A 72089-nucleotide genomic window follows, 5' to 3' on the forward strand; every position below is an offset into this window, starting at 1 on the left:
AGATCTCACTTTGCAATCAATCTTGAAGGGATTGACAACCCCTTTATATCGTTGGGTGCAAGCTCGTTTGTGTTTGCGCAGGTACTCTGGACACTTGGCTTGATTCTCCTACTGGACTGATACCTTGGTTCTCAAACTGAGAGAAATACTTACTGCTAATGTGCTGCATCACCCTTTCCTCTTCAAGGGAAAAAGCAACGCAAGTTCAAGAGGTAGCAGCGTTGTCCATGGAACCGTCGATATGCTCGGTGAGATAGTACTCGCGGAAGACGAGGTTGAAGTAGGTCTTCCACGTGTAGTACGATGTGCTGGAGCTGTCGAGACAGATGGGGACCCGGGCCTCAATGTTGAGGTCATGGATGGCTGCGGCGGAGGGCTCGGGACCAGCGAATGGGTTGGACGAGTGGGTGGTGGAGGAGTCGGGGGAGTAAGGCGACGACATGGCGGCAGCGTGTGGGGAGCGGCTAGGGTTAGGGTTGGAAGAGGAGATGGGAATCAGCAGCGAGGCGCGGCTGCAGCGGGGAACCGGCACGGCTGCTGGTGTAGCGCGGCGCTGGCGAGATGCGTGCGGGCGGGCACGCGGTGAGGCGGGCGAGACGCGGGCTAGCAGCAGATGCAGCGTGCGCGGGAGAGCGGAAGCGGCACTGCGGCGGCGACGTGTGGAAGGAGGGAGAGGAGCGCGGCGGCGACAGGTGCGGAGGTGGGGCGCGGCGGCGGCGGCGACGACGCGGGGAGGCGAGGTGGCGGCGGCGGCGACTACCCTAGGGTTAGACCGAAAAAGATGATACCATGTGAAGAGATAATTTACAATACGATGTATTGATTAGGGGTGCTGGTGCACGTATATATAATACAAGGGAAGACCTCTACATCAACTATATAAGACTAGGAGGTGGGCCACAACTTTAATACACGTGCAGCACAAATACATACTCAATAATTAGATATTAGGGTTAGAGTGTGTGTGCGTTTATGGAATAAGTGTATGTATGTATTTATAAGAGTCAACATCCAATGACCAAATCCTGTGTATATTGTATTGAAATACTGATACCGTGTTAAAAGAGGTAGTAGCCATTGGTTTGTTGAAAAAAAAATATACTTTCTCTGTTACTAAATACTTATGGTTAGAGAGTACTTCATCTATTCCTAAATAATTGTAGTTGAAAAAACTAGATTAATTTTTGTTAACTACAATTATTTAAAAACACAGGAAGTATCATGCATCCATGGACCATTCGGTTCATTTCAAAACGCTTGGAATGCAGGAATATTTATGGTATATACGTTGTCACCAGAACTTTCAGCTCATGTGCGATCCGACAGGATTGACATGTCAATCTGGTTCACGGATAGGATCAGAGGGGCTCTGTCTAATGCAGTTTGGTGGTGCGCCCAAAATAATCAGATTATTATGCGTCCCATCTAACCCATCTTAAGATAAGGTGGAATAATACCATACCGATTTGCTAGTGGTGTACTTTTCTAACCTATCTTGGCATCCGTTGTCCCATCTGAATCTGGAAAGAACAATGTATCATTGTTTAAGAAATAAATTAGCTCCACAGCCATAAGTTGCCCATCACAAAAAAGGTCACCTGAATACGAGAATTATTTTTGAAAAGATTCACAAATTCCAAAATAAAATTGCAAACCATGTGGACAAATAAATTAAAATGTGATGAATCTTTAAGAAAGGTCTAAATAATAATTAGTGAGTTTCCTTGAAATTTCATTTTTTTCACAATATCATTGCTCTTTATAAAAAATCAGAGTGTCACTTTGGTAATTCTCACATGTTTAATAATTGTTGTAGGATATTTGTGGATTATTATCTCACAAAAATCGTATGTTCTAGATTTTTATTTCTTCTTAATTGTGTATCCACATTTGTTCTATTTCCCTCAATTTTTATATTCGTGAACGCTTTCTACGAGTAGTCTGATTAAACCAGGCGTCAGACTACCTCACATCCGTTGGTTCCAGCTTAATCTCATGGTAGAGATATTTCCATTTTGCATTGGTGCCAACCACCCGCATATCACGCATCCACTAATCAATCATCAATTATCTCCCGAGAACCCCGTTTCTCTCTCTCTCCTCACGCATCTCCATTGAGCTCGCCGTCAACCGCACTGCCGATGTAGTCTCCGATTGCGCCGCCCAGTTCACATCTACTACACATCATGCTGTGTTGATTGCTCGCCACCAGCCAGACAATCCACCCTCTCTGCTCAGATTTGTTCCCCTGCTCTTCCTACCTCCATCTCACACACCATCAATGCCCAGATCTGCTCCTCTGCTCCTCCCTCCTCCCATCTGCCACACTATTGATAGACATCAGGGTAACCTTGTTGGTGCATCAACCCAGCATTACACGGTTGTGCCCGCCAGCTCTTCCCGCACTCGATGCTTCAACAGGTTAGCCAGAGGCTCAACCGGCTGCTAGAGAACAAACAGAGGCCTCTGGTTCTTTCCCCCTATTTGAAGCATGTCCTCATAGTAGAAGGTATTGCACTGCATCAGTTTCAGTTGTCCCCCATTCCATCATTGTTTATTCTTGGTTCCTAGTATTCTCGATTTGATGATCTTTAATTTTAGCATGGAAATTAGGTATCTAATATATTGGGTGCTGATATTCATTGGTACATATGCTCATTGTGCTCTGAGTATTGCCTATTGTTGGTGTGAAATTGATCTATCCATGTGCTGCGTCATTAAATCATCAAGCAATTTAGTTGTTTTAGGTTTTTAAATCACCCACCTTGCATATATATATTATGGCGGCATTCATTGTTATTTTCTAGTTTTGAATTTCTTCAAATGAAGTTGAGAATTGTTTTGAGATAGCAACCATTGAATGCTTCCTATATCTGGAGCTTATAAACTATAATACAAATGTATAGATAGTTTTTCTGTAGATGTTTCAACCCTTATTGTTGTATTTCCAGTATAGTTGGCAGAAACATGCATGTGCATGTTGGTGGGTACAATACCTTATTTAGTTTTCATTTCAATTATACATGCTTCCAATTAAGTTGGCTCCTATGGAAATCACACTGTAATGGATCCTACTCACTCATTCTACACCCAGAGAACTCTTTTCATGATTCATATTCAAGTTTGTTCTAGTTTCAAATTTTCATGCTTCCAAATAACACTTATTTTGTTCCCTGAGCTCTCTTTGCATGCTTCTTTATTCATGGTCTACTAAACTGCAATACACATGTTTCTTCAGGCTATAAATTTTTGTTTCCATTTTCAATGTTTTATGCTTTCACCAAAGATGAATCATATCTATATAGCATATTTTCATGGTTCATACAAATTTTGCTTCTGAATAACACTTCAACTGCTTCAACCAATATTATCTTGTTCTTCAGCATAGGCCAGCGTTGCTTCATTTAATAAAAGTTTTGTACTATGTTTTTCTTGCAGCGATTTTTTTGTTTCAACAATGCATATGCATGCTTTCATTGTTTCTCACTGATGTTTCCATGGAGAACATACAAGATGCTTCTAATTTTTTCTTATACATGTTTCCATGGTAGTGAATTCCTGCTTTAAGCATTGGCAATGTGTTCTTATTAGTTATGGAGCTTCTGAACTGCAATACATATGCTTATTCATCCTATAGAGTTTTCTTCCATAGGTGACACAAAATATGCATCCCCTTGTTAGCCACGATCTTAGTTTACTTCATTTCAATGTCATATGCTTCGATTACAGAACATGCATCCCAATCTGATATATGTATTTTTTTGCTTCCAATATGAAATTTGTGCTTGTTTTATCGTACATGCATTTTTGCTTCAACCACTGCCTATGTGCTTAACTACTAATGATGCTTCTTTGAGTGAATTGCTTCTATTGTATACACATTTGTCTGTATCTCATTCAAGTCACGCCTCATTGTATCTAGCATAATGCTCATGTCCAATGATGCCAACTTCACTAAGGCCAATATGTTGCTACCTTGTTGACGACAAGGAGCTCACAATGCATGTGAGATTATCCATGATCGATGTATTCAACACGAGATGCAAACTATATGAATGGAAGCAAGTCTAGTCTATGAAACATACGATGTGAACTTAGAAGCAATGTACTACTAGGCATTAGTGCCTTGAAAGAAGCAAATTTGTAGGACGGAAACAAACTTATGTTTGGTTAGAAGCATATTAGTTCTGTTATGGAAATACTTTTGTACTCGATGGAAGCAATATTTTCTTGATATATGAGACTTAATCTCACATGTGGTATTCGGTGATGTAAGTTATGTTACATGGAAGCAAAGCTCTTGGACCTTATTTTTTGTTTGGTCCAACCAAATTTTGATTCCAATAGAAGCAATTTTTTGTCGGTGGATGAAATTTTTTGTTCCATCGGAAGCAAAAATAAAATAATACACATACGGGACATGTTTTTATTTAGATCCAAGCAAACATGTGCAATAGAAGCAATATTACTGTCGTTCAAAAGTGAATATTAGTGCCAATAGAAGCTAGCTAGCGATGGAACCAACAGCAATAAGAAAGTTGTTCACGACCGACAGAGTTCTGAATGGCCGATTAATCCCAACGGCAGCATCTCCTTGTGCTTCTCAATCACGCTCGGACATGAACAATTACAATCAAAAGAACCAGAAAGCCAATCTGTACTAGGGATCCCACGGTGTTCAATCTCACGTCTGAGATGCGCCATTTTTTCCTCCCCAGGATAGAAGAATCCAAGCGAGGAGGCAGCCTAGGAGAGACGAGGAAGAGATGCAATTAGAACCAAAAAAAACAGAAAGCCAATCTGTACTAGGGATCCCACGATGTTTAATCTCACGTCTGAGATGCGCCATTTTTTCCTGTCCAGGATAGAAGAATTCAAGCAAGGAAACGGTCTAGGAGAGACGAGGAAGAGATGCTAGAAGAAAAGAGGCCCGATAAAGGAAGGCATGAGATTAGGGCGTGTGTTTAGGAAACTATTACGTACATGGAAGCACATAATTAGTGTTCATTACATCCTCTCATGCAGGTCCTAGGAGGCAAATCGGATGCCCCTGCTTCCTCCAATCCTACGGCCCACAGATGGGCTGATGGATGCATTCCATATATAGTCTGATGCCTAGTGCTTCTTTTATATTTCATCTTGACCATGGTTGCCACATGTGTGAAACCAACACCACGTCATCATTGATACCACCGACAGATGTTAAAAAACAAATCAGTTTAATTTGCACTAGTAGAAAAAGGGCCTATAGCCTCGGTTCGGTTGGACCATTAGTTCTGGTTCAAGAACCGGGACTAATGCCAGCCCCGTTCGGCCCCGAACCGGGGCTAATGGTCCTCCACGTGGCGGGGCTTGGAGCGGGGGGAGGGGTATTAGTCCCGGTTCTTATTACGAACCGGGGCTATTGCTTCGCTGCTTTTTTTAAGCACTTTTTAGGGTTTAGGGTTTTGCACTAAATTGGATGGAGCTATTTTGCTGCACCCTATTTTCCCATTTATTTGTTTTGGGCACTTTTTAATTCTTCTTTTGCACTAAATTGGATGGTACATACACATCAATAAAGGAACAATTATATTGCACATCACTGTCATGAATATATTACATCATCTCATGTGTCGTGCTTTGTCGAACATATTACAAACTGTAGACACGAGTTACACATGCACATATGCATCTCTTTTACACTTTAACATTTCATTTGAATTGCATCGACGGGCAATAATATTCTCCCTTCACATCTAGGACCTGTGCATCTAAGAATCCGGCAATTTCCTCTTGAATTGGTCGTACACGTTTCTATGGTTGAAGACCGTCCAGCAACCGTTCGATCTAATTTAAAGAAGGGGTTAATATATATCAATGAAACCGGACACAATTGACAGTAATAAAATAAAGTTGTGAGTATTGTTTATTGTACTTCAATTTTTTTATGTCCCGGTTTTTATCCTTCTCATGAGTCGTCTGGCGAATGAACTCGCAAGCATAGTATCCACATAAATTATTCCCCCGTTCCTGCCTCAAGCACTTTACGAGAACAAAGTTTAATCAAAAACATAATCAAGAATGATAATGGTATTGAAACTAGAATAAAGAGATGCGCGGATCTAGCTAGTAGTTACTTACATCCATTTGGATAAATGTAAGCTCTGACTTTCAAACACCCCGAGCCTTGACGGTGAACCGTTTCCAAGCCCTGCCAAGAAAAGGAAATGAATAAAGGAGTTCTATATTAATTCCTTGCTATCAGGAAATGAAGAAAAGTTGCCGATATAGTGCCATAATGATTGAAATTGCCTCTGGAGGCATTCCTGCATGTTCGCCCATTCAGCGAGAGGTGTGCGTTTAGGGTCCATGACTTTTACTTGTCCCTCGTCGGGTACAATGATTAATAGAATATAGTGGAACATGCGCATGCATAACGAGTCAATTATACACTTATAATAACATCGAGTAAGCGAAAATAGAATGTGTGTAGTAACTCACTTGAAGTTGTAAGGAAATAGTATTTCCCTTTTGGTACCGGAAAACCTTAACCCTTGTACCAAGTTATTCTCTGTCTCGCGGGGATTCGTTGCGAGACTTTGGTGATGAATGAAATATGGGTCAATGAACTCAATCTCATAGATTTGTCCTCTTTTGCATTCGAGAATCTTCATTCTACAAAATTACAATAGTGATGAGTAAGATTATACATGCAAGAACGAGCTGAGTAAGACTTAATGGCAATAATACTTACAAACAATAGGCACTGATGATAGATTTGTCGAGGGCGTCTTGTTTGTATAACTGAAATAATTCGTCGAATTCAATCATTATCACGCATTCTCCATGCCCGTAATGCTCGTCGTTATATGCATAGTAGATCCAGTTTAGCTGTTCAGCAGATGCTCGCATGTATCAGTCATGCAATCTTTACATTTTTGTTGGTAGCTCGTTGACTAACTCAGGTTTGACGAGAGGAGCCCCGTATAGGTACACGTGTGTCATGTCAGCGAATTCCTGCATACGGTTTAAGTACTCATCAATAGACATGCCATGAGCCTTGTCCGCTTCTCCGTATTGTGCAACAAATTCTGGATCGATACCAAGTGTTTCATCATTCCTCTGCTCGACCGCAGCTCCGCTCGAGCACACCTTTGTATCGGAATACACTTTGAGCGGGGGGCACGATTGTTTTTTCCGTTGTCCGAGCTGGACAATTGATTTCCCGCTGGACGTACTACTCTTCAACCGCTGCTTTTTTGCCTGAGACGACTTGAGAATAGAGCGTTCATAGTCTGCTGGCAACGGTGGCGGGGGATCTGCAAGGGTTTTCAGCATTTTCACGCACGTGGCATGATCTTCTGGGGTGACCGGAAACTCTTGCTCTTTCGGCTTCTTCTTGTTAGCCGTGTCAATCTTCCACTGTTGATTCTGGGCGCCTGCCCTCTTAATATTGTCCTCTCTAGTATAGTCCCAAGGTCTCTTCTCCATATCCTTATGAGGTACTTTTGGGAGGGGCGACAACTTACGTTTCGGTGATCGGAACCCCTTTCTGCCGCCTCTATTAGCGGTGGTACGTTTCAGCTTTTTGCTCTAATCCTCAGTGGACGGGGACGGCTGACGAGGCCGTGGATACAGCTGATGCGGCAGTGGAGACGGCTGCGCTGGATACTGGTGAGGCGGCGAAGACGACGGTTGCGCTGGAGACTGGTGAGGCGGCGAAGACGACGATTGCGCTAGAGACTGGTGAGGTGGAGGCGGAGAAGGATTGCTCCTCTAAGGAGTCGGTGGCCTTGGCGGCCAATTTGGAAGCAACATGTCCTCCTTTGGCCATACAACGGTTTGTTTCTTGACTTCTCCAAGTTGAGTCAAATCCCTATCTTCACCTGTAGGGTGGTCGAGCTTCAGCTCCTCATAATCTTTCATCACTTCATCCAGCGCGACGACAGCGTACTCTTCTGGAACCGGAGAGCAATGCCAAGTTGGATTATGTCCAATTGGTACGGCCATGCCGACCGCCACGGTTAACCTTAAGTTAGCAACTTCCACCTTTAGCTCACAAGGTGTGCTCTCTGTGATATCATCCACTAGGTAGCAACGAGGAGGATCCGTCGTCACTGCATCATCACCATCATCCTGGAGCTGTGTGGAAGCGACACTGCATTTTCGATTCGATGCAGCTTCTATCATGAGCCGCTGAGAATGGCCGCTACCTTGATGTTTGTCGATTTGATCCTGATGTAGCCGCTTTACTGCTTCTTCTAGATTATGCAGCCGTCTGCATCAGCCGCTTTCTCAGCTGCCTCCTTTTCCTTTCTCCTCTGATGGCTTCTATCGGGAAATATCTTCCTTTCCTCGGAAAACGCAATCATCCACGGCGAGGAGCCTCGTAAGCCTCGTGCTCTCCCTTTGTGTTCATCATTCCCAAGGGCGCGTGTGAGCTCGTCGTTCTCTCTATCGGGAACAAACCGTCCCTCTTTAACATGTTGTACTACACGTCTAATGTCCTTGATGGGTAGGGGATTATCTTTGTGTATTTGGTTATATATTGCCTTCCCTTCTTTGTCCAACAAGCTCCCATGCCCATAAAACCAGTTTCTTCCCTGTTCGAGCCATCTTAAGGGTTGTGGAGTGATATTTTTTCCAGAAATGATGCCTCAAGTGCTTCCCACTTAGCCATGTTACCGCCGTAGCCACCAGGCCCCATAATATGGTGCTACTTCTTCTTACCTGCATTTGTCTTATTTATTGCAGACTTTTTCAAGGCGACCTCCGATTTCTTGTACGCCACAAATTAGGCCAGTAGTCTTTTATCTTCTCATAGCCGTGATCGAAATCTGGAGTCTTATCTTTCAAGATAAATTCCTGGTGCAATCTTTTTTTCCATCCCCTGAATAGATCGGTCATCTTCTTAAGAGCCCACTCCTTGACTTTTTTCTCTAGGGCCTCTTTTCGCCTCTTCATTTCCTCCTCATTTGGCTCTTCCTCATCTGGATCCACCTCTGGCGCTGGCAGAGTGAAATGAAGCATGAGCTTTCTCCAAAGGTTTTCTTTGGCTGCTGTGTCGACATATGAGACTCCTTCCTCCCTTGGCTTAATCCATTCTCGAGTGGTGATAGAGATGTGGTCCCTAACAACAACTCTGCATGCCTTCACAAACTTCTACTTTACATCTGTGGGAGCAATTGGTTTCCCGGCATTTGAGACTGTTTCGATCCTGTACCTCTCACCATCATCCATCTTCTTGGTTGGGCCTCGTTTCGTCCATACTGAAGTTTTGCTCGATCCGGAGGGCTAAAAGAAAGAGCGTTAATATATGTATATAGTAGAGGATTAATTTATTAATATATATATATATATGCACCTCGATGGAGCGGTCGGCTTCCCCCTAGTCGGCTTCTTCCTCATCGGAGCCGCTGATTCCTCCCTCGCCCGAGGCGTGGGCGTCTACCTCCTGTGTTGAGAGACTCATCTCCCTCGTCGAACCCGTTCAGAAACTGATTGGTGACATCGATATCGCCAACTAAAATATCATCCCTGCAGATGACACAATGCATCACGTCTTCCTCATATTCGTCTCTGCCTTGTATTGGATCCATAGTATCTACAAATTAATTGAACATAAAAACTAAATTAACTAATAACTAAAACTCCCGCTCATATATATCGAATAATACACTTAATTAATGCATCATCGAATAATCCACTTAATATTATCGAATATCTAATCTGGAATACATAAATAATACATCTCTCGAATACAGTAATACATCGAATAATATATAACTGATCAACCAACAAAGAGTCGTCGCTGTACTGAGGCACGGGCGGTGGACACCCAAAGAGCAGGGGCCATCACCAGATCATAGCTCGGATGAGATCCCTGAAGAACCTACCAGGTACTAGAGAACTTGGCATCCAACGCCTCCATGTAGCGACGGGCGTGCTCGTCCTCCTCCTTAACACGGCGACGTACCTCCTCCTCGGGGGCCGGCACCCTAGGCACTGAAAGTGGCCCCCGCGATCGCCACCAAAGAAGCTCCGGGTCAACGAAGGGAGCCCGTTTCCTCACCAAGCTGAGCGCCCCGGAAGGTAACTCCTCCCAGTGCCAGCCCGACGGTGCCCAATCCCGCACATGCTGGCACCTATCAAGCAGGTGGTCGCCACCGAGTCGACAACGAGGATGCGGGTCGGGCATCGTATGTCCTACTATTTAAATTCCTACTATTTAATAAACTTTTCTAAACTTGTACTCCATCCGTTCCAAAATATAAGACATTTTAAAGATTTCATCAGAAAACTACTTACGGAGCAAAATGAGTGAATCTATACTCTAAAATTTGTCTAACGGATTCTCTTAAACTTTAAGGGATTTAACAAAATGGCGACATTCTGGATACGTAGAAAATGATCCATATTTTTCCTGATCTCATCAACCCTTCTATATGTCACATTGTCTACTGTTAAAGGATTCAAGAAAACCATGACTTCATCATTACCTGGTAGTAATAGGCGCATGACGTTATGAAGCTTTATAAAGTTGTTTTGTAACGGAATCCCGAATAGGATAAATAGCTTTTTGGTACGCAGTTCAAAAAGAGACATCCGTATATCGCTATTTGGAAGGACTTTGGTGAACTTCGTACCAAAAAATGAATTATCCTATCAGGAAATCCGTTCCGAAACAACTTTCTAGAGCTTCATAGCATCATGCGTCTATTACTACGAGGTAATGATGAAGCCATGAATTTCTTCAATACTTTGACAAACAACGTGGCATATAGAAGCTAGCTAGCTAGGTTACATACGTGAGATCAGAAAAAAAATTGGATCAACTTGTGCACATACATAATGTGACATTCTTGATAAATCCAGTTTTTATTAAAGGACTAAGAGAATCTGTTGTCTACATATATATACTAATTAATTGCAAATACATAACAAACTTTTGCACTAATAACCTACTTAACCTAAACTAACATTAACCTAACCAAAATCAGAACCTAACCAACCTCTAACCAAAATCTTCTTTTTTGCACTAATAACCTACTTAACCTAAACTAACAATAACCTATTTTGCACTAAACTAACTAAATTAACCTAATGAACTAAACTAACTAAATTAATCTAATGACCTAAACTAATTAAGAGAGCCCTAAACTAACATATTTGACCTAAACTAACACTAATTAACGGAAGAGCCCTAAACTAACCTATTTAACACTAACTAACACCTATTTAGCACTAAACTAATTAACTAAATTAACCTAATATATATGCAATAAAATGAAAAAGGTAAAAAAAGAACTTACTGTGGGGGAGGAAGGCGCTTGCGGTGGGGAAGGGGGTAGCGCCGCGGTGGAGAAGGGTGTGGCGCCGCGGTGGTGGCGCCGGCGATGGGGAAGGGTCGTACGGAGTTGTGGGGGAGGGGGTCGCGGGGATGCGCGCGTCGGAGGGCGTCGGGGGCACGTCGGCGAGGGTGTCATGGCGTTGGGTTGGGGCGGCGCGGTGCCGATCGGAGATGGGGGCAGCCTGCAGGTGGCGACGGCGACGACAACGACGACGAGCAACCTCGAGGCGTCACGGGCAGAGGAAGAAGGAAGGCGATGGATTTGTCAAAATCTTAACTCCCACTTATATACACTCCCCTTTAGTCCCGGGTTGGGGCTAGAACTTGGACTAAAGACCCCCCCCCCCCTTTAGTCTCGGGTCTAGCCACAAACCGGGACTAAAGGCCCTTTTTCGACAGGCCGAGAGGCGGGAAGCAAGGGCCTTTAGTCCCGGGTTGGGGCTAGACCCGAGACCCTTTAGTCTCGGGTCTATCCCCAACCCGGGACTAAAGGCCTCGGGTTGCCACCCGCGGAGGACAGGGCAATGTTTAGTCCCACCTCGTCGAGCGAGGGGCGCTCGAAGTGCTTTATAAGCACTGTTGCGCGAGCTCTTTCCAGCTCCTTTCTAAAATAGGCTTACGGGCCTAAACGCACTCTCTGCCTAAAATTTAAAATAAATGCGAATTTAAAGATAAAATTCAACCTAAATTCAAAGTGTTAAGTGCACTTTGAATTTAGGTTGAATTTTCTCTATAAATTCACATCTATTTTCAATTTTTCCATTATTTTTGTTTTGTTTTTTGGTTTATTTATTTTGTATTTTTGTACTTACACCTAAATATTTAGTTTTCAAATTTAAATAGTTTAAATTTAATTTCTTTCAAATTTGTGAATAACTTTACTTTCATTCTTTGCTATTTTTTTTGCTCTTTTATTTTAGTTTTCTATTAAAGATTTTAACAAAAAAAACTTTATGAAAATTCTTTTGAGTTGATTTTTTTTGTTTCTTTTTAGTTAATTTTTAGTTGATACTTTTTAACAAATAAACACTTTGATAATTTTAGTTGATTATTTTTAATTCATTCTTTTTGGTTAATATTTTAGTTGATTCTTGTTAGTTGACTCTTTTTTATGTTTTCTATTAAAGATTTTAACAAAAAACTTTCAGCAATTTCTGACTTCATTTGGTATTTTTCGTGCATTTATTTATTTTTTTGAGCTAATTGACCCTGAAATTGAAAAGCACTACAAATGAACTCTGAAAATGTTGAAAGTTGGCATAGTATCATCATTTCACCCACATAGCATGTGCTAAAAAGTTCAGAGGGTTACGACAAAAACTGAATGCACTTCGTGTACAAAACAGATAAGCTCTTTCGAAGTATTAGGTTTTCGAACGAGAACTCATGTGTCACAAAGGGATTTCATTTTTTTGAATTTTTTGAACTCCATACTTTTTGTGTGTTCAAAATGCACCATTCAAAGGCATATCATAGATTTTCAACAATTTCTGACTTCATTTAGTATTTTTCGTGCATTTACTTATTATTTTTAGCTAATTGACCCTGAAATTGAAAAGCACTACAAAGGAACTATGAAAATATTGAAAGTTGGCATGGTATCATCATTTCACCCACATAGCATGTGCTAAAAAGTTTGGTTACGATAAAAACTGGATGCACTTCATGTACAAAACGAACAATCTCTTTCGAAGTATCAAGGTTTCGTACGAGAACTCATCTGTTACAAAGGGATTTCTTTCTTTTAGACTTATTTGAACTCCATACTTTTTGTGTGTTTAAAATGCACCATTCAAAGGCAAATCATAAAATTTCAACAGTTTTTGACTTTATTTGGTATTTTTCGTGCATTTACTTATTTTTTGAGCTAATTGATCCTGAAATTGAAAAGCACTACAAATGAACTCTTAAAATGTTAAAAGTTGACATGGTATCATCATCTCACCCACATAGAATGTGCCAAAAATTAAGAGGGTTACAACAAAAATTGGATGCACTTCGTGTACAAAACGGACAATCTTTTTTGAAGTACCACGGTTTCGAACGAGAACTCATGTGTTACATTTTTGCCTTCATATATCAGTACACCAACATAAAAATATATAATTAAGTATAGACCAAGATATATTACAACACGCTGACGATACCTAAATTTGTAGGCCATACAGTAAACAAACGGAGTTGACAGACCCTAAAAATAGTGAGTTAACAGGAATAAAATATATAGTCACAGAATTTGAGCGGTAAAAATTACAGACTAAATATATGCCTCGCTTAGTAGAGCAAAAATAATTCTAGCACAGAAGAAAAGAAAAGAAACATAAAAATATTGTGCAATGAAAAAGCATGATGCACACTTTACACCTCGTTATCTTAGAGCTTTATAATTAACTAGTACACGGAGGCCTGAAACGGTTCATAATTACAGACTAAAAACATAAAAGTATTAGACCGAACATAATATATTTGGAGCAAGTGGATGATAATAAGACTTGATGAAGCATTTGACTTGTTATAAGGAAGGTAGCAATGCATCAAAATTACGAACTATCCTCTAACTAAAGAGTACGCCATTGATAGGAATAGGCAATAAATTACAAAGTTACCTGAACTACATGTGGTCAGATTAATTTATAAAAAAATGTACATATTAATTTTTCAGTACACACAGGCCTGAAACGGTTCATAATTCAAGTTAACTGTTTAATTATGAGCATATAGCCAAACCTGGATATAGGTCCGTAATCCAAAAAGGGGAAAAGTTGTGGGCATTTTAATTAAATGACAACAAAACAATATGAGAAATGTAGGCAAAACATAAAAGAGAAAAGTTAAAGACACTCGAGATAATAACCTGAGCAAACTTGTAGAAGATGTAATCAAATATGCTACACTTATCATGAGATAGCATAGCTCCGGCACTGAGTCAGTTTGCCTTCCAACACAAAACATCGTTGTGCATGTACCTATTTATATATTTTCCTATTAGGATACTGCAATGGTATCATAACATACATGGATATGTGTTTATTTCAACAACTCAGATAAGAGGTAATACATGCAACAACTACAAATACTATAGTTTATCTCAAGTTAAAAGATTTGCCCCAAAATTATGAACGTGCATGTACATGTATCTTTGCACGAGACCAAATCACATTGGAAGCATACAACATCATTGTTCCTATAAAGTAAAAGACATAGGGACCCATCTTCAACTATGGATGGCTACTGTTCAATGCTCGGCAGCATATAGAAATTTAGTGCTATCGTTAATGTCGCTTCAAACTATGATTAGGTATTCCGACAGTGGGCATTATATGTCAACATGACCTGTGCAATCCTTGCTTTATCTTACTTTTTAAAAATCTGTGTCTATTTCGCCATATATTTTGGCCTAATATTATTGATAAGCTATGCGGATCAGTTGGAGCATCTGCATAAGAGATGGCAAAGTGAGTAAAAAGTGGGGAAACAATGCTAAAGTGGAGCCGCAATTAGTAGATACTAACTGGAAACAACCTTCAGGGTTGTCGAGCAATGTGATTTTCCTAGAGCAATCAAAAGGCTATAACTATCAACACACTAGGACTAAAGTAAACCAATGATTTTTTTTTTGTACGTGTGCCATAATTATGTTGCACCATTGTATGTAATGCATGTAAATTAATAAGAAATAATTAAAACTCATGTGTGAATTGTTTTACACATAGACATGAACACAGAGTTAAACTGCTCAAATAAAATCTTTATAACCTAAAGTGTACCCATAATGAACCAAAATTTGAATCGGTATTTTGGCAGGTCATGATCTAAATCTCTGTTAAATGAAAAAATCATGACTCTAAATCTAATGGAGATATTATAAAAAGAGGAATAGTTTCCAGGCTTTAATTTATACACTGGATCATATATGCACGGCACATAATTTCAGCTTTTGGGGAAATAACGAAATAACCAAAAGGACAGAAAATACGGGAGAAGTTAAAGAACAAACATAGCGAACAATACCTTTCATGCCCGCCCTACGGATTTGCTGCTAGCCAAGAATTTTCGTAGCACTTCATGGTCACATCCTTGGATTGATTTGGCTCGCTATTGGCTAAGATGCACGGGTGTACCAAACTGTCTCCATTCAGAGTATGGAGATTGATAGATGCATGTGAGTGTGTATGTATGGTGTAAAACCTGTTGTTAATCTTGATTTGAGAGAGAGCCTGGTGGTTGGTATGGTGCATGGGCATAGGTAGAACAAATATGATGAAAATTTATAGGACGGTATAGCATACACTAATTTTTGTAATACCATAAGTTAGCATACTGTAGATATCTATTGTATCATGCTGTAGATATCTATCATACACACAGTTAGCAATTTATATATGACAACGGAGGTAACACAAAGGGAAGTAAGGTGAGAAAGCAGAGCCCATACTTTGAATTTGCACGACCACTTTGCAGTACACAGCGAGCAAGTCTGAGGCCAAGCAGATTGCAGCCAGGTGTTTAGTCGTCCTGCATGTTGGCACCAGCCGATCTGACTGAGGAAATTGATTAGCCTTGGATGTAGTGCCGAGTGCGGTAGTATGTGCATGTGTTTCCAGTTTCCAACCGCTCCAAATCTAGCCAGCCATGTACTGAATTGGTACAGTAGCCTACTTCCAAAGCCTGATCGCATACTTTTGTGTCAGCAGAATTAAGACGTGCGTGCAGTCCTAAACGGAGGACGGAGGTCCTCCAACCCATGTCCGCATCATGCAGTCTTGCTCGCTCACGAAGGGAGAGTCCGGTGTGCAGATCTGTGTTGGATGCCTTTACGTATAATCCAGGCTCCACGTCCACCTCAAAGCAGTCTAGTATGGAACTTCAAAGTTGAGTATGCATAGCACGGAGAAGAGCGGTTCAAGTTCAGTTATCAGTATCACAAAAGACAGCAAGTTCAGTTATCACAAAGATAATTGTATAGAAGACAGCAAGTTCAGTTACCCTACTATATATGCGACTGGTTTTTGTTAGGACAGGTACTATAAATACACAAAAGTGCCAACGAATTGCAAGACATCTCAGATGTTTCATCATAGGTAATGTAAGTACATGACACAAATTCTCATATAGCCATTCCCATGGCAGATCACACCATGCTTGAATCAGATACACAACCACGAGTATGCAATGGATATGAAGACAAGAAAGATGTTAATTACCTGGTCCAGGTATAGGTGCAGAGCCACCGGGGACGTCCTTGTCGTTGCCATTGCTGCTGACCACAACCTTACCATGCGCTTCCATGCTTCCTCTGCAGTTGCGGGTTCAGCTAGGCCTACATCAACGAGCAGATGAGCAGCGCCGTGCCGGTGGCCGGTGCGCTTTGTATTTGGGCCTCCTCACGGCGACGCAGATTCGATGCATACGACGGGGGAAGAGTGGGTGGCGGATTGGGTGGGTGAGGTACGCGGAGACGCAGGGAAGAAGGCGCAAGGGGGAGGGGATGCATGAGAGCGGAGCTTGCTTGGCTTTGACGGAGGAGGAGCTCGAGCCTCCGACGTCGGCGCCGCCGGCGGAAAAGGGGATTTTTTCCTCGGTTTGGTGATTTAGGGTTGGAAGTGAGGGCACGGGAGAGGAATATACCCATTCGTGGGCCTATGGGGCTTTTGGGGCCTTTGGCGCGTTTTTCCCGCGCAAGATGACACTCGTGGGAATTGATTTTCGCAGCCGAAAGTGTTGAAACTTTTTGGCCGAAACGCCATATTTCAGTGCATGGTGTAATTAGTGAAATTTCGGAAATTTCACTGAATTTTAAAACCGTGGGAAGGATAGGTGGGTGAGAGACGTTGGATACGTATCACGTGAACGGCTCAGATGGCCTGTAGTGGTGTGATTCGGGGGAGAGGGATTCTGCGTCCTGATTGGTTAGAGAAAGGTGCTATCTAAAATAATTTCTAAGTGCTACAAATAGAAGGGGTTTGTGAAACATGTACCAAAAATATTTTCCCAAACGACATCACTAAATGTTTCACTCAAGAATACCACATTTAATGGACAATAACCAACTTATTCAATTTTGATCTTTAAAGCTATTTTTGCCATTTCAACGGCTTTTTGCCGAATCAGAAGGAAATCGGATGGAACCGGAAGAAAATCGGTCAAACAATTTTGCACAAGGGTGCATCTCGAAATGGCAAACAATGTTGCTAAAGGGAGTTTTCATTTTCTTTGGGCGTAAAATTCATTTTCCATTTGTAGCCTTGTCGACACCTATACAAGACATGTAGGCGAAATTGTTGAGTTTTCTGCCCAGTCACCTCTATTTAAGCATATGACCTTCTTAATTTTGTCATGGAGGACCAATAATGCGGGCATAAATAGAGCTACACATGCGAGTAACCATTTTAGGCAATGGGGTTATGACCTTCTTGATAGAGATCGTCAAAATTTTCTACGGTTTGGACCCTCTTAGACACCTCATGACCTTTTTGTAGATTTTAGTCATAGATCTATGACCAATAAAACCGTTGTCATTGTTTTTTGTCATAAACAAGCTTATTTCTTGTAGTGACCATTCAAAGGCACATCATCAATTTTCAACAATTTCTGATTTCATTAGGTATTTTCGTGCATTTACTTATTTCTTTGAGCTAATTGACCCTGAAATTGAAAATCACTACAAATGAACTCAAAAAATGTTGAAAGTTGGCACGGTATCATAATTTCACCAACATAGCATGTGCTAAAAAGTTGAGAGGGTTATAACAAAAACTGGATGCACTTCGTGTACAAAACAGACAATCTATTTCGAAGTATCACGGTTTCGAACGAAAACTCATCTGTTACAAAGGGATTTCATTTTTTTGAACTTACTTGAACTCCATACTTTTTGTGTGTTCAAAATGCACCATTCAAAGGCACATCAGAAATTTTCAACAATTTCTCACTTCATTTGGTATTTTTCGTGCATTTACTTTTTTTTATCTAATTGACCCTCAAATTGAAAAGCACTACAAATGAACTCTGAAAATTTTGAAAGTTGTCATGGTATCATCATTTCACCCACATAGCATGTGCAAAAAAGTTAACAGAGTTACGACAAAAACTGGATGGAGTTCTTGTACAAAACGGACAATCTCTTTCGAAGTATCACGGTTTCGAACGAGAACTCATCTGTTACAAAGGGATTTCATTTTTTTGAACTTATTTGAACTCCATACTTTTTGGGTGTTCAAAATGCACCATTCAAAGGCACATCATAAATTTTCAACAATTTCTGACTTCATTTGGTATTTTTCGTGCATTTACTTATTTTTTTTTAGCTAATTGAACCTGAAATTGAAAAGCACTACAAATGAACTCTGAAAATATTGAAAGTTGGCATGGTATCATCATTTCACCCACATAGCATGTGCTAAAAAGTTGAGAGGGTTACGACAAAAACTGGATGCAGTTCATGTACAAAACAGACAATCTCTTTCGAAGTATCAAGGTTTCGAACGAGAACTCATCTGTTACAAAGGGATTTTATTTTTTTGAACTATTTTAAACTCCATACTTTTTGTGTGTTCAAAATGCACCATTCAAAGGCACATAATAAAATTTCAACAATTTTTGACTTCATTTGGTATTTTTCGTGCATTTACTTATTTTTGAGCTAATTGACCCTGAAATTGAAAGCACTACAAATGAACTCTTAAAATGTTGAAAGTTGACATGGTACTATCATTTCACCCACATAGCGTGTGCTAAAAAGTTGAGAGGGTTACGACAAAAACTGGATGCAATTCGTGTACAAAACGGACAATCTCTTTCGAAGTACCACGGTTTCGAACGAGAACTCATGTGTTACAAAGGGATTTCTTTTTTTCGAACTTATTTCGACTCCATACTTTTTCTGTGTTCAAAATGTACCATTAATAGGCACATCATAAATTTTCAACAATTTGTGACTTTATTTGGTATTTTTCGTGCATTTACTTATTTTCTTTGAGCTAATTGACCCTGAAATTGAAAAGCACGACAAATGAACTTGGAAAATGTTGAAAGTCGGCATGGTATCATCATTTCACCCACATACCATGTGCTAAAAAGTTGAGAGGGTTACGACAAAAACTGGATGCACTTCGTGTTCAAAACGGACAATCTCTTTCGAAGTAGCACGGTTTCGAACGAGAACTCATGTGTTACAAAGGGATTTCATTTTTTTGAACTTATTCGAACTCCATACTTTTTGTGTATTCAAAATGCACCAATCAAAGGCACATCATCAATTTTTCATCAATTTTTGAATTCATTTGGTATTTTAAGTGCATTTACTTTTTTTGAGCTAATTGACCCTGAAATTGAAAAGCACTACAAATGAACTCGGAAAATGTTGAAAGTTGGCACGCTATCATCATTTGACCCACATAACATGTGCTAAAGAGTTGAGAGGGTTACGACAAAAACTGGATGCACTTCGTGTACAAAACGGACAATCTATTTCGAAGTAACACGGTTTCGAACGAGAACTCATCAATTACAAAGGGATTTCATTTTTTTGAACTTATTTGAACTCCATACTTTTTGTGTGTTCAAAATGCACCATTCGAAGGCACATCATAAATTTTCAGCAATTTCTGACTTCATTTGGTATTTTGCGTGTATTTACTTATTTTTTTGAGCTAAGTGACCCTGAAATTGAAAAGCACTACAAATGAACTATGAAAATGTTGAAAGTGGCCATGGTATCATCATTTCACCCACATAGCATGTGCTAAAAAGTTGAGAGGGTTACGACAAAAACTAGATGCACTTCCTGTACAAAATAGACAACCTCTTTTGAAGTATGAGGGTTTCGAACGAGAACTCATCTGTTACAAAGGGATTTCATTTTTTTGAACTTATTTGAACTCCATACTTTTTGTGTGTGCAAAATGCACCATTCAAAGGCACATCATAAATTTTCAACAATTTCTGACTTCATTTGGTATTTTTCATGCATTTACTTATTATTTTTAGCTAATTGATCCTGAAATTGAAAAGCACTACAAATGAACTATGAAAATATTGAAAGTTGGCATGGTATCATCTTTTCACCCACATAGCATGTGCTAAAAAGTTAAGAGGGTTACGACAAAAACTAGATGCACTTCATGTACAAAACGGACAATCTCTTTCGAAGTATCAAGGTTTCGAACGAGAACTCATCTGTTACAAAGGGATTTCTTTTTTTGAACTTATTTGAACTCCATACTTTTTGTGTGTTCAAAATGCAGCATTAAAAGGCACATCATAAATTTTCAACAATTTCTGACTTCATTTGGTATTTTTCGTGCATTTACTTATTTTTTCCAGCTAATTGACCCTGAAAACAAATGAACTCTGAAAATGTTGAAAGTCGACATGGTATCATAATTTCACCCACATAGCATGTGCTAAAAAGTTTAGAGGGTTCCGACAAAAACTGGATGCACTTCGTGTACAAAACGAACAATCTCTTTCAAAGTTTAATACATTAGTACACATCACATAAAGTTTAATACATTACAGAGATTTTATTTCGATCCCTTGCCTATGATCGCTTTGGCCGTAACCATGGAGCATCTTCAATATTTAATGGGATGCTTGGGTCAATTCTCACTATGAAGGGCAGAATTTCATCAAACTTATTATAATCTGCTCACATGTGTGTCTTGTCCTTGATCCCCACGATGTTTCTTTTCCCTGAAAAAACTATGTGACGCTTTGGATCATCGTCCGATGTATTCATTTGCTTTTTTTTTGGTCTGGAGGACATGTCTTTCACGTAGAAACCTGAGCCACATCATTGGCTAGGACGAATGGCTCGTCTCTGTAACCAAGATTCTTGAGATCAACTGTTGTCATTCCGTACAACTGGTCTACCTTTACCACTTCTCCATTCATGTTCACCCAACTACACCAAAACAAAGGGACCTTAAAAGTAGGTCCATAGTAAAGTTCCCATATCTCCTCTATGTAACCATAGTATGTGTCCTTTTTCCCATTCTCGTCTGTCATAGCGGACACCACTGTTTTGGTTGGTGCTCTTTTTATCTTGGGAGGTCGTGTAAAATGTATTCCATTTTATCTCGTACCCTTGGAAATGTAATACAGTCGAAGAAGGTGACGCAGCCAACAAGCAGAGTTGATCTCCAATAGTGTTGTCATTCGTGAGACATGCTCGCAACCAACTGCCGAAAGTATCCATGTGTTTTTTCTTTAATCCACGAGATAGCCTTCCCGGGGAACTCGGAGCGTACAAAATTCTTGTGTTCCTCCATATACGAAGTCACGAAGGTGGAACTTTTTAGAACTGTGTAGTGTGCTTGAGTGAAAGAATGCCCGTCCCTACATATCACTGCTTTCTTTCCTAGCATGCCTTTTCCACTCAGTCTCCCCTCACGCTGCGATTCAGGAACACCAGTCGGCTTAAGGTCAGGAAGAAAGTCTACACAGAACCCAATGACCGCCTCTGTTCCATAGCCCTTGGAGATGCTTCCTTCTGGCCTAGCAAGGTTATGAACATATTTCTTTAAGACTCCCATGAACCTCTCGAAGGGGAACATGTTGTGTAGAAATAGAGGACCGAGAATGGAAACCTCATCGACTAGGTGAAACAGGAGATGCGTCATAATATTGAAGAAGGACGGGGGGAACACCAACTCAAAACTGACAAGACATTGGACCACATCCTTGTGTAGCCTGTCCAGACATTCTCGATCGATTACCTTCTGAGATATTGCATTGAGGAATGCACATACCTTCACAATGGGTAATAGAACATTTTCCGGTAGAAGCCCCCTCAATGCAACACGAAGCAACTACGTCATAATCACGTGGCAATCATGAGACTTCAGGTTCTGGAATTTTTCTCTGCCATATTTATTATTCCCTTTATATTAGATGAGAAGCCAGCAGGGATCTTCATAGTGCTCAGGCATTCAAAAAAGATTTTCTTCTCTGCTTTGGTAAGAGCGTAGCTGCTTAAGTATTGACGCTCTTTATCAGTCTTCTTGTCGTATGGGTCTTTCACACGTTGCTCCTCCTCCCATGCTTCTTTTGTATCTTTTGTCTTCCCATACACGCCCAGGAAGCCTAGCAGGTTCACACAAAGATTCTTCGTCACGTACATCATGTCGATTGAAGACCGGACCTCTAGGTGTTTCCAATAGGGTAGCTCCGAAAATAAAGATTTCTTTTTCCACATGTGCACATGTCCGGTAACGTCGTCTTTCGGAACAGATTGATTGTCAGGACCCTTTCCAAATATTACTATTTGATCCAAATCCTTGACCATACCCAATAACTCATCACCAGTAGGGAGGTTAGGCTTCTTCCGGTGATCTGCCGCACCATTGAAATGCTTGCCTTTCTTTCTTACGGGATGATTGGTCGAAATAAATTGACGACACTCCAGGTAGAAAACTGTGACAGTCCGATGCCGACGTTCCAGAAGATTCCCCCTTCTATTCCATTTTCATCGTGTGTCTATTTTCTTTTGTCGCATCATCATCGCATCATGCGCATCATCTGCATTGCATCGGCACTCCGTTGCCGCCAGTTTTCAAAACTTGCATCCGTTGTTAGTAGCCGGTTCTCGTCGTTGTCCGTTCTGAGCCCGACCACACATGCACGCGCCCGCGACATCGTCAAAACCCTGTTTCAAAAGTGTGTTGAAATCTTTCTCTGATCGGGGTGAAACTTGGTGTGCAGTCGTAATTAGTTATAGCTAGGCCGCCTGTCGAATTTCATCACGATCGGAGTCTGTCTGGTACCCGAACGGTCGACCGTAGCGGCACCGTATTCGGTCTACCGTCGGACGTTTGTCGGTGTTTTAAAATACGTTGCCGGGCCGCCCGTTTTCCCTCTCATCTCCGCCTAGCCCCTCTGCACAGTGCACCGACCTTACGCGCAACCTAGTCCGAAAACCTCCCGGAACCCGAGCCCGACGATCGTGACCGTTGGATCCGGATCAACCCCGTTTTACCGCAAAACGTCATCGGTTTGTCCATAGGACTCCCTAACCTAATTATCTCGACCATCCGATCTAAATCGGAGGGTCCAGATGAACCTAGCCCTAACCTAGTTATATAAATAGAGGCCCATCCCTAAACTCTAGGACGCTTGTCCCATCAATCCCTTCAGCCGCCGCCACCCACTGAAAAATTCCCCTCGGGATCCCCAGATTCATTGTGCAGCCAACCCGGCAAGCCGCTCGATCTAGAGCTCCGTGCGCCTTGACCTCGTCCTCCGCGCGAGCCGACTGGCCGGACGCATCCGTCGCCATGCCGTGCGAGCAGGACATCCCCGACGAGCCAGCCTGAGAGCACGAGCGCGCATGGCCTCACCCCCCCCCCCCCCCGAGCTCCCGTGCCTCGTGCTTCCCACGAGCCGGTCCTCCCGAGCTCCCGCTTGCCTGAGACCGTGCCGTGAGTCGCCGGCAGCCGTGTCAGCGAGATTCACCGATGCACAAGCACCGCCGCTGACCCCGGGTCGCCCCTCAAGCCTACCTTCTTCCTCCTCTCTCCGTTTCCTCCCCATATCCCTAATCTTCCTCTATGTGCACCTCTCTTCCCCGCAGGAACGCACAGCCACGGAACACGTGCAGGTGTAGCAGTAGCAGCCCTGGACAGGTACAGTCGGATTCAGTGCCCCAAGGACCGGATCCATCCATCCCCAACTGTTCCCTGCTCCTCACCTCTCTCTCACCTCGGCTCTCTCTCTCTCTCTTTGTCTAGCAGGAGCAGCCCCAGACCCGCCATGGCCATATGTGACGTGCTCCAAGCTCTCCTGCCCATGGAGCTCACCATCGACGCCTCCCCGCCTCAGATCCGGGTGGGATCGACCGGATCCGGCACCACCATGTCCCTGTCGGACCTGGGCCCCTTCGACCTGCGCCTCCCCGCGAGCCAGGTTGCCTTCCGCGAGCGTTGTCGCGTGCACAGCCAAGTTGACCCGGTGCTTCTTCAGATTCAGATGTGTTGCGTTTTCAGTTTTGTTCAGTTAGCGTCAGGGTATGTTCATCTTTCGCAAAACCCAGTTTAAACAGCAGCTTCTTCGTAGCCCAGTTGGTCAGTGCGCTTGCCCATTACCATGGAGGTCTTGGGTTCGAATCCCACGCTCCCCGATTTTCTCTTTTAGTAATTTTGTTGATTTATGTTCGCCTAGGACCCTGTTATCTGGCGCAGTGCTACCATGTTAGTCATAACCATAGCGCTAGCACACTGGCTTGTGCTTTGTAGTGAGACCAAGGGGTCCTGGGTTCAATCCCAGCTGCCCCATTTTATTTTATTTTTTTCCCTTTATTTTTTTATAGTTCTTGTCACACGTTTGGGCCTGATCTGTCGCTGGGTTGCACTGTGTCTTCGAATTCGACCCAGTTCGTTTTTTTATCTATGCGAGGAATTTTGCTAATTTCAGAAAAAAAAACATCGATTTTCAAACATCCGTAGCTTTTAGACCGTGCACCGGATCGAAACAAAGTTATATATGGAACTTGACTAGAATTTTGCGTAGATTAACAATTTCCAACACTCATGCATAATTAGAACTGTTTAGTATGTTGTTTGCATCGTTTTGCGTGTATCCGTAGCTCCGTTGGAGATGTGCCATATATGTAAATGGTGCAGAACGATGAGTAGAATCACACGAACCACTTTGTGTTTTCCGTTTAACAAACCTAAAATGTGATGAGGACAAATCTGGGCAGAATTAAGATTTAACGCATGGGGTCATATCGGAGATGCTATATGACGTTTCCGGTCTCATTTAAAATGCCTAGCTAGGTAGATTAATTTGTGCTTCACCCCCTTGCCATGTTAACAACATTTTAAATATTGATGTGTAAATTAACGGGAGTGAACTAAACAATTAAATATGGAGTTGCGTCGATATGCAACCCGTTGCATATCGAGCTTCACTTAATGTGTAGTGTTTGATTGTTGTGATTGTCATGCCTTGCATTAGACCGTTCATGCATCATGTGTGTCTTGCATCGTGTGGTGTATATCGTGTGTTGATGCTTGTTTCCGGTTTCCTCCGTCTCGATAGAGTTCCGCAAGCATGTCGGATGTGAGGACCGTTCGACTACGTCGGTTTGCCTGCTTCACGGAGTCACTCTTCTTCCAAGCGGGATCTCAGACAGATGACCATTTCCCCAGATACCATTACTATCATTGTCATGCTAGTTTTATCGCTTCTATCGATTATGTCTCGTTGCCTACCACATGTTAATTATCAGCCTCTCAACAATGCCATGATAACCTTCAACTTGTTCGACCTAGCAAACCACTGATTGGCTATGTTACCGCTTGCTTAACCCTGTGTTAGCGTTGCTAGTTGCAGGTGCAGATGCTTCCATGTGAAAACATGGGTTCCTTGTCATATCACCATATTAATGCTATTTAATTTAATGCACCTATATACTTGGTAAAAGGTGGAAGGCTCGGCCTTTTCTAGCCTGGTGTTTTGTTCCACCTTTGCCCCCTTAGTTTCGGCTAGCGGTGTTATGTTCCATAAATGAGCGCTCCTAACACGATCGGGGTTGTTATGGGGACCCCCTTGATAATTCGTTTTAGATTAAAGCTGGTCTGGCAAGGCCCAACTTTGGTACTATTTGCCCAACATAATAATTTCTGTTAAATTGAAATGCATAGGGAGTTAGCGCTACCCGAGGAGTAATTCTACATAATACGGGTAGGGCCAGTGCTGATGGTGCTGGTCCAAAAAAGAGCATTGTGCGGGGCCACCGCGAGGAAACTCGAGGTTTGGCACTCGTACGCGTAGCTTATCCGTTGTGTCCTGAGAACGAGATACGCGGCTCCTATCGGGATCGTCGACACGTCAGGCGGCCTTGCTGGATTAGTTTTACCTTTGACGAGATATCTTGTGCATCGGGATTCCGATGATGCTTTGGGTAATCTCAAAGTTGAGGTTTTCCACTATGGAATCCGACGAGATCGCGAGCTTCGTGATTGAGGATTTCTATGCGGCTTGTGGTAATTTGTGATGGACTAATTGGAGCACCCCTGCAGGGTTAAATCTTTTCGGAAAGCCGTGCATGCGGTTATGTGGCAACGTGGAAACTTTGTTTAACACTGGTTCTAGATAACTTGAAGTTAACTTAATTAAAACTTGCCAACTGTGTGCGTAACCGTGACTATCTCTTTCGTGAGTTCCTTCTCCGATCGAGGACACGGTGGGGTTATGTCTGACGTAGGTAAGTGTTCAGGATCATTCATTTGATCTTCAGTAGACACGTCCGTTATGCGTAGATCTTCCCCCTCTTATTTCTTGTACTCGTAAGATTAGCCACCAAATATATGCTTAGCCGCTGCTGCAACCTCACCACTTAACCTTACCTCACCCATTAAGCTTCGCTAGTCTTGATACCTTTGGAAATGAGATTGTTGAGTCCCCTGTGGCTCACAGATTACTACAACACCAGTTGGAGGTACAGGTAAAGGTTACTTGACGTGAGCGTGTTGGTTGTTCATTTGGAGTGCTTCTTCTTCTTCTTCTTCTTCTTCTTCTTCTTCTTCGATCTAGGATGGGTTCCAGGCCGCAGCCTGGGATAGCAAGGATGGACGTCGTTCTTCTTTTGTCGTTTGTTTTCATCCGTAGTCGGACCCTGCTCTTACTCTTGATGACTCTGATGTAGCTTGTGGCGAGTGTAAGCCAACTCTGTTATATATCTCTTCTTTTCAGTACATGTACTTGTAACGATATCCATTCTTGCGACACGACGAGATGCACTTCTATCCCTAACGAGGCCTTCATGCCAAATTGAGGATAGGGTCGCATCTTGGGCGTGACAAAAACCTTCTTAGATTTTTCCAAATATGTACCTTTAGTCTTATCTAAACAGTGTGTGCATGCATTGTATCCCTTGTCTGACTGTCCTAAAATGTTACTAAGAGCAGGCCAATCATTGATGGTTACGAACAAGAATGCTCGTAGGTCAAATTCCCGCTGTTTGTGCTCATTCCACACACGTACACTTGGTTTGGCCCACAACTGCAAAAGTTCATCAACTAATGGCCTTAGGTACACATCAATGTCGTTTCCCGGTTGCTTCGGTCCTTGGATGAGCACTGGCATCATAATGAACTTCCGCTTCATGCACAACCAAGGAGGAAGGTTGTAGATACATAGAGTCATGGGCCAGGTGTTGTGACTGCAACTCTGCTCCCCAATAGGATTCATGTCGTCTGAACTTAGACCAAGCCATAAGTTCCTTGGGTCATCTGCAAAGTCCGGCCACTCCCTCTCGATTTTCCTCCACTGCGACCCATCTGCGAGGTGTCTCAAATTCCCATCTTTCTTGCGCTCGTCTTTGTGCCATCGCATCAACTTGGCATGCTCATTGTTTCTGAACAGACATTTCAACCATGGTATTATAGGAGCATACCACATAACCTTAGCAGGAACCTTCTTCCTCGGGGCTCGTCATCGCCCTCAACATTACCAGGGTCATCCTGTCTGATCTTGTACCGACATGCAGTGCTTACCGGGCATTTGTCCATATTCTCGTACTTCTCACCGCGGTACATGCTGCAGTCATTAATGCATGCATGTATCTTCTACACATCTAATCCAAGAGGGCAGATAGCCTTGTTTGCTTTGTACATAGTCTCGGGCAATTCGTTATCCTTTGGAAGCTTCGGCTTCAATATTTTCAGTAGCTTCTCAAATCCCTTGTCAGATAAACCAGTTTCTCCCTTCCATTTCAATTGTTCCAGTGTGGTATCGAGCTTTGTGCTGCCATCTTCGCAATTTGGGTACAACAACTTTTCATGATCCTTTAGCATGGCCTCCAAATTCAACTTCTCCTTGTCTGTATTGCATTGTATCTTTGCATCAGAAATGACCCGACCAAGACCATCAGTGGCTCATCTGATGCCGGTTGTTCTTCACCTCCTTCTTCTTCATTGTCTTCCATTGCAGTATCACCGTATTCTTCAGTGAACATAGGATAGTTGTCATCATCATCTTCTTCTTCATTGTCTTCCATCATAACCCCTCTTTCTCCGTGCATGGTCCAACAAATATATGTGGGCATGAAACCTCTCCAAAGCATGTGGCCTTGAATGGTTTTCGAGCTAGAGTACTCCTTCACGTTTCGACTGTCAACACATGGACAAGGCATAAAATTATCCACTTTGTTTGCCTCAGCCACATCGATAAATTTATGCAGGCCTGCAATAAATACGGAACCGCGTCGTTCATCGTACATCCATCGTTTTCGTGCATCGATCTGCATCATACATGAATAGTGAAATGACCGTACATGGACACATGCAATATTTTTGTACCAATTACAGATGAAAAGGATAAGGTTGTTAACCTCGGTCGAGGATACCATTTTGTGTGAACTTAAGTGTGACTCGGGCATTAGTCCCGGTTCGTAATATACTCCGAAGTGCGTCGGTCACCGTACATCCATTGGCGGATCATCTGTATTATGAAATTAAGTATATCAAAAAACCATTGCAGAACATCATGAATAGAGAAATGACCAAATTAATACAAGTTCATCATCACATTAAAACCAAAGCACGGTAGTGATCAAATGTTATTATTGCAAAAATAATTACAAAGTTCTCTCATAAAACAACATACAACTATGTAAAACATTTAAATGCAACAACAAATGCGATCAAAATCGCAACTAAGGTAACAATTGACCCAACAACATAATGATACCAAACCTCTTTATCAATGGCATATTTTCTAATATTCCTAATCTTCAAGCGCATTTCATCCATCTTCAAGAGCATTGCATCCATCTTCAACCGCATTGCATCCATCTTCATCTTGCGATCATCGTCGACATCGGCAACATGCAACTCAAGTTTCATATTCTTCTCCTCAATTATTTTTAATTTTTTCTTCAAGTAATTGTTTTCTTTTTCAACCAAATTTAACTTCTCGACAAGAATTTCTATGTGGGTTGGAATTTCCGGTTCACATACCTCCTAGATTAAAAAATATATGTCACGTTGGTCGTCATAATTGTCATAAACACTAAATAAAACAAATAGTTATAAAAGATAATATATACCACATCCGAATCATAGACAGGACGAGGGCCGACGGATGCAGATACCAAAACCATCGCACTATATAATAACAAAAAATAGTGAAAATAAGTAATTTATACAAGTATCTATCTAAATCATACAAGTAAGAAATTTCTTTTCTTTTAAAAAGAAGATAAGAACAAGAGGCTCACCACGGCGGTGCTCGCGACGAGATCGGCGTGGGCGATCGACAACGGTGAGGACGGGCACGGGGCGGCACCCTACATATGTGCAGACTCTAAGAAGTTAATTTGAGCTCAAATTTTGCATCTAAATAAAAATAACTCCCACATACACTCCTACACTAAAACCCACAAACCACTTTACTTCTAGGGCATTTGAAATGAGCTAAACTAGCAGTGAGAGATGAAACGATGAAGTAGCTAACCTTTTAGAACACTTGTGTAGTTGGTGCACGGCCATACCTAGACAAATATTGAGAAAAATGGAGCTTGGAGAGGAGAAAGCTTAAGTGGTGTGGCTCGGGAATTTCATCGAACACCTTATGCGCATGAAATAGAAGGGCGGCAAGAGCATGGCATGCACACCTCAACAGCCAAAAAACAGAGGAGAGGGTGTGCAGGGATAAGGGTATATATAGGCAAAACTTTAGTCCCGTTTTTTGTCTAAAACCGGGATTAATAGCCTATCATTTAGTCCCGGTTCTGGCCATAATTTGGGACTAATGCTCCGCGGCACGCCACGTGGCAGTCGCTGGATCTGTAGTCCCGGTTTTTTCCCCAAACTAGGACTAATGAAACAAAATGAACCGGACTATTGCCCTGGCAACTCAAACCGGGACCAATGCCTGACATTGGTCTCGGTTTTAATTTGAACCGGGACTAATGGTCTTTTCTGCTCCGGCCGAAAGACCCATTTTCTACTAGTGTTGAGTGTCTAGTATTGGATATCTATAGATCAAATGTGGATTTTCTCTTGAGAGAAGACACCCAAAATATATATTATCTGATGTTCATCAAGGAAAAGCGAGTGCAATCAAAGGACAACATGACACAAAATGATCAGTAAAAAATAAAGTTACAATGAACACCATATTGGTCGTCTTTTTTCCTTCGCTTCTTTATCGCCCATCAAAGGGATGTTGACACATGCAAATGCATTTTCCATGCAAGACTTCTAAGGCCGTAATATCCACTCGCAGCTAACAACAAGATGTAGTAGCTGCTAAAGAAACATCGGTTGGGGCAGCACCACATGCAATGTAGACTTGCAATCCCTGACCACCAGCCAAGAGGGTTGTAGAAACTAAATCTTGCCACACACAAAAAACAAATGAAGAGGTTTATGTTTCCACTCAAATTATCAGCAAACTGCTTCCCTTCATAGGCACACAACTATCAATATTTGAAGAGAACCAATAAACGTGAGGACGTCTATCCTCACATGGACTTCGATGACGATGAATGACACCATCGAGGTAGGAAGATCAAATTCAAATTTGAGTAATAGTTCATGGGTATCTTAATATTTCTATCTCTGACCAACTATACTTTCCTATATCCATCCTCCACCTTGTTTACTTTTGGTGTCCTATGTATGTACTCTCATGGTTAGTTTTTCCCGAATCATCCTTTGGTTCTTGTAGTTATTTTGTCAAAAAGATTGAGCGTCGTAAAAGTTAGTACAACAAAAACAATGCTATTAGAAGTGACATAACTTCACGAAAGTCGTTTGTTAACTGAATTGAGTTTCCTTGTGTACTTGAGATGGATCTACCTTTTCAACAAGGTTTTGACTATTTTTTTTCATTTGGCTAATCGACCTCTCTATTTGCACGATTATTTTTGGCATGAAATTGTAAGAATAAGTTTAGCACATCATATAGTTAAACAACTGAAAAACATTTAGCACAATATCAATCTACCATGAAACATTTACAGATCATGAGAATCATAGACTTTTCATCAATGATCTCAAACAATATACCACGAAGAATCTTAAACTAATTTCCTGTTGAGTTTAAGTCGAAAAGAAATGGCCTTGTTTTGGGGAAACTTCAATGGGGTTCATTTTATGACCCATATGTGCGACTAAGCTAGGTTGTTCTACCTCATGCCGTGTGTGCGGGTTTCACCCATGACCACTACACTATCCATCCTCTTGTGCTTAATGGTTCACTTGCACTTGAGGAGCTCCCCGATGCGCAGGGTATGGCATCCGCCATACCTTAATTTGGAGCATTTTTATACCTATTAATACTAATGGTCCAATGGTCAATGCAGGCAGAGACGAACACTAATGGCCTTTGGCCCATGAGAGCAAGTATAATAAGGTATAATCAGCACGCTGTAAGGATTAAAATATTATATTTTTGCTGAGTTGAATGAAAGAGAAAAGGAGAGAGAAGAGAAGTGGGCTACACATTAACAACTGCTGTAACACGAGCTCCAAGAAACATTGTGAGGATGTAAGGTGGACCATATAATAATAAAGTAATACCTTTTAACAACTTGTTACTATACGTGTTGACTATTAGGTCGGCTATATATGACATAGCAACTTCTTGTAGCCGGTAGTTGGCTATACTATTAACCATGCTCTGACCAACGCAACCAATGAGACGAGCGTCCACGCGAGGCCGCGAGAGGCGAGATTCACGCACTTGACCACTCTGTTTCCATGTGATGCAAGGCACGAGCCATAGCCATGGCCCATGAACCCCAGCATGGCGGCGGCGTAGTCCAGGTTCAGGCGGGGGCACGAGGTAGCTAACGGCGGCGTCGGCTGGTCCGGTCGCGAGGACCGGGCGGGGCGGGGCAACCGACGGCGGCGGCTGGTGAGGTCTTAGGTCACGAGACGTCGGGACCAGGCGGGGAAGGCAGGGACCCTACAGTGGCGCAGGCGGTCAGCCGACGTAGAGATAGACTTGGGAGGGGGGGCTAGAGGGTGATGGCTCCAGTCGAGGCCTAGGTACTTAGCGGCGGCAGCAAAAACAACTTTTGATCCCCAAAATTGTAGTCTTTTGATTGTTGAACAATGTCATGTTGCTAAAGGCTAATTATGTATACTCTGTACATTCTTTCAAAGCGCAGCTCCTACCAGATTGCGAGAAGATGGAAAGAAGGGGAAGGGGATAGCAAATCCAAAGGAAATGGGAGGAGGTAATTTCTCATTTTTTCTAAAATTTTGTAGCATTTTTAATGGATGCTTCAAGTCTTTAATTCAAGCAAATTGTAGTGAAGTGTTAATGTTGTGAACACTCTCTTTTTGAATTGAGGGTTTGACAATATATTTTGAAGTGTTTGGTAGTGGCAGCTGTGACGCCCTCGATTTAATCGTACACTAATCATACACGCAAATGGGTACGATCAAACTCAAGGACTCACAGGAAGATATCACAACACAACTCTAGACACAAATAAAACAATATCAGCTTCATATTACAAGCCAGGGGCCTCGAGGGCTAGAATACGGAAGCTCGATAAACACACGAGTCAGCGGAAGCAACAATATCTGAGTACAAACATAAAACATGGGGTGCCTTAGAGAAGGCTAGCACAAAAGATACAACGATCGAACGAGACGAGGCCTCCTGCCTAGGAACCTCTAACTACTCCTGGTCTTCAGCGGCCTCCACGTAGTAGTAGGCACCGTCGGGGTAGCAGTCGTCGGCGGCGGGAACCTCCATCTCCTGGGCTCCAACATCTGGTCGCAGCAACGGATCAAGGGGGCAAAGGGGGAGCAAAGCAACGGTGAGTACTCATCCAAAGTAATCGCAAGTCTTACATCAGAACTATTCTAAGAATGCATCAGTATCAAAGAAGGGGGGTGGTTATATGTGGACTGACTGCAGCAATGCGAGAATAGAGAGAGAAGGCCTAGTCCTATCGAAGACTAGCATCTTCAGGGTCTTACAGGAATAGACGAGAGTAGAATAGGTGTAACACAATTAATAGTCATATTGTTGCAGCAATATTAAAGTGAGGTCATGCCCAGAGATCGTCCCTCGACTCCGTGCGAGGAAGCAATCCCGGGGCAACTAAATCCAGTTAAGTAACAATTGTAGTTGTATAATATTAGGGCACAACTCCAAGTCGTCCTGTAACCGTGGACACGACTATTCGAATAGATAAGTTCTTCCCTGCAGGGGTGCACAACATATTCCCCGATGCGCTCGATAACACTCTGGCTAGACACACTTTTCTGGGTCCTGCCCGGCCTCGGAATATCGACACGTCGCACCCAAACCTAAGCTCAGCAGATAGGCCAGCCCGCCGGTCTAACTCCTAAGCAGAGAGGGTTCGTGGGCCCACTCTCCCTCCACGCTCCTGCATGATGCGAGGGCGGCCGATGTCAGTCCTAGCACCCCTTAATACAAGAGCGATGCATCTCGGGACCACTCGGGCGCGCGCTGCTACATCGCTAACGTCTGAAGAGCTTCGGCTGATACCGCGACATCGAGTACCCATAATTCTTCCCACGCAGACGGTTAGTGCGTAATAAGGCCTTCCGACCAACCCAGATCAAATACCCAAATCCATTATCATTTTAATTAAGGTCATCGACAGAAACACGCGGGAATCCACCTGCCTAACATCTAAACACCAAGGATCCCAGTAACATGGTCGAGTAACTGTGTGTTTGTAATATCGGGGGGAATCCGAGGTATCACCCTCGTTGGATTCCGAATGATGTATCCGTGAAGGTGGGCCTAGAGGAATCACCCTCGGGGGCCTGACACTTGAGGGGTTGCACGACAGAGTCACCATCGGGAATGGTGAAAGAGGAACCACCCTCGATAACCACGACCGACTAGCTATACTACAGAGATATCATCACGAGTACTTAGCGATGTGTCACCCTCAGTACCCGATATTATCTCTGTAGCACCGTACAACTAAGGGGGGTGTACGTGCGGTGCCGGGTCAGGCTCGTCGATCAGGGATCGAGATTTGAAAGCAAAGCGGGGCAACTGGACTACGGGGTCGGAAGGGAAGACTGCACCACCTATACTAAAGAGGTTAAAAGGACAGTACTGAAGGTAGCAGTTCATCAAAAATAGACTATGCATCAGATATAGGAGCTAACTACAACAGTAGCAAAATACTAATGCAAGCATGAGGAAGAAATACATAGGCGATATAGGGATGATCAAGGGGGTTTGCTTGCCTTGTTGCTCTACGGGAAAGGGCTGGTCGACAGGGTCGTAGATGTACCCGGCAGCAGCGTCAGTCTTGGGGTCTACCGGTAAGAAGAGGGTGAAGAAACAATAAATAATAGCAACACGTGCATCACTAAGCATGACATGGCAATATGGAGACTAGGCATGAGCTAACGAAGCAACATCCGTCATAGACGGGTCGGAAGAATATCTGACGATGTTTTCCGGGTCTCGGGCTACTACCGGTCAAACTGAAAACGATGAAAAAGTTCCATGTTTGCTATGCTAGGGACGCGTGACAAACGAATGGATCGTGTATCCTGGTTCGTCTAATAGGATAATTATTTATCCTAATTAACAGATTAGGTTAATTATCTATTTAACTAATTAACTAATTAATTAAATATATACCTATTTATTTATTTATTTTACTAATAAAAACATTTTTTTTTCTTTTCTCTACATACATGCATACATATCCAATACATACATACATACGGGCATTTAATACATACATACATCTTTTATTTTAATTTCCTCTAACACATCTCTCTGTCAACATCTCTCTCCTATCTCCCTCACCTCTCCAACAGAGAGAAAGGAGACAACTCCAACTACACCTACACGAGCACAACGACGCCGTATGGTCCGCTTGCCTCTATTCACTTGTATTGGTCAAAGACTCTCACCACACTTGTCCTCATCGTCGCTCACTTCCTCTCGCGCCTCCTTGCCTCTCAACAATTTTTTTCATGAGACTACCTTGACTCTCTTTTCACGAGAATACCTTTTTGAGACAATTTCATGAGAATACCTTGCCTCTCAACAAATCTCATGCTAGGTTCATGTGGCCCATAAAAGGGGATCTCCTATTGGACGCACTTTGCGTCCAACAGCGCGCAAACGCACAAAGGTCCCGCGACTCGGCCGACCCATTAACACTAAACAAAGGACAACACGACTTAAAAAATGTCTGAAACGGACGAGGCGCTGCTAGGATTCCGACCCATTAACACTAAACAAAGGACAACACGACTTAAAAAATGTCTGAAACGGACGAGGCGCTGCTAGGATTCGAACTCGCTAATTTTGAGTCCTAAACGAGTCGCTCTAGCCACTGGATCTGTCGGGTACTACTTGTAATAAAAGCGTGATTTGTTAAGATATCACCTAAGCGACACATTTAATAGAATCTTTACAAATTTTTGAATTTTTGTATTTTTTTTTGAAAAAGACAACGAATTCTGGTATTCCATACGATTTTTATTCTGAATGTTTTTGAAAACTTGAACAAATTTTGAAACCACAAACATTTTTTGAAATCCACAAACATTTTGTTAATTCGTGAACATCTTTTGAATTTATGAAAAAGTGTTGAAAAAATGAGAATATTTTTTTTAAAACACGAAGAATCTTAGAAAACTAAGAACATATTTCTTAAATCTAATCAACATTTTAAAATAGAGAACAAAAATTGAAAGTGGGAATATTTTTTGAAATTACAAACATTTTGTGAATTTGCAAACAAGTTGGGACATTTAAATTGAGAGTAGAAACATTTTCTGATTTTTAGAAAATGAGAACATTTGAAAATTTCAAATTCTAGTTTTTCTAAAAGAAGTGAACACAAATATCAAAGTTTTAAACATTTTCGGAATTTGTGAATAAAATTTCAAAATAGGAACAATTTTCTATAATGTGTACAAAATCTACAAAATGCAACCATTTTTAAATTTCCGAACAATCATTAAAAAATAAATTTAAGAACAAATTCATTGAATAAAAATATGAAACTTTTTTTCGAATTTTAGTACAAAATTTCAAAACATGAACAAATTTCAAATTGGTGAACCAAATTATAGAATTTTGAATATTGTCTGGTTTTTCTGAACATTTTCTGAATATGCAAGCAAATTTTCAAAACATGAACATTTTTAAAATTTTGTGAACAAAATTTGAAAATGGGAACATTTTTTAATTCCCAAAAATTTTAAGAATTTGTGAACACAATATTATAATCTGAATATTTTTATCATTTGTGCAAATTTGTAGAAAAAACTTGGAAATAAAATGGAAAAAGAAAGAAAATAAAAAAGAAACAAAAGAAAAAAGAAACAAAAAACATAAAATAAAAAAAGTTTCAAAAAACCGGAAAAATCCGGTTGGAACCTTAGAGAAGGTTCGCAAAACCTAGATTAGTGAAACGCTGAATATCTTCGAAATGGGCCGGCCCGTCTATCGATCGCGTGTGCGGGGGCTCGACATTGTGACACATAATGCGTTAAATAAGGTATTCTCAAAGAAAAGTGGATTGGTCGAAATCACTAATTAAGAAGTACATCTTTCAAAAATTACTCCCACCTCTCAGGTTACGACAAGTGGCACACCGAATGCATGGCATTTGTCGCAACCTGGGAGTTTTTTTTCTCCGTAAATTCGTATTTTTAAAATGTTTTATCTTTTAAACCGTGCGTCTAAATCTCGAACTGTTTTCACTGTTGGATTTTTCATGTCGAGATCTTCAAAACTAAATCGCATATTGATAGGTTTTTGATGAACTTTCGTTCACTGTGCCTCTCGTGATAGAAAAAAAATAGAAAACACGTTTTTTTTTGCTTTTTTCCCTTTCCGAGAGGCACGGCCGTGCCTCTCATGAAGGCAAAATTGTGCCTCTTACAGAAGAACGTGTTTTTCCTTTTTCGAGAGGCACGGGTGTGCCTCTCACGAAGACAAGACCGTGACTCTCGCAGAAGCAAAAACGTGCCTCTCGCGATTTTTTTTTTACAGAAAACACGTTTTTTTCCTTTCCAAGAGGTATGGTCGTGCCTCTCGCGAAGTCAAAATCGTGTCTCTTACGGAAGCAAAACCATACCACTCGCAAAAAAAAAGAAAACATAGTTTTTTTTGTTTCCGAGAGGCACGACCGTACCTCTCACGCAGGCAAAATCATGCCTCTGGTGGAAGCAAAATCGTGCCTTTCACGAAAAAAATGCAATATTTTCTTTTCAAGAAGCATGGATGTGCCTCTCACGAAGGCAAAACCGTGCCTCTCGCGAAAAAAAAATAGAAAACATATTTTGTTTCCTTTTCTGAGAGGCACAGCCGTGCCTCTCGCGAAGGCAAAACCGTGCCTCTCGCAAAAAAAAAACTTATTTGCATTTTTTAATATTTTTTCCATCAAAAAATAAGAAAGATTGATGAAAAACCGAAACATCAAGAAAATCGAAAAAAACCAATCTAAAAAGCAAAAACGCGTGCAGAACAATAAAAAAAGAAATCCGGAGAAAGCACTCAGAGCGCGACGCGTGATAGCGGTTGAGGATGCGTCAAGTGACGTCGCGTTGGAGTGCTTGCTGGGAGGCTTTTGAAGGTGCGCTCGCTAACTAGTTGATGTGTGGATCAGCTCATCGAAGAAGAGAGAAGTTTGGATGGCCGGATGGGCTGAGCCCGAGCAATTTCTTCTAAGCTTCTTCATCCACTAACAGATGGGCCTCCTTCATTTGTCTCAAAAAAAGATGGGCCTCCTTCATTGCCTCCAAAAAAAACAAAAACGATGGTCTCGTTCCTCAGACCGACTGGATCAGAGCCCCACAACACGGGACCCCGATCCGCGAACCGCACCGAGCCGAGCCGCATGCTACCACGCCGACTCGCCCCCCTCCCCAACTCGCGCCTCCTCTTCCGCTTCCTAAACCCTAGCCTAGCCATGTCTCCGGCTGACGCCGCCGCCGCCGCCGCCCACCTGACCACGGCCTCCGACCCCGACGAGGACATATGCTCCAGCCCTGCTGCCGCCTCTGCGCCCGAGGAGATAGCGCCGCCCGTGCCCGTGCCCACGCCCCTGCCCCCTCCGCCGGCGTCCGCGGAGGAGCGGGTGGAGCGCGCGTGGGCGCACTGGAGGCGGCTGGGGTCTCCGAGGCTGGTGGTGGCGCCCATGGTGGACAACTCGGAGTTGCCCTTCCGCATGCTGTGCCGCCGCTACGGCGCCGATGCCGCCTACACGCCCATGCTCCACTCCCGCATCTTCTCCGAGAACGAGAAGCACAGGGACATGGAGTTTACTACCTGCAAGGTAACTCACACTTTGCAGCTTCTAGGTCGTCGCAGTGGGACGATTGAACTATAGGATACCCCAATTTGAGCATTGTGATTCCCCTGTAGACCACCGTTGCATAGAATTCTGGTAATTCTTCACTGTTAGAACGGGCTTTAAGTAAATTTCCCCGTGCAACAACGCTGTAATGAATTGGCCATGGAAGCTGCAAATAGGTAGATTAATAACTTAAGTGTAGATATGCTTCTCGGTGGCCTTGGACTGGTATATTTCACTATTTGTGTGCGGTGTTGTTGACCACCTTAAGACCAGCAAGTGGAGAGTTGCCGTTATATTATCCAGCAGATTTGGGATATTACTTTGTCATAGAAGTATAGGACAACAAAATGGGTAGACACTTGTTTCCAATAATTAGTTGTATTGCCAGCTACTCCCGGTGGCCTCTAATCTTTTTTGTGTATGAAATACAATAGAAAAACTTGTGCAGAATGTGACATTGATCAAATCTTATACAGGAAGACCGCCCACTTTTTGTCCAGTTTTGTGCAAACGATCCTGACATTTTGTTACAAGCTGCAAAGATGGTGGAAGCTAACTGCGACTATGTTGATTTGAATTTCGGGTAATGTGCCAATTCTTTATGATGTTATACTGAAAAGTACTCCCTCCGTTCCTAAATATAAGTCTTTCTAGAGATTCCACTACGGACTACATACATAGCTTAATCAGTGAATCTACACTCTAAAGTATGTCTATATACATCCGTAGAGTATATAGCAAAAAAACTACCACATTACAGGTGTTGACCACAAGAAACTACCACTTTTTTTGATTGTTCAAAAAACTACCATAAAAGTGGTGGGCTGTTCCAAAAAACCCTAGTTGCCGAACCGTTAACTTTTAAATGGGTTTATGATAAGGAGGGCCCGCACGTTAGGTTGCCCTTATATTGGACTGTTAGTTGACCGTTATGACATTGTGAGCCCACATGACGGTCCCTAAGAAAAAAAGCAATTGGGTCCTTATAATTTTTTTAGAAAAAAGCAATTGGGTCCTCTGCCCTCTCCTTCCCGACGCCCCTGCTGCTAAGTGTTGCTGCGGGCCGCTTCTCCCTGCCGCTGATGGCCGCAGCTGGCCGCTGCTCCCAGCCGCTGCACCCCGCCGCTGATGGCCGCCGTCGCTGCACCCCGCCGCTGCTGCTCCCCGTTGTTGCTGCGGGCCGCTGCACCCCTTCGCCGCCGAGGCCGTCGTCCAGGCCGCCGCCCATCATGCCAGCGGGCAGGCGCATGACCGCCGAGCCGCCGCCTATCAAGTCGAGGATGGACTGCATTCCCATTCCCATGAAGCCGTTGTTGCTACCGACGGTGAGGTCGAGGCCGGAGCAGAGGGACGACGGCGAGGAGATGGCAGAGACGGGTCGGCCGAGGAACTTGCCGGCAACCGCGCAGACACGGTCTAGCTCGTCCTTGAGGCGCGAGTTCTTGACACCTCGCCGAGCACGGCCGCGCCGCCGCAGTTGCTGCAGGTGGGGCTCCGCATCGCCTCCTGGATCGTCATGTTCTCCTTCTCCGTCCTCAGCTTGTCGTTCTCCTGCCTCAGCAGTGTGTTCTCGTGCCGCTCGATCTGGAGTATGGGGCTGTGCCGGCCATGGCGCGGTGCTGGACGGCCATGGAGCAAGATGAAGAGGACGACTTTGTTAGCTTTTGGAATTTTATCGTCCCTGACATGTGGGTCCCATGTGTCAGTTAACAGTCAACCAAACAGTCAAACAGATGGTTTACTTATGGGTGGGACCCTGTAGTCATAAGCATGATTAAAATTTAATCACATGGCAATTTGGGTTTTTTGGAACGGCCCACCACTTTTGTGGTAGTTTTTTGAACAGTAAAAAAAGTGGTAGTTTCTTGTAGTCTGTAATGGAATCTCTCAAAAGACTTATATTTAGGAACGGAGGGAGTACTCTTTAGTCACTTATCTAGCCGTGTCTGTAGTGGCTCATATTTGTTTGTTGCATAAACAAAAAAGCACATGAAGAAAAATAATCTGCCTCTGATCAATTTCGCTGAAGTTAGCTCTGTGACTGGTGCCTTCAGCATGATGTTAGCACTGGACCTTGCAGTGATAGAATTTAAACTTTAAACCATCGAAACTATTTTGTTCTACTGTTAGGAAAATGTTTCAAAACCCTAAAGCTGCCTATCTGAAATTTCCTTGGGTGCTGATTGTGCACATTTTGTAAATCTGTCTGCGGTCCCATTATGTTTGCAAATTTATACCTTCATCATTGTTAATATTACACTGCTTCGTGCATGTTCCCCCATATATGATCGTTAGTTCAAATATATTGTTTAAACTGGATTCTTTTCTAAATGGCAGTAATGCTTCTCTGGAAACTCTGCAGATGTCCACAGCGCATTGCTAAACGGGGATACTATGGGGCATTTCTCATGGATAACCTTCCACTCGTAAAATCTCTTGTGCAAAATCTGGCAGGAAACCTTCGTGTTCCAGTCTCTTGCAAGATTCGCATATTTCCGCGACTGGAGGACACACTAGCGTATGCAAAGATGCTTGAAGAAGCTGGTGCTGCTCTTGTAGCTGTGCATGGGCGTACAAGAGATGAAAAAGATGGGAAGAAATTTCGAGCTGATTGGGATGCCATCAAAGCTGTGAAAGATGCCCTGAGAATACCTGTACTTGCAAATGGAAACATTCGCCATATGGAGGATGTGAAGAGCTGTTTGCAACACACTGGAGCTGATGGCGTACTTTCAGCTGAACCTCTTTTGGAGAATCCAGCTTTATTTGCTGGTTTCCGCACAAAGGAGTGGAAAGAAGATGGCAATGAAGACGGAGATGGTGGTTTAGACCCGGCTGATCTGGCCATTGAGTATTTGAAACTGTGCGAGCAATACCCAGTGCCATGGAGAATGATTCGGTCCCATCTGCACAAGTTGCTGGGATGCTGTTTTAGAGTTCATCCACAAGTGAGGGAGGAATTCAATGCACAGACCAAGCTCACATTTGAGTGGTTGCATGATATGGTAAAGAGGCTGAAAGAACTGGGCGGTGGAATTCCACTTTACAGAGACCAGACCTCTTTACAGTCACATACCATTACAAACGGGCTAGCTGCAAGCAATGCGTGATGATGCCCATCAATTTTACCATCTACAGCTTACTGTTTTTATGGAGAGAAACTAAAGATGAACCTGAAGGCACCAGATATCTGATATCAGTATAGATTGTATCACCATTTTTGTTGGAACACACTTTGTGGGAGGCACCATGAGTCATGGTTCTGTAAAAGATAACTACTAGAGCCAAAAATGATTTTGTGTGAAGATATGCCAGTGGCTGTCACATTGATTTGTTCTGAGCATCTGCAGTGGATACCTTATTGTTGTAACAATTGATGTGCACATCTGCAGACATTATTACGATCTGCTATTGAAGTAGTATCTTCTAACAGCTAAACTCCACTTTGCTTTACCTTTACTAATTTAACTGATTTGCTAACTTGCTTTTGCAGAAAAAAGTAAATATTTGAACTGACAAACTAATGCTACACTCGTCTCAGTTCTATGCATGAGTCTTAGATACATACTGCATTACAGAACCATGTCTTATTTGTAGGATAGTTAGTAAGGAGTACCACATACTACATCAATGCTAACCAAAGAAAGAAGGATAAAAAAAAAAGACCCAAAAGAAAACCTATCTATCTTTTGCTTGGTGAAACTTGTCATGCTGAGAATGGAGAGGGCTTTTATGTTGGCTCGGCGACCAGCTCCGGCCGCCAATCCGATTTCTCGGCGAACAGCACCCCTTCGTTGTTCTTGGAGAAGGTCAGCCTCACGTCCCAGTGAAGCGACCTCAAGAGCTTCTCCACCTCGCCGACGGCGCCGGAGTCGTCGCGCACGATGATGCTCCCTCCCGGCCTCACGATCCTGTCCACCTCGACGATGACCGGCAACACGGCGCACCTGAAGAACACACGTTTGCCCTGATAACGCTGAACCGGCCATGGCTGAACCAGGTGGTTGTAAGCAGAAGTGGAACTGAAGTGACTGACCTGTCCTTTATCTTTGAGAAGAGGTGATCGGCGTGCAGAAGGTCGTATGTCCTCGGGTAGGTGCTGAAGGACTCGCACCAGTCATGGTACATGCCGAACAGCCCGCGGTCGAAGATGATGGGCAGCGTGTCCGGCGCGTCGACGTTGACCACGTTCATCACCCAGACCTTGTGGTCTCTCAGCGCCGCGGCGAACCTGGCAGAGATCACATGCAGTGTATCGATCAATGTCGTGCGGGATTCTCGGCAGCAATTGATGGTGATTGCTAGGTTGCAATGGCGGAAAGGGTTCTTGTCACCGATATTACCCTCCGTAGGCGGCTCTCATGTCCATGACGTTCCTCACCCTGGACCAGTCGACGCCCAGGCCGTTGAGGTACGACTTGTCCATGACGCGCCTCCAGTGCTGGTAGTCCGCCACGAAGTCCTCCGGCGCCGCCTTCCCGTACACCCCGACCTGCGACGTGTTGAGCCAGTTGGGCGGCGCGCGCACCCGCCGCGGCCAATCCGCCGGCCACCTCGCGCCGCGCTCCGCCGCGCCGGTCGGCACCCGGTGGATGCAAGCGTTCAGGCGGACGTACCACGCCGCGTTGGCGTCGTCGTCGTCGCTGCACATGGGCGGCTGCTGTCGCCTCCTGCTCTCGTAGCAATCGTTGGACGTTGGCTTCCGGTAGAAGGCGGCGCCGACGCCGTTGAGCCGGTCTTTCTTGATCGTCACCAGCTCCCAGCACATGGATTTCGTCAGAGCCGTCATTGCTGCGAATGATTCATTCGCTCATGGTGACTGTGAGAATTCATAAGCGAAAATTAATGCTTAATCATGTCTGTACATACCTTTCCAGATCTCGACGTCTTCGGTGAGCTTCTGGTACACGGGCGTGGCGGACCAGACGAAGAGGCCGCCGGGGCGGAGGACGCGGTTGAGCTCGAGGAGGAGGGCGCCGCCGTCGGCGTGCCAGGGGACACGGCAGCGCGCGCAGTGGACGAGGTCGAACGCCTTGCCGGGGAACGGGAGGCGCTTGGAGCCCATGACGGCGGAGATGGCCGGGATGCCACGCTCCAGCGCCATCTGCACCTGCGCCTCGTGCTCGTCCTTGGGCGCGAACGACATGGTCACCACATCCCGCTCAAACAGGTAGCCCCCGAAGCTGGCCACACCGCACCCCACGTCCAGCACCACCCGCGTGCGCTTCCCCCACGCGATGCCGCGTACCGACTGCTGCAGGAAGTCGATGTAGTGCAGCGCGCCATGGATGAACTGCGTGCCGCCGCCGGGGAAGAGCAGATACTGCCCGCTCACCTTCACCCAGTTCTGGTGCCCCTTCACCTGGACCAGCTTCGTGTGTGGCACATTGCTCAGCCAAATCTGCACAAGTCATCATCGGCGTGTCAGTGAGCAAGCAATCCATGGCGAGAAGAATATACTTTTTTCTTGTTTGTAGTACGAGGAAGGTTACGTGGGTACCCTGTCGCGGCTCTTTGGCCACTCGACGGGCCGGCGGTAGCCTCTTGGGAGCGCGACGAGGCACGTCGGGCCCTCGTCGGGGCAGTGGCGCTCGCGGTGCTCGTAGCGCCGGAAGTTCTCCGGCCGCAGCTTCTTGACGGCCTTCTCGTTGTCCAGGCACGGGATGTAGTCAGCGCCAGCCTTGACGTTGCACGTCCGCCACTCGTGCTGCTCCTCCCCGTCCGTGCCGTTGCCGTCGTCCGCGTCTTCCTGGCGCCGGTCCTTCTCCCGGTGGGACTGATCGCGCTGCGTTGCCCACGCGCTCTGGTCTCCTCCGGCGCCGACGGCCGAGTCCTCGCCTTGCAGCGTATCGACGACGCCGTGGTTTTCCGAGCCGGCGCCGCTGCCGTCCGTGTCCTCCTTGTGCTCTGACTCGGCTGCCTTGTCGTCTCCGCCGCCCTCTTCTTGGCCGGGGTCGGACTCCACCTCCACCAACGTGCGCCCGTCCTCCTCGACCAGCGATTGATCGCTGCTACGCTCCTCCTCTGTCTGCTCCTGATCGGGTCTATCCTCATCGGATTGCCGCTCCGCCGCCTCGTCCTCCTGCGCCTCGCGGCGGAGGATGCCCGTGCCGGGCTGCTCGTCGCCGGCGCTCATACGGTCCTCCTCGTCGCTCTGCCGCTGCCTCGCGTTGCTCTCCTCCTCGATGCCGCCGTCCAGGTTCCTCTCCTCCACCGTGGCGCGCGGCATCTGCAGATGCGACTGCTGCTCTTCTTGCGCGCCATCCTGATCGTTCTCCTGCGTTTCTTGCTCCTTGTCCGCGCCCGTCGCCGCCGCGGCATCCTCCTCCTCCTCGGCTGTGGCCTCGCTGGCGGCGACGCGGGCAGGGTCGTTGCTCTGCTCCTCGTCCAGCGCCGCCGCTTCGTTCTTGGAGTCCTCGCCGCCGGAGACACGCTCGTCCAGATCGGGCTTGGCATGCGGGTCGTCCAAGGCCGCCGCGGTGACGGCGCTGCCCCGCTCCTGCTCGGCGCCTCCACCATCCTCCTCCGAGCCAGAGTCCTCCTTGCCCATCGTCCCGTCCTCGACCTCGGGCTCGCGCGGCGGCGACGGCGCCTCCTTGTCCCTGGTGACCTCGTACGCGAAAGATGAGCGCGTGGTGTGGCGGTACGCCGTGACGGCGGCGGCCTTGTCCCCGTCGTCCGAGCCGGCGATGGACGCGGAGGAGGTCGACGTGAGGAAGTAGGCCCCGGCGACGCAGAGCGCGACGAGCACCCCAGTGGTGGCGTAGTAGACGCACGCGGACGCCGCCGCGGACGACGACGCGGCCCCGCCCCCGCGCTTCCCGGCGGCGCGAGAGCTCCGTCCCCCCACCCCTGCCATGCCGATCGGCCGATGGATGGGTGGATGGATCGACCTCACATGCAGACGTACGCCGCGTTCGCTGATCGATCTATCTAAGCTGGTAGTGCCACCATTAGTTTGGACGCGGGTTTTAGGCGCTGTGTTGTGTTGAGTTCGGGGAACGCGGGGTGATCCCCGCGCGTCGGGGGCGAGCAGGATGTGGGGATGACGTGTGGGGTCAGCAGGCGGTTGGCTGGTTGAGCGGCTAGTGCCATTCCTTCCTTGGCTGGCGCGGGACAGGACTCGCAGGAGAATCGGGACACGGAGCCGTGGATCTCTCCCCTGCTGGTTGGTTAGTTTGTTGCTCCCGTCAACAGGATCATGATAGTCTTTTCTTAACTTCTTTCTTCGGTCTTGTAGACTAGTGTCGATCCCATGGAAAATTGGAGGCAATCTTTGCATGAACCATACGACTGGATGCCCATCATTTTTTTTTCGGAGAGTACGGGAATGCGTATCATATTTTTATAGAAGACGAAATTTAAATTAAAAGAAGACTATAACTTGTTGCGAACAACAAGCATAATGCAAATATCAAATCAGGGCTAGTCCGAAGATGGCCACCACCGAGGATGCAACTACAAAGTAAAAGGAGATTGTCCTATAACAAGGCAACAACGCCACGTCTCAACCATCGCCGGTCACCTCCGAAGACAACACCAACTCCGGGTGAACTTCCTAGTCGACGCACCGTCCACCCTATCATGCCTAAGGAGGTGTCAAGTAGATGACGGAGCCTGAACAACCCACTAAAGGTACGGTCTTGGATTCACCGATGATGACGTACATTGCGCCATTGAAGATCCTCTTGGACAGTGGCGAACACCGGAAGTAGCGCAACATGTAACCTCAAGACCGTGTCTTCAAGCAGGATGCTCCCAACAGAGTAGCCACGTAGAGCACGCCGCCATCGTGCCGGTTCAAATTTGAACCTAGGCTTTCGCCCGAAGACCGCTACCAATCACATGAGCGAGAGATGGAGATATCGACACACCTTGGCGATGCCTTCAAGAAGGGGAACGACACCCGCGGGTGCCGTCGCCACCAGCACCGATCAAGCACGGGAAGGAATTTCTTTCGGATCACCGCACACCTCCATCCTCGCCTACCGGATTGGAGCCACACCATCCAAGTTGGCCACTCCGCCGCGGCCGCAACATTTCGCCATCATAGCCGAGAAGTGAGGGTCCACCCAAGACCCGCACAGCGAGGAGCACGCAACCGAACTACCAACACCTCCATGACTGAGAACTCGTCGAGCACCCTCCATGCCCAACCCAGGGGTGCCAGACCGCACACCAAGTCATCAGGCCAACTCCCAACAGCCGGCTGTGTCATGACCCTACAACCCAGATCTGGCCCATCCATCTCGCTCGACCGCCTCCAACACCCACGACCACAGAGACCAAGAGGGGGCACCACGACGGAGGCACTAGGGCCGCGACGTGCTCGGCCGCTGCAAGCGCATCAACTCTTGGGCGAGCACCACGCCATGAGGGCCAAGTCGCGCTGCCGTCGCCTTGTCTTGCCATGTCCCATGTCATCACCTCGAGGAGGGGCCATCGCGCCGCAACCATCTCTTCCCATGAGGCCCAACCGCGTACCACTACTCCGCTGCGAATGTACTCCATCGCACTAGCTCCAGATCCCGCAACCATCAGCTTCACATCTCCCGTCACAGTGAGGGCCACGCCTGACCAGCACGAGCGCGCGCAAGCCAGATCCCGCCGCCGCCGGCCGCCAACAAGCTCTTGGAAATATGCCCTAGAGGCAATAATAAATTGGTTATTATTATATTTCCTTGTTCATGATAATCGTTTATTATCCATGCTAGAATTGTATTGATTGGAAAATCAAATACATGTGTGGATACATAGACAACACACTGTCCCTAGTGAGCCTCTAGTTGACTAGCTCGTTGATCAAAGATGGTCAAGGTTTCCTGGCCATAGGCAAGTGTTATCACTTGATAACGGGATCACATCATTAGGAGAATGATGTGATGGACAAGACCCAAACTATAAACGTAGCATATGATCGTGTCAGTTTATTGCTATTGTTTTCTGCATGTCAATGTATCTGTTCCTATCACCATGAGATCATGCAACTCCCGGACACCGGAGGAATACCTTGTGTGTATCAAGCGTAGCAACGTTACTGGGTGACTATAAAGGTGCTCTACACGTATCTCCAAAGGTGTTTGTTGGGTTGGCATGGATCAAGACTGGGATTTGTCACCGTGTGACGGAGAGGTATCTCGGGGCCCACTCGGTAATACAACATCACAACAAGCCTTGCAAGCAATGTGACTAAGGAGTTAGTTACATGATCTTGTATTACGAAACGAGTAAAGAGACTTGCCGGTAACGAGATTGATCTAGGTACGGAGATACCAACGATCGAATCTCGGGCGAGTAACATACCGAAGGACAAAGGGAACAACATACGGGATTAAATGAATCCTTGACACAGAGGTTCAACCGATAGAGATCTTCGTAGAATATGGAGGACACAATATGGATATCCAGGTCTCGCTATTGTTTATTGACCGACGAGTGTCTTAGGTCATGTCTGCATAGTTCTGGAACCCGCAGGGTCTGCACACTTAAGGTCCAGTGACGTTTCGATATTACTGAGTTATGTGTTTGGTAACCGAAAGTTGTTCGGAGTCCCGGATGAGATCCTGGACATCATGAGGAGCTCCGGAATGGTCCATAGGTAAAGATTGATATATAGAAAGTGGGCTTTGAACTCCGAAAAAGTTTCAGGCATTTCCGGCAGTGTACCGGGAGTGACGAATGGGTTCCGGGGGTCCACCAGGTGGGCCCACCCACTCCAAAGGGTCTCATCGGCTGTGGGAGTACGTGGACTAGCCCTTAGTGGGCTGGCCGAAGCCTCCACTAAATCCCAAGGTGGATTGGAGGTGGGAAGGAAAGAAACCCAAAGGTGGAAAAGGTGGAAAGGGTTTCCAAGTGGAGAGGAGGAATCCTACTCCTAGTAGGATTGTAGTAGGACTCCTCCACCTCCAATTTCGGCCAAACCTTGAGGGTTTGAGGCTGCCTCCTCCTCTCCCTCCCTCCTATATATACTAGAGGTTTTAGAGGTGAGGGCTAACCCTAATTGCCACGTGATCCCTCTACTTCTCTCTAGATTTGTTTCTCCTCTAGTCTAGTTCGGCGGTGCTTAGGCGAAGCCCTGTTGGATTAGTTCACCATCACCACCACCACGTCGTCGTGCTGGAGAACTCATCTACCTCTCCGCCCCTCTTGCTTGATCAAGAAGGCAGGGAACGTCATCGAGCCGTACGTGTGTTGAACGCGGAGGTGCCGTCCGTTCGGCACTAGACCAGGATGGATCGTGATGGGATCGCGGGACGGATCGTGATGAGATTGCGGGACGGGCTGCAATTTGGATCACGAAGATGTTTCACTACATCAACCGCGTTATATACGCTTCCACTTAGCGATCTACAAGGGTATGTAGATTCACTCTCCCCTCTCGTAGATGATCATCACCATGGATAGGTATTGCGTGTGCGTAGGGAATTTTTTGTTTCCCATGCTACGTTCCCCAACACGACCTTTGCCCCCGACATGCGCCAACAACGACAAGGATGGATAAGAGAGAGGGGACGGGGAGCTGCGACAGTTAGGGTTTCCGTTTGAGCCGCCCCTAGGGAGTGACGAGGGGGCGAATGGTTCGGGTGTTGGGTACCCCTTTCCCATGTTATGCCCACATTTATCAGTCTTCGTTGTCCATTGTTCAAACTCAACTATTGTTTTGGGGGGAATTTTCAATCCATTTGTCAATTGTCAAGCAATAAAAAAATGGAAGCAAAAATTACATCCAGGTCCATACAACACCTAGCGATGATTGCATGCACTGAAACGAGCCGAAGGCGCCGTCATCATCGCCCCTTGATACGCCTTGAACATAACTAATTTTTTCAAAATATTTTTTCTATTGTTTGACCTCTAATTTGCATGATTTGTGTGAAACCAACCCAAATTAACGTTGTTTTCAGCAGAACTGTCATGTTTGTTTTTGCTGAAATAAAATGCTTGAAGTTAGACGGGAAATTTGGAAGAATTATTTTGAAATATATAAAAAATATTGAAACAAAGAAATACTAGAGAGGAGTGAGGGGCACAAGGGCAGGGGTGCAGCCACCCCCTCGTCGCGCCATGTGTCCTTGTGGGGGCCTGACCACCGCATTGACCCGATTTTGACGCTATAAATTCACATCTCCTTTAAAAGAATCAAAGAGAAGTTCCATCGTGTTGGAAATATGCCCTAGAGGCAATAATAAATTAGTTATTATTATATTTCTTTGTTCATGATAATCGTTTATTATCCATGCTATAATTGTATTGAATGAAGACTTATATACATGTGTGGATACATAGACAAAACACTGTCCCTAGCAAGCCTCTAGTTGGCTAGCCAGTTGATCAAAGATAGTCAGTGTCTTCCGATTATGAACAAGGTGTTGTTGCTTGATAACTGGATCACGTCATTAGGAGAGTCACGTGATGGACTAGACCCAAACTAATAGACGTAGCATGTTGATCGTGTCATTTTGTTGCTACTATTTTCTGCGTGTCAAGTATTTGTTCCTATGACCATGAGATCATATAACTCACTAACACCGGAGGAATGCTTTGTGTGTATCAAACGTCGCAACGTAACTGGGTGACTATAAAGATGCTCTAGAGGTATCTCCGAAGGTGTTCGTTGAGTTAGTATGGATCAAGACTGGGATTCGTCACTCCGTGTGACGGAGATGTATCTCCGGGCCCACTCGGTAATACAATATCACACACAAGCCTTGCAAGCGATGTGACTTAGTGTAAGTTGCGGGATCTTGTATTACAGAACGAGTAAAAAGACTTGCCGGTAAACGAGATTGAAATAGGTATGCGGATACTGACGATCGAATCTCGCGCAAGTAACATACCGAAGGACAAAGGGAATGACATACGGGATTATATGAATCCTTGGCACTGAGGTTCAAACGATAAGATCTTCGTAGAATATGTAGGATCCAATATGGGCATCCAGGTCCCGCTATTGGATATTGACCGAGGAGTCTCTCGGGTCATGTCTACATAGTTCTCGAACCCGCAGGGTCTGCACACTTAAGGTTCGACGTTGTTTTATGCGTATTTGAGTTATATGGTTGGTTACCGAATGTTGTTCGGAGTCCCGGATGAGATCACGGACATCACGAGGGTTTCCGGAATGGTCCGGAAACGAAGATTGATATATAGGATGACCTCATTTCATTACCGGAAGGTTTTCGGAGTTACCGGGAATGTACCGGGAATGACGAATGGGTTCCGGGAGTTCACCGGGGGGGGGGGGGGGGAGGGCAACCCACCCCGGGGAAGCCCATAGGCCTTGGGGGTGGCACACCAGCCCTTAGTGGGCTGGTGGGACAGCCCAAGAAGGCCCTATGCGCCATAGGAAGAAAATCAAAGAGAAAATAAAAAAAAGGAGGAGGTGGGAAAGGGAAGAAGGACTCCACCTTCCAAACCAAGTAGGACACGGTTTGGGAGGGGGAGACCTTCCCCCTTGGTTCGGCCGACCCCCTTGGGGCTCCTTGAGCCCCAAGGCAAGGCTCCCCCTCTCCCACCTATATATACGGAGGTTTTAGGGCTGATTTGAGACGACTTTTCCACGGCAACCCGACCACATACCTCCACGGTTTTTCCTCTAGATCGCGTTTCTGCGGAGCTCGGGCGGAGCCCTGCTGAGACAAGGTCATCACCAACCTCCGGAGCGCCGTCACACTGCCGGAGAACTCTTCTACCTCTCCATCTCTCTTGCTGGATCAAGAAGGCCGAGATCATCGTCGAGCTGTACGTGTGCTGAACGCGGAGGTGCCGTCCGTTCGGTACTAGATCGTGGGACTGATCGCGGGATTGTTCGCGGGGCGGATCAAGGGACGTGAGGACGTTCCACTACATCAACCGCGTTCACTAACGCTTCTGCTGTACGGTCTACAAGGGTACGTAGATCACTCATCCCCTCTCGTAGATGGACATCACCATGATAGGTCTTCGTGCGCGTAGGAAATTTTTTGTTTCCCATGTGACGTACCCCAACAGTGGCATCATGAGCTAGGTTCATGCGTAGATGTCTTCTCGAGTAGAACACAAAAGTTTTTGTGGGCGGTGATGTACGTTTTGCTGCCCTCCTTAGTCTTTTCTTGATTCCGCGGTATTGTTGGATCGAAGCGGCTCAGACCGACATTACTCGTACGCTTACGAGAGACTGGTTTCATCGCTACGAGTAACTCCGTTGCTCAAAGATGACCGGCGAGTTCGGTTTCTCCAACTTTAGTTGAATCGGATTTGACCGAGGAGGTCCTTGGATGAGGTTAAATAGCAATTCATATATCTCCGTTGTGGTGTTTGCGTAAGTAAGATGCAATCCTACTAGATACCCATGGTCACCACGTAAAACATGCAACAACAATTAGAGGACGTCTAACTTGTTTTTGCAGGGTATGCTTGTGATGTGATATGGCCAATGATGTGATGTGATATATTGGATGTATGAGGTGATCATGTTGTAATAGATTATATCGACTTGCACGTCGATGGTACGGCAACCGGCAGGAGCCATAGGGTTGTCTTTATACTAACGTTTGTGCTTGCAGATGCGTTTACTATTTTGCTAGGACGTAGCTTTAGTAGTAATAGCATGAGTAGCACGACAATCCCGATGGCGACACGTTGATGGAGATCATGATGATGGAGATCATGGTGTGACGCCGGTGACAAGAAGATCGTGCCGGTGCTTTGGTGATGGAGATCAAGGAGCACGTGATGATGGCCATATCATGTCACTTATGAATTGCATGTGATGCTAATCCTTTTATGCACCTTATTTTGCTTGGAACGACGGTAGCATTATGAGGTGATCTCTCACTAAAATTTCAAGACGAAATTGTGTTCTCCCCGACTGTGCACCGTTGCGACAATTCTTCGATTCGAGACACCACGTGATGATCGGGTGTGATAGACTCAACGTTCACATACAACGGGTGCAAAACAGTTGCACACGCGGAACACTCGGGTTAAGCTTGACGAGCCTAGCATGTGCAGACATGGCCTCGGAACACATGAGACCGAAAGGTCGATCATGAATCATATAGATGATATGATTAGCATAGGGATGCTTACCACTGAAACTATACTCAACTCACGTGATGATCGGACTTGAGCTAGTGTAAGTGGGTCATGAACCACTCAAATGACTAGAGAGATGTACTTTTTGAGTGGGAGTTCTTAAGTAATATGATTAATTGAACTAATTTTCATGAACATAGTCTAATGGTCTTTGTGAATTCCGATGTAGCTTGCGCTATAGCTCTACTGTTTTTTATATGTTCCTTGAGAAAATTTAGTTGAAAGTTTATAGTAGCAAACTTTGAAGAGGATTGTCCTCGTTGCTGCGCAGAAGGCTTATGTCCTTAATGCACCACTCGGTGTGCTGCACCTCGAGCGTCGTATGTGGATGCTGTGAACATCCGACATACACATTTCTGATGACTACACGATAGTTCAGTGCAAAATACTTAATGGCTTAGAAGCAAGGCACCGAAGACGTTCTGAAACGTCACGGAACATAAGTGATGTTCTAAAGAGATGAAATTGTGATTTCATGCTCGTGCCCTTGTTGAGAGGTACGAGACCTCCGACAAGATTCTTTGTCCACAAAGTAAAGGAGAAAAGCTCAAACGTTGAGCGTGTGCTCAGATTGTCTGAGTACGACAATCACTTGAATCAAGTGGGAGTTAATCTTCCAGATGAGATAGTGATGGTTCTCCAAAGTCACTGCCACCAAGCTGTGAGAGCTTCGTGATGAACTATAAGATATCAAGGATAGATACAATGATCCTTGAGCGATTCACGATGTTTGACACTGCGAAAGTAGAAATCAAGAAGGAGCATCATTAGTAGATGGTTTGTAAAACCACTAAGTTTCAATCAAAGGCAAGGGCTAGAAGGGATACTTCATGAAACGGCAAAACAGTTGCTGCACTAATGAAGAGACCCAAGATTAAACCCAAACCCGAAACTAAGTGCTTCTGTAATGAGGGGAACAGTCACTGAGGCGGAGTGTAGCGACCCGACTCAAGACGAGTCAAGCCTCTGGTGTTTCCGTACCATCCCAAGATCATGCTGGTACACACACAGTACATAATGTATATATTCAAGAGTTCAATCACACAGCTTTATTAATCGAAATCTCATAAAGAGTACTTTATTACAATAAAGGATTACAATAAAGTGGCTGAAGGCCAACTCATGAGATATCTAACGAATACTAGCGGAAGCATCAGGTAGACGAGTCCATCCGACTCCAAGGGCATGTCGCTGAGCGTAGATCGTAGCCTCACTCCTGGTCGGAAAAGTACTCTGCAACATGATACGTTGCAGCCGTGTAGGTCAGCATATTGAATATGCCGGCAAGTCATCAAAGAGAGGAGTAAAATAATATTCAACCATCTCTACATGCATATTTGGCTGGTGGGGCTAAGTTTTGCATAAAGCCAGTTTTATCCTACAACAAGAGGGGTTGGAAGCAAAATATTACTACATTGTTTGTTGTTAACGAGATGGTTCCGCCAACCAATTCTCGTACCCGAATATTTGTTAACACTCACATCATTATTAAGTTGGGTCGAGAGTTCAGGGGAAATTCAATGCCTTCGGCTCAAGTTGTCCATGACCGTGGACATGGCTAATCGATTAGGTTGGGCACTCTGCAGAGTTTTGCACACGTTCCCCACAAGATTTGATCGCCTCCAGGTTTGTCCTCGCACTTCAGGGTGTTTGAAGACCGGATGATCAAAACATGCTCTTTCAACGGGTCCCTCTGAATCCCTTTCAGTGCCCATCCATTCCTACCGTTCTTCTACATCTGCTAGCACCGCCTGTCCAGAGTCGCCGCGTTGTCCAACCAAGCCAGAGCCCATAATGACTTGTGGCTGTGCAGGTAAGCCTTGAGTCTTGAAGTCTCCGTCCGTCTCTTCGAGCCTGGGTGAAGCTTTCCGTAGGATGACATGGCCTCTCCAGCATCCCGGGCATCCACTGGGTTCTCCAGGGAGCCGATCAACCGTCCTTCACCCAGAGTTGCATTGCGTCCGAGGTCTTGAAAATCTTGTCTTAACCGGTCTTGCTTATTTAATCAACCTCACATCACTCGTGATATACACTCAACCGAAAACCCGTCTACTCAAGCATAGCATTAACAAATTGTCGTCCCGGGGCCAAGTATCGGGGTTGTTGTGTGCCTACCACATGATACTACAACTTATACTAAAGTTTCCAAGTACCTAGGCAGCATGCAAATTGGGCAAAGAAGGTGATCTACCATGCATCGAAAACATAGGAAAATAACATGATCAAAATGACTTGCCTTGATGATAGTTGTCTTGATCGAGCGCTTCTAAGTAACACGCTTCGCACTCCGGATGATCTACCGATACAAACACAAAACACACCATAAGCACTACAATCAAGCAACAAGTAAAACTAACATCACAAGTAAGGATTTGCTAAAGCCTAAGTAAAAGAATTCATCACGCGTCGTTATGGCAGAAACTTGTTTCTGTTGAAAACACCAGTAAAATACTTAATTTTTTTTTGAAACTTCTACCACAGTAAGATTTAATCACTAGGAAGCAGTAGCAAAAAGAATCAACTCAAAATCATTTTTTAAACTCCTGGAATAGGCAAAACAAGGTTTAAACTAAATATGATCTAACTTATATTTTAAAATTTCAAACATAGAAAAATTATATGTTTTTAAAAACTAAAGAAAAATTGGAGTCTACTGGAACAAGAATCAATGTCATTGGACTTCGGGATCAAAAGTTATGGCCAAAACAAAACAGAAACTTTCTGTTTTTGCAATTTAGACAGAAAAACTGAAGCTAACTACTCCCTCCGTACCATAATATTTGTTGTTGGGGAGAACTAGTCTAGTTCTCCCCAACAACAAATATTTAGGAACAGAGGTAGTAGTAACTAACAGAGGGGTACACGTGGCATTTTGTGATAGGCTGCGGGGGCGTTTGTTGCATGGTTAGGAGCAAACGGCTGAGGGCTAGTAAAACTTGCTGGCTAAATGTTTAAGTGAAATAAAACCACCGGTTTTCCACTCTAAACCGAAGGGTTATTCTAGGATCTAATCTAAACCACACATCCTAGATCTAACGGTGTAACAAGAAAGAAAAAAAAAGAACAGAGAGGAGAGAGCTACCGTGGCTGGGCTGGCACTCCGGCGAGGGGAGGGCTCCGGGGGGCGGTGGAGAGGGACGGGGCGATGGCGGTGGTGGTCCTCCTCCGAGGGAAGGGGCTCCGGGGGTGTCGGGCGGAGCGGAGAGGGGCGCTGCTCCAGGAGGGCCGAAGTGCAGCAGGAGCTCGGCTCCGGTGAGGTCGGCTCGGGCGGCGGTTCATCGAGGTTAGGGTGGGAACGGGGGCGGCCGGGGGCGGGGTACTTATAGGCCTGGGGGCGGAGAGGAAAGGAAGGAGGAGAGAGGGGATCGGCAGGGGATCCCGAGGTTCCTAGCTGTTTCGGTCTCGGGCAGACATTAGGAAGGGGAGGGAGAAGATGACCGACGGGGGGAGAAGGGTCGACCAGTGGGGTCCGCAGGGAAGTGAGAGAGAGGCGGGGCGGTTGGGAAGGGCGGCCGGTAAATAAGGGATTCATTCCCTGGGGCTGTGGGATTCGGCCCAGGGCCTTATAATGCGCTCGGGGCGGCGGCTAAACTTTCCTATTTTTAAATCCCTTTCCGAAACAGAAAACAAAAGCGAATAAAGAGGAAGTAAATCAAAATATTAATATAGGGTATTATATACCAAAAAAATTAGAAAAATATCCTCTACCCGAATAACATTTTTCCAAAGCAAAAATAAAAACTTTAAAAAAATGTTTTTTCAGAAATTCCCTAAATTGCTTTATTTTCTTTTTGCAATTATTTTTGCAAATGATCTTTGGATTTTCTAGGCTCAAATATTTCAGAAATGCGTGTACTTTGGAGGGTCATTTTCCTCCGCTCTCTCTCTTGCGTGCAAGAGAGTATTTCTCCGGGCATTTCTCGTGCGAGGAAAAATGGAAAATGCAAATCAAAAGACGAAGGAATTGACGTGCTAAATTTTATTTCAATCAATATGCATAGATGCTTAGCTACAATGTAAAACATTCCCAATTAGGAAAATTGGGATGTTACACGGAGCAACTCTAGATACTTGGTAGATAAGAAAGCTGGCAAAAGTCGAAAGTAGTATATTTGATATACATGATGTTGATGTGTACTTTACTAGTACTCCTAGTAGCATGAGGGTATTGGATACCGGTTCGATTGCTAAGTGATTAGTAGCACGAAATGAAAGCTACGACATAAACGGAGACTAGCTAAAGGCGAGGTGACGATACGTGTTGGAAGTGTTTCCAAGGTTGATATGATCAAACGTCGCACGCTCCCTCTACCATCGGGATTGGTGTTAAACCTAATAATTGTTATTTGGTGCTTACGTTAAGCATGAGCATGATTGGATCGTGTTTATTGCAGTACGATTATTCATTTAAATAGAATAATGGTTACTCTATTTTCTTGAATAATCACCTTTAATGGTTTATTGAATCTCGATCGTAGTGTTACACATGCTCATGATATTGGTGCCAAAAGATACGAGGTAATGATGATAGTACCACTTACTTGTGGCACTGCCGCTTGAGTCATGTTGGTATAAATTGCATGAAGAGGCTCCGTGCTGATGGATCTTTATACTCACTTGATTTTGAATCACTAGTGACATGAAAATCATACCACATGAGCAAGGCCTTGTTTTCATTGAGATGAAATAAGATAGTAACTTGTTGGAAGTGATACATTTTGATGTATGTAGTCCAATGGGTGCTGAGGCACGCAGTGGATATCATTATGTTCTTACTTCAATGACGATTTGAGTAGATACTAGAGTATTTGCTTAATGAATCACAAGTCTGAAATATTGAAAAGTTCAATTCTGTTTCGGAGTGAAGTTCGTCGTAACAAGAGGATAAACTGTATACGATATGATCATAGAAATGAATATCTGAGTTACGAGTTTTGGTACGCAGTTAAGACAATGTGGAAATTGTTTCGCAGTTCATGCCACCTAGAACATCATAGTGTGATGATGTGTCTGAACGTCATAGCCACACACTATTTGGTATGGTGCATGCTATGATGTCTCTTATCGAATTACCACTATCGTTTATGGGTTAAGCATTAGAGACAACCACATTCACTTTAAATAGGGCACCACGTATTTCCGTTGAGATGACACAGTATAGACTGAGGTTTAGAGAAATCTAAACTGTCCTTTCTTGAAAGTTTGGGGTTTCAACACTTATGTGAAAAAGTTTCAGTCTGATAAGCTCGAACCCAAAGCGGATAAATGCATCTTCATAGGATATCCAAAACAGTTGGGTACATCTCCTATCTCAGATCCGAAAGCAAAGTGTTTGTTTCTAGAAACGGATCCTTTCTCGAGGAAAAGTTTTCTCTCGAAAGAATTGAGTGGGAGGGTGGTAGAACTTGATGAGGTTATTGAACCATCACTTCAACCAGTGTGTAGCAGGGCACAGGAAGTTGTTCCTGTGGCGCCTACACCAATTGAAGTGAAAGCTGATGATGGTGATCATCGAGCATCAGATCAAGTTACTACGAACCTCGTAGGTTGACAAGGTCGCGTACTACTGCAGAGTGGTACGGTAACCCTGTCTTGGAGGTCATGTTGTTGAGCAACAGTGAACCTACGAGTTATGGAGAAAGCAATGGTGGGCCCGGATTCCGACAAATGGCTGGAGGCCATGAAATTCGAGAGAGGATCCATGTATGAAAACAAAGTGTAGACTTTGGAATAACTACTTGATGGTCGTAGGACTATTGAGTAAAGATGGATCTTTAAAAGGAAGACAGACGATGGTAGTGATAAGTCAGTATTAAGAAAAGCTCGACTTGTCGCAAAGATGTTTCCGACAAGATCAAACAGTTGACTATGATGAGACTTTCTCACTCGTAGCGATGCTAAAAGTCTATTAGAATTATGTTAGTAGTTGCTGCATTATTTATGAAATATTGCATGTAGGATGTCAAAACATTGTTCCTCGACGGTTTCCTTGAGCAAACATTGTATGAGATACAACCATGAGGTTTTGTCGATCCTAAAGATACTAGCAAGTATGCAAGCTCCAGCGATCCTTCAATGGACTGGTGCAAGCATCTCGGAGTTGGAATATACACTTTGATGAGATGATCAAAGATTTTGGGTTTGTACAAGGTTTATGAGAAACTTGTATTTCCAAAGAAGTGAGTGGGAGCACTATAGAATTTTTGATAAGTATATGTGGTTGACATATTGTTGATCAGAAGTAATGTAGAATTTCTGTGAGGCATAAAAGGTTTTTCAAAGGAATACCTGGATTGAGCTACTTGAACGTTGAGCATCAAGATCTATGGAGATAGATCAAAACGCTTAATAGAAGTTTCAACAAGATGCATGCCTTGACAAGTTTTTGAAGGAATTCGAAATAGATCGGTAAAGAAGGAGTTCTTGACTGTGTTGTAAGGTGTGAATTTGAGTAAGACTCAAAACCCGACCACGACAGAATAAAGAGAATAGACGAAGGTCGTCTTCTATGCCTTAGCCATAGACTCTAAAGTATGCCATGCTGAGTACCGCACCTGATGTGTTCCTTGCAGCAAGTCTATTAAGAGGTACACATAGTGATCCAGGATTGAATCACTGATCAACGGTCAAAGTTATCCTTAGTAACTAAATAGACTAAGGAATTTTTTCTCGATTATGGAGGTGGTTAAAGAGTTCGTCGTAAAGTGTTACGTCGATGCAAGCTTTCACACTAATCCGAATAAGTATGAGTAGTGAAACGGATTCGTATAGTAGAGTAGATATTTGGAGTATTTCCGAATAGCACATAGTAGCAGCATCTATAAGATGACATAAAGATTTGTAAAGAACACACGGATCTCAAAATTTCAGAACCGTTGACTAAAACCTCTCTCATGAGCAAGACGTGATCAGACCCCATAACTATATGGGTGTTGGATTCGTTGGAATCACATGGTGATGTGAACTAGATTATTGACTCTACTGCAAGTGGGAGACTGTAGGAAATATGCCCTAGAGGCAATAATAAATTAGTTATTATTATATTTCTTTGTTCATGATAATCGTTTATTATCCATGCTATAATTGTATTGAATGAAGACTTATATACATGTGTGGATACATAGACAAAACACTGTCCCTAGCAAGCCTCTAGTTGGCTAGCCAGTTGATCAAAGATAGTCAGTGTCTTCTGATTATGAACAAGGTGTTGTTGCTTGATAACTGGATCACGTTATTAGGAGAATCACGTGATGGACTAGACCCAAACTAATAGACGTAGCATGTTGATCGTGTCATTTTGTTGCTACTGTTTTCTGCGTGTCAAGTATTCATTCCTATGACCATGAGATCATATAACTCACTGACACCGGAGGAATGCTTTGTGTGTATCAAACGTCGCAACGTAACTGGGTGACTATAAAGATGCTCTACAGGTATCTCCGAAGGTGTTCGTTGAGTTAGTATGGATCAAGACTGGGATTTGTCACTTCGTGTGACGGAGAGGTATCTCCGGGCCCACTCGGTAATACAACATCACACACAAGACTTGCAAGCAATGTGACTTAGTGTAAGTTGCGGGATCTTGTATTACGGAACGAGTAAAGAGACTTGCCGGTAAACGAGATTGAAATAGGTATGCGGATATTGACGATCGAATCTCGGGCAAGTAACATACCGAAGGACAAAGGGAATGACATACGGGATTATATGAATCCTTGGCACTGAGGTTCAAACGATAAGATCTTCGTAGAATATGTAGGATCCAATATGGGCATCCAGGTCCCGCTATTGGATATCGACCGAGGAGTCTCTCGGGTCATGTCTACATAGTTCTCGAACCCGCAGGGTCTGCACACTTAAGGTTCGACGTTGTTTTATACGTATTTGAGTTATATGGTTGGTTACCGAATGTTGTTCGGAGTCCCGGATGAGATCACGGACGTGACGAGGGTTTCCGGAATTGTCCGGAAACGAAGATTGATATATAGGATGACCTCATTTGATTACCGGAAGGTTTTCGGAGTTACCGGGAATGTACCGGGAATGACGAATGGGTTCCGGGAGTTCACCGGGGGGGGGGGGGGAGGGGGGCAACCCACCCCGGGGAAGCCCATAGGCCTTGGGGGTGGCACACCAGCCCTTAGTGAGCTGGTGGGACAGCCCAAGAAGGCCCTATGCGCCATAGGAAGAAAATCAAAGAGAAAAGAAAAAAAGGAGGAGGTGGGAAAGGGAAGAAGGACTCCACCTTCCAAACCAAGTAGGACTCGGTTTGGGAGGGGGAGACTTTCCCCCTTGGTTCGGCTGACCCCCTTGGGGCTCCTTGAGCCCCAAGGCAAGGCTCCCCCTCTCCCACCTATATATACGGAGGTTTTAGGGCTGATTTGAGACAACTTTTCCACGGCAACCCGACCACATACCTCCACGGTTTTTCCTCTAGATCGCGTTTCTGCGGAGCTCGGGCGGAGCCCTGCTGAGACAAGGTCATCACCAACCTCCGGAGCGCCGTCACACTGCCGGAGAACTCTTCTACCTCTCCGTCTCTCTTGCTGGATCAAGAAGGCCGAGATCATCGTCGAGCTGTACGTGTGCTGAACGCGGAGGTGCCGTCCGTTCGGTACTAGATCGTGGGACTGATCGCGGGATTGTTCGCTGGGCGGATCGAGGGACGTGAGGACGTTCCACTACATCAACCGCGTTCACTAACGCTTCTGTTGTACGGTCTACAAGGGTACGTAGATCACTCAACGCCTCTCGTAGATGGACATCATGATGATAGGTCTTCGTGCGTGTAGGAAATTTTTTGTTTCCCATGCGACGTACCCCAACACATCGTGCTTTAAGGTATGGAGCTATCGTCACCTCCTATTCTTTGTCGGGAGCCCTAATCTACAACCCATTTTTGGCTCTGAAGAGAGGTTGTTGTCACGATCATCATTACCAACCCTTCTCCATCAACAATTTTATGATGCTCACATCCATGTATGAGTAATCATATGTAAGCATACTAGAGGTAGATGGGATTTGGATGAGATTTTGTATGTAACTAGAAGGGGTAGGCGCACTTTGATGCATCGTTGATGATGTTGTGTTTGCCCTCTTTGGTTTAATATATATGGTGTATTTTTTTTCAAAAAGTAAAAACTTTTTTAAGTTTGATCAAATATGTAGATAAATATCTCAATATTCAAAATATCATATCCGTATCATTGGATTCATTATGAAATATTTTTTAATATTTTATTTATTTAGTACGCCCTCCATTACTTAACATAAGACATTTTTCACATGGTCTATGTAAAAAAAGTCTTATATTAAGTTACAAAGATAGTACTGTTAATGCTGATACTTTTTTCTCTTGACTTGGTCAAAGTTTAAGAAATTTGACTTTTCAAATACTTAACATTTTGGAATTGAGGGAATATTTGGTGGTGAGTGGGCAAGATGATGAAGTAAGTTTTTTCTTTACTTAATGCGGTGTCTAGGTTGGTCTTCCATGGTGTTATTCTATGTTATCTGCTAACAATCCATATTTATGTGAAGAAATTTTGTGCAAAATTAACTCCAAGTATTATATTGGTTATATAGTATTACATGTTGGCAGTACTTTTCTCTAGGTGATGAGAGAGTGCACTTGGTTGATATGTTTTTGTTTGTCGGTTGCCGCCGATTGATTTGAGTAATCATCGACCCCGTAAAAATGTGAAACAACTTCAAAATTGTATACGCCAGTTAAATGTGAGAGCTCCAAAATTAGGAAGCATCTGAATTAAAATAATTGAATGAGAATGATCATTGAGAGATTGTTGACCTGGTCAAAATTAGGTGATCCAATTCTAAATTTCAATTAATTGTGAAGTTCTAAAATTTAGGAAGCATAGTTTATTTTATAAAATAAATGAAAGTTCTGAGAAATTGTTGTCCCAATCAAAATCAGTGACTCAATCTCCAATTGGAGACCTCAATTGAATAAGAGGCGTCCAATTCTAGAGAGTTTAGTGATATTGTATATTGTTGTCAGATTTGTTAGAGCTTGATCTCTTGTATGCGCTATGTTTTGTGATTGATGTTGTTATGGGTTTGCTGTGTTGAATGCTTGTTACTAAGACCCGAGTGTCATGATTTCAGATGTGAACATATTATGTTTTCATGAATATATGATCTTACCTGCAAGTTGTATGAACCTATTATTTTGTGAACCCTAGACCCAAAAGTGACAACAATTGGGATACTCTACGGGGAAGACTTTGATTTGAGACTTACACGTATTCACTATGTGTTAATGCTATGTTTCAGTTCTCTACTAAAAGGAGAGACTCAAATACCCTTTGTTTCTATTAGGACCCCTGCCACAAGAGGGTAGGAGAAAAGATGTTATGCAAGTTGTTATCGCAAGCACATGTCACTATGTACATAATACATGCCTACATATAATGATGAATTAGACCTAGTTTCTATTGCTCCAGGTTATAACTTTGTTGGTCATCGAGACTATTTTTCTGGCGCCGTTGCCGAGGAGTATAACTTTGTTTATTAAGGTCACTTGGGAGTCAATTATGTGTTGCAATTTATCTTTACTATGAAGAATCTCAAGGATTTCAGAATTACGATCATGAGGAGGTAAGGAATTGCCGACTAGCTCTACTCTTGATTCGCCTTCTATTTTAATTCAACTTGTGACAACACCACCACATACTTTGCATGATGATATGTCACACACAATAGGCATTGCTTCCGCTATTGATGATACTCAGGATGACGCTTCTACTATGCTTGTTGTTCCACTTGGTGAATTATTGGATGCTCATATTGCTAAAGATAAACAAACTGAGATTACTAATCATTATGAATCGTCATTTAAACCTAGTAATCCAATTAGAAGTAAAATATTTGATGTGCTTGATTCTTCATATTTATTTGATGATGACATTACTATTGAGTTTATGGCTTATGATACTCATAATGGTATAGAGGGCTTAATTTCTATACTTAAGGCGAAAATCATGAATAAAATGATGAAACTTGATCCTAATTTTGCCACTTCCCATATTTTTGTTAATTATAAGGGTTATGAGTTCTCTGTTGTTCCTGAACTTAGTACTTTGTAAAATTGATCCTTTTCATGGTTATGAATTTGAACAAGTTATCGTACACTTGATTAAACTAAATGATATTGCAACCCTATTTGCACAAGAGGAAAACATTCGATAATATTATATTCTCAAGTTCATTCATTTTTATTTAAAGGGTGATGCTAAAGTGTGGTTTAAACAATCTTTCTCCTATTTGTGTTTGTATTCCCCATGATATGATCTATTAATTTACTAAGAAACTATTTTCTTGCCGAAAACAAACAGGCTACCTTGCAAGACATATACAATATTAATCAATTTGAGGAAGAATGTCCTCCTCAAGCTTAGGGGAGGATGTGTACATTACTTAAGGCTTTGCGAGATCATCTTTTTAAAAATAATGAAATTCTTAAAATCTTGAATAATGCACTAACCACTAAATCAATAGTTGTGTTTGTTGTGTTTTCATGGAGTGGGTAATTGAGCAAGCTCAGGAATTATCTAATAACTTATTGAAAAATGTCGATGATTGGACACTTCCCGTACCACCACCTAAGCCCACTCCGAATAAGAGAGATATTCTATTTCTTAGTCCTGAACATATGCAAGAAGCTAAGAAATTTATGAATGAAAAATGTTTGAAAGCTAAAGATGTGAAGAATTTGCCTCCTATCAAATAACTATATGAACTTACCACTCCAAATCAGATAGTAGAGGTAAAACTTCTCAAAAATTTCACGAAGGTGATATTCCCAATTATAAGTATCCTATTCAATGCTTAGAAGAATTTGATGATTTTTTTGTTACGCAACATAATTTTAATATGCACATAAGTGATCATACGAAACATAATTCTATTGTTATTTAACTTTTGAATGATGTGCTAGTGAGAATTTCTAATGATGTCAAAGGTTTAAATAAGAACTTATCTATGGTTTATACTTAACATGAACAAGTATCTTGATCAAAAAATGATTTTTTTAGAGATAAGCTTAAACAACATAAGAGACATGCTTATGGAGTAGGTACTAGAGGAAGTAAATTTACTCATGGTCCTTTACATCTTGAAGGTCATTCTAAAAAGGATTGAACAAGATTCTGAATGTGTTGGTAATAATGCACCAAGTTCGCCTAATAAGAAGAAAAAGAAGAGTAAAAAATAAATTGTGGGTGCTTCTAGTGAACCTCTTATAGAAAATCCTATTGAGAATCCTAATGATGTTTCTATTTGTGATGGTGAAACTCAAGATGGTGAAGAGAATGAACCTAATGATAAAGGTAATGTTAATAATGATGATGATAATATCGATAATGATGCTCCCCCTAATGGTGATAATGAACCTTAAAAGGAGGTAGAGTTAGAATCTGAAGTTGATCTTGATGACCAACCTCCTAAAAATAAAAGGTATGATAAAAGATATATTTTTGCTAGGAAGCATGGCAGAGAGAGAGGGAGAGAGAGAGAGAGAGAGCGAGAAAGAGAGAGGGAGAGAGAGAGAGGGAGGCGAACCATGGGTACAAAAGCCCATGCCATTTCCTAGTGAAACACTAAAATCTAAAAATTAATAGCTTTTAATTAGTTTGTTGAATTTCTTAGGCCTTTATTTCTGCAAGGTTCTTTGACTAATGCTATTAATATGCCTCCTTATACCAAGTATATGAAAGATATTGTTACTAATAAAAGAAAGATACTTGAGGCTGAAATATCTACTATGATTGCTAATTATTCTTTCAAATAAAAAATTCCTGAAAAGCTAGGAGATGCTAAAATACCTACTATGCCCTGGTCCATTAAAAACAACTATGTTAAAGTTGCTATGTGTGATTTAGGAGCAGGTATTAGTGTTATGTGTTGTGGAACGTTGCATGGGAAACAAAATTTTTCCTACGCACACGAAGACCTATCATGGTGATGTCCATCTACGAGAGGAGATTTGGATCTACGTACCCTTGTAGATCGCACAATAGGAAGCATTAAGAAACGCGGTTGATGTAGTGGAACGTCCTCACGTCCCTCGATCTGCCCCGTGAACCGTCCCACGAACCGTCCCGCGATCCGTCCCATGATCCGTTCCGATCTAGTGCCGAACGGACGGCACCTCCGCGTTCAGCACACGTACAGTTCGACGATGATCTCGGCCTTCTTGATCAGCAAGCAATACAGAGAAGTAGATGAGTTCTCCGGCAGCGTGACGATGCTTCGGTGGTGGTGAAGGATCTACTCCTGCAGGGCTCCGCCCGAGCTCCGCAGAAATACGATCTAGAGGTAAAACTATCGTGTCTAGATATGAGTTGCACGTGGCAAAAGTTGTGTCTGAAAAGCCCTAAACCTCTAGTATATATAGGAGGAGGGGAGAGGCAGCCTTGGGAAGCCTTGGCGCACCAAGGAGTCCTCCTTGGGTCGGCCGAAGTGGGAGAGAGGGAGGAGTCCTTCTCCAATCCCACTTGGATTAGGACTCCTTCCTTATTTTCCCACCTCTTTTGGATTTTCCACTTTTTCTTCATGGGCTTTCCTTGGATGACTTTGTCAGTCTGTTATACTTTATTATGCATCCAATAAACCCATGTGGACCCATTGGGTCATGGTGGGCCCACCCAGTGGGCCCCCGAAACCCATTCGTCACTCCCGGTACACTGCCGGTAATGCCCGAAAACTTTCCAGAATCCAAACACTAACTTCCTATATATCAATCTTCATTTCCGGACCATTCCGGAAACCCTCGTGACGTCCGTGATGTCATCTGGGACTCCGAACAACCTTCGGTCACCAACAAATATAACCCAACTATACTAAAACATCATCAAACCGTAAGTGTGCAGACCCTGCGGGTTCGAGAACCATGTAGACATGACTCGAGACACTCCTCGGTAAATATACAATAGCGGGACCTGGATGCCCATATTGGATCCTACATATACTACGAAGATCTTATTGGTTGAACCTCTGTGCCAAGGATTCATATAATCCCGTATGTCATTCCCTTTGTCCTTTGGTATATTACTTGCCCGAGATTTGATCGTCGGCATCCGTATACCTATTTCAATCTCGTTACCGGAAAGTCTCTTTATTCATTCCGTAATACAAGATCCCATGACTTACACTTGGTCACATTGCTTGCAAGGCTTGTTTGTGATGTTGTATTACCGAGTGGGCCCCGAGATACCTCTCCGTCACATGGAGTGACAAATCCCAGTCTTGATCCATACTAACTCAACGGACACCTTCGGAGATACCTGTAGAGCACCTTTATAGTCACCCAGTTATGTTGGGACGTTTGATACACACAAGGTATTCCTCCGGTAACAGTGAGTTATATGATCTCATGGTCATAGGAATAAATACTTGACATGTAGAAAACAATAGCAACAAAATAACACGATCACATGCTACGTTTATAATTTGCGTCTTGTCCATCACATGATTCTCCTAATGATGTGATCCCGTCATCAAGTGACAACACTTTCCTATGGCCAGGAAACCTTGACCATCTTTGATCAACGAACTAGTCAACTAGAGGCTCACTAGGGACGGTGTGTTGCCTATGCATCCACACATGTATTTGAGTTTCCAATCAATACAATTCTAGCATGGATAATAAAGGATTATTATGAACAAGGAAATATAATAATAACTAATTTATTATTGCCTCTAGGGCATATTTCCAACAGTCTCCCACTTGCACTAGAGTCAATACTCTAGTTCACATCACCATGTGATTTTAACGAATCCAACACCCATATAGTTCTGGGGTTTGATCACGTCTTTCTCGTCAGAGAGGTTTTAGTCAACGGTTCTGAATCTTTCAGATCCGTGTGTGCTTTACAAATCTTTATGTCATCTTATAGATGCTGCTACTACGTGCTATTCGGAAATACTCAAAATATCTACTCTACTATACGAATCCGTTTTACTACTCATAGTTATTCAGATTAGTGTCAAAGCTTGCATCAACGTAACCCTTTACGACGAACTTTTTGATCACCTCCATAATCGAGAAAAAATTCCTTAGTACACTAGTTACTAAGGATAACTTTGACCGCTGTTTTAGTGATTCAATCCTGGATCACTCGTTGTACCCCTTGACAGACTCATGGCAGGGCACACATTAGGTGCGGCACACAACATGGCATACTTTAGAGTCTACGGCTAAGGCATAGGGGACGCCCTTCATCCTTTCTCTTTTTTCTTCCATGGTCGGGCTTTTGAGTCTTACTCAAATTCACACCTTACAACACAACCAAGAACTCCTTCTTTGCTAATCTATTTTGAACTCCTTCAAAAACTTGTCAAGGCATGCATTTCATTTGAAAGTTCTGTTTAGCATTTTGATCTATCCCCATAGATCTTAATGCTCAATGTTCAAGTAGCTCTATCCAGGTCTTCCTTTGAAAACCCCCTTTCAAACAACCTTTATGCTTTACATAAATTCTACATTACTTCCGATCAACAATATGTCAACCAGATATACTTATTAGAAATTCTATAGTGCTCCCACTCACTTTTTTGGAAATACAAGTTTCCCATAAACCTTGTACAAACCCAAAAGCTTTGATCATCACATCAAAGTGTATATTCCAACTCCGAGATACTTGCACCAGTCCATAGAAGGATCGCCGGAGCTTGCATACTTGTTAGCTTCCTTAGGATCGAAAAAACCTTCTGGTTGTATCACATACACCCTTTCCTTAAGGAAACCGTCGAGGAAACAATGTTTTGACATCCTATGTGCAATATTTCATAAATAATGCAGCAACTACTAACCTATTTCCAACAGACTTTTAGCATCGCTACGATTGAGAAAGTCTCATCATAGTCAACTCTTTGAACTTGTCGGAAACATCTTTGCAACAAATCGAGCTTTTATTAATGATGACTTTTCACCATCAACGTCTATCTTTATTTTAAAAATCCATCTTTACTTAATAGTCCTACGACCATAAAGTAGTTCTTCCAAAGTCTAAACTTTGTTTTCATACATGGATCCTCTCTCGGATTTCATGGCCTCCACCATTTGTCGAAATTCGGGCCCACCATCGCTTCTCCATAGCTCGTAAGTTCATTGTTGTTCAACAACATGACCTCCAAGACAGGGTTACCGTACCACTCTGTAGTAATACGTGATGACCCACAAGTATAGGGGATCAATCGTAGTCCTTTCGATAAGTAAGAGTGTCGAACCCAACGAGGAGGAGAAGGCTGTGATAAACAGTTTTCAGCAAGGTAATAACTGCAAGCACTGAAAGTAGCGGTAACAAGTGATGGTGTAGTGAGGATAAACGTAGCAAGCGAAAAGTAACAAGTAACAAGTAGTAGCAACGGTGCAGCAAGTGGCCCAATCCCTTTTGTAGCAAGGGACAAGCCTGAACAAAGTCTTATAAGAGGAAAAGCGCTCCTAAGGACACACGGGAATTTCTGTCATGCTATTTTCATCATGTTCGTATGATTCGCGTTCGTTACTTTGATAGTTTGATATGTGGGTGGACCGGCGCTTGGGTACTGCCCTTACTTGGACAAGCATCCCACTTATGGTTAACCCCTCTCGCAAGCATCCGCAACTACGAAAGAAGAATTAAGACAACGTCTAACCATAGCATTAAACTAGTGGATCCAAATCAGCCCCTTACGAAGCAACGCATAGACTGGGGTTTAAGCTTCTGTCACTCCAGCAACCCATCATCTACTTAATACTCCCCAATGCCTTCCTCTAGGCCCAAATATGGTGAAGTGTTATGTAGTCGACGTTCACATAACACCACCAGAGGAAAAACAACATACACCATACCAAAATACCAAACGAATACCAAACTCACATGGCTATTATTAGCATGACTTATCCCATGTCCTCAGGAACAAAAGTAACTACTCACAAAGCATAATCATAATCATGATCAGAGGTGTAATGAATAGCATCAAGGATCTGAACATAAACTCTTCCACCAAGTAATCCAACTAGCATCAACTACAAAGAGTAATCAACACTACTAGCAACCTTACAAGTACCAATCGGAGTCGTGAGACGGAGATTGGTTACAAGAGATGAACTAGGGATTGGAGAGGAGATGGTGCTGATGAAGATGTTGATGGAGATGCCTCCCCTCCGACGAGAGGAGTGTTGGTGACGACGAAGGCGACGATTTCCCCCTCCCGGAGGGAAGTTTCCCCAGCAGGATTGTCCTGCCGGAGCTCTAGATTGGATCTGCTCAAGTTCCGCCTCGTGGCGGCGGAGAATCCACGAAAAAGCTCCCGATTGATTTTTTCTGGAACGAAACCCTTCATATAGCAAAAGAGGGGGGCCAGTGGGCCGCCAGGGTGCCCACAAGCCCTGTTGCCGCGACCAGGGGGTAGGCCGCGACAACCAGGCTTGTGGGCCCCTGGTTGCTCCCCTCTGACACTTCTTTCGCCCAATATTTTTTATAAAATCCAAAAAAAATCCACGTTGATTTTCAGGGCATTTGGAGTTGCACAGAATAGAGGACTCAGACTTGCTCCTTTTCCAGTCCAGAATTCCAGCTGTCGGTATTCTCCCTCTTCAAATAAACCTTGCAAAATAAGATAGAAAAGGCATAAGTAAGGTTCCAAAAAGTATAATAACAGTCCATAAAGCGATAAATATCAACATGAAAGCATGATGCAAAATGGACGTATCAACTCCCCCAAGCTTAGACCTCGCTTTCCCTTAAGCGAAAACCAAGACCCAAAACATGTCCACATGTTTAGGGGTGAAGGTGTCGATAAAACAAAATACGGACATGAGGGCATCATGATCACACATAGAACAACAATGCATCATAGAGATTCTCATGGGAAAGTAACAATTCCTTCACAAAGCAAAGCATGAAAAAAAACCTTACCGAGAAGTGGCCAACAACCGTCCAAAGTCATTGAAGCAATTGCAATTTATCATATTATCAGAAAGAGTCAAATAAGAGCTTGTAAAGCAGATCCACATACTCAATCATCTCTTTTGTTTTCCACAATTGTTACAACTCACGTGGTACTCATGATATCAAAGTTTCAGTTGGACACAGAGAAAGATAGGGGTTTATTATTTTGCCTCCCAACTACTTACCTCAAGGGTAAAGTCAACAATAATAAAGCATAAGCACTCAGCTCCAAGTTGATATATGAATATAGATCTTTCCCAAGCATATGACGTTCACCAAGAAAAAGGCTAAATAAGGAATTGGTGAAGATCACCATGACTCTTACAAGGGCAAAAAGTAAAGGCACAAGATATGCCCTTCGCACAGGGAAGCAGAGGTTGTCATGCGCTTTTGAGGTTTGGATGCGTGTCCTCTTACTGCGGAGGAACGTCACTCTATATTGCCTCCTGTGATAAAGAACTTTATTATGCAGTCTGTCTCTTTTATGTCTTCCTCATCACAGGTTCGTAAAAATCTTATTTTCCACACACTAATAGATCATACATATTAGGGAGCAATTTTTATTGCTTGCACCAATGACAACTTACTTGAGGGATCTTATTCAATCCATATGTAGGTATGGTGGACACTCATGGCAAAACTGGGTTGAAGGTTTATGGATGCACAAGTAGTATCTCTACTTGGTGCGGGAGTTTTGGCTAATATGAGGTGGAAGCAATCGTCACATGCTAAGGGATCTCTAATCATATAACATTGTTTGGAACCAAGCAAACACAATTCATTAAGTTGTCTTCCTTGTCCAACATCTACTTCTAAGCATGTAATAGTTTGGTGAGTGCTCACAATTATAGAAAGTGTCTAAGATGACATATTTATATGTGAACCTCTCTCTCCTTATTACTTCTTATTAATTGCAACAATGACCGAGGTCTATGTTGGTCTACTCTCAACAAGTTTCAATCATCATACTCGTTATAAGTGAAGCTATCACTTTCCATAGGATCATCTCATGATCTTTCATGCTATCTTTCTTTTCATACTTTTGATCACGGCACAAAACAAAGCCCTTGACTAAGATACTCTTTATTATACAGCTCGCAAGCTCGAATACATCGGGGGAGACACAAAGCAAAAGACTCAAACTAAAACACTAAAGACTTATTCCACTAAGAGAAGAAATAAAAACTGAAAAGGAAAGAACTAAAACAAAGGTAAAAGAAAAAGATATAACGGTGATACGATACCAGGGCAACTCCCCCAAGCTTGGCAAAAGCCAAGGGGATTGCCCATACCAATGCTTAGTTGTCTTCCTTTGGTGGTGATGGTGGTGGTGTTGTTGAAGCAGTCTTGAGCTTGTCTAATTTCCACTTGAGCAAAAAGTTCTTCTCCCTCAGATCGTCATTTTCCTCCTCAAGCTTCAACACTCTATGGCAAAGTTCCT

The 72089-nt window shown here is 43.7% G+C and overlaps 2 protein-coding genes and 2 long non-coding RNA genes across 4 annotated transcripts; 1 reads left to right on the plus strand and 3 right to left on the minus strand.

Moving 5' to 3' along the window:
* Window positions 1-5715: 5715 nt before the first annotated feature.
* LOC123413177 lies at window positions 5716-6201 on the minus strand. Its single transcript, XR_006613688.1, has 3 exons — window positions 6124-6201; window positions 5918-6024; window positions 5716-5829 (listed from the first exon to the last, which is right to left on the minus strand). It is a non-coding gene; the product is annotated as an uncharacterized LOC123413177 (long non-coding RNA).
* Window positions 6202-13335: 7134 nt separating this feature from the next.
* Window positions 13336-16923, minus strand: LOC123411494. Its single transcript, XR_006613275.1, has 2 exons — window positions 15344-16923; window positions 13336-14298 (listed from the first exon to the last, which is right to left on the minus strand). It is a non-coding gene; the product is annotated as an uncharacterized LOC123411494 (long non-coding RNA).
* A 21215-nt stretch (window positions 16924-38138) lies between these two features.
* Window positions 38139-41948, plus strand: LOC123410196 (tRNA-dihydrouridine(16/17) synthase [NAD(P)(+)]-like). Its single transcript, XM_045103097.1, has 3 exons — window positions 38139-38597; window positions 39095-39201; window positions 40981-41948. Exons 1-3 carry the CDS (start codon window positions 38160-38162, stop codon window positions 41726-41728), a joined length of 1293 nt encoding a protein of 430 aa, XP_044959032.1. The 5' UTR covers window positions 38139-38159; the 3' UTR covers window positions 41729-41948.
* A 155-nt stretch (window positions 41949-42103) lies between these two features.
* LOC123410195 (probable methyltransferase PMT24) lies at window positions 42104-45889 on the minus strand. The gene is made up of 5 exons (XM_045103096.1): window positions 44119-45889; window positions 43488-44019; window positions 42962-43409; window positions 42655-42849; window positions 42104-42565 (listed from the first exon to the last, which is right to left on the minus strand). The coding sequence occupies exons 1-5, from the start codon at window positions 45475-45477 to the stop codon at window positions 42349-42351; spliced, it is 2751 nt and encodes a 916-aa protein (XP_044959031.1). The 5' UTR covers window positions 45478-45889; the 3' UTR covers window positions 42104-42348.
* Window positions 45890-72089: the final 26200 nt, after the last annotated feature.

The sequence above is a fragment of the Hordeum vulgare genome, chromosome 7H (genome assembly GCF_904849725.1).
Source record: "Hordeum vulgare subsp. vulgare chromosome 7H, MorexV3_pseudomolecules_assembly, whole genome shotgun sequence".
Taxonomy (NCBI): domain Eukaryota; kingdom Viridiplantae; phylum Streptophyta; class Magnoliopsida; order Poales; family Poaceae; genus Hordeum; species Hordeum vulgare.

What these genes read in the sequence shown, in the direction of transcription:
- LOC123410196 (XM_045103097.1), top strand. Translation starts at nt 38,160, where the DNA reads ATGCTACCACGCCGACTCGCCCCCCTCCCCAACTCGCGCCTCCTCTTC. An exon ending in TGGAGTTTACTACCTGCAAG is followed by an intron (nt 38,598 to 39,094) that starts GTAACTCACACT and finishes AATCTTATACAG; the next exon opens with GAAGACCGCCCACTTTTTGT. An exon ending in TATGTTGATTTGAATTTCGG is followed by an intron (nt 39,202 to 40,980) that starts GTAATGTGCCAA and finishes GAAACTCTGCAG; the next exon opens with ATGTCCACAGCGCATTGCTA.
- LOC123410195 (XM_045103096.1), bottom strand. Translation starts at nt 45,477, where the DNA reads ATGGCAGGGGTGGGGGGACGGAGCTCTCGCGCCGCCGGGAAGCGCGGG. An exon ending in GGCCAAAGAGCCGCGACAGG is followed by an intron (nt 44,020 to 44,118) that starts GTACCCACGTAA and finishes TGACTTGTGCAG; the next exon opens with ATTTGGCTGAGCAATGTGCC. An exon ending in TTCTCAAAGATAAAGGACAG is followed by an intron (nt 42,566 to 42,654) that starts GTCAGTCACTTC and finishes TGTGTTCTTCAG; the next exon opens with GTGCGCCGTGTTGCCGGTCA.